At 46.8% G+C, this 72089-nt stretch overlaps 1 long non-coding RNA gene across 3 annotated transcripts; it reads right to left on the bottom strand.

The window, feature by feature from the left end:
• Positions 1-23540: 23540 nt before the first annotated feature.
• LOC136304997 (uncharacterized) lies at positions 23541-56004 on the bottom strand. 3 transcript variants are annotated; one of them, XR_010724951.1, is made up of 3 exons: positions 55790-56003; positions 31227-31334; positions 23541-23930 (listed from the first exon to the last, which is right to left on the bottom strand). It is a non-coding gene; the product is annotated as an uncharacterized lncRNA (long non-coding RNA). The 3 variants fall into 3 exon arrangements; XR_010724950.1 differs by lacking the exon at positions 23541-23930 and adding an exon at positions 29240-30256 and having other exon boundaries at positions 55790-56004; XR_010724949.1 differs by lacking the exon at positions 23541-23930 and adding an exon at positions 29240-30191 and having other exon boundaries at positions 55790-55996.
• Positions 56005-72089: the final 16085 nt, after the last annotated feature.

Genomic DNA, 72089 nt, shown 5'->3' with positions numbered 1-72089 from the left:
TACCCCTGGAAACAGGCCATCCTTTGTGCCCAACTCCCTCAGCTGGGCACCCAGCTCCGGCCACCTACAATCCCGAACGGAACAGGATTTCTTCCAGATGCAAGCTGCCTTGAACATAAAGACTAGCTTCCCTTGGAGGGCCAAAGGCCTCCTACAAACTGACATCAGGCACTTGGGCAGCTGACTTTACTTACCCCTGGAAACAGTCCATCATTTGTGCCCAACTCCCTCTGCTGGGCACCAGGCCTTGGCCACCAACAATCCCGAACGGAACAGGATTTCTTCCAGATGCAAGCTGCCACAAGCAGGGAGCCTGGCTTCCCATGGAGGGCCAAAGGCCTCCTACAAACTGACATCAGGCACCTGGGCAGCTGACTTTACTCACCCCTGGAAACAGCCCATCCTCTATGTCCAACTCCCTCAGCCAGGCACCCAGCTCCGGCCACCTACAATCCCGAACGGAACAGGATTTCTTCCAGATGCAAGCTGCCACAAGCTGGAAACGTGGCTTCACTTGGAGGGCCAAAGGCCTCCTACAAACTGACATCAGGCACCTGGGCAGCTGACTTTACTTACCCCTGGAAACAGGACATCCTTTGTGTCCAACCCCCTCAGCCAGGCACCCAGCTCCGGCCACCTACAATCCCGAACGGAACAGGATTTCTTCCAGATGCAAACTGCCACAAGCAGGAAGCCTGGCTTCCCATGAAGGGCCAAAGGCCTCCTACAAACTGACATCAGGCACCTGGGCAGCTGACTTTACTTACCCCTGGAAACAGGACATCCTTTGTGCCCAACTCGGTCAGCCGGGCACCTGGCCTCGGCCACATACAATCCCGAACGGAACAGCATTTCTTCCAGATGCAAGCTGCCACAAGCTGGAAGAATGGCTTCCCTTGGAGGGCCAAAGGCCTCCTACAAACTGACATCAGGCACCTGGGCAGCTGACTTTACTTACCCCTGGAAACAGGACATCCTTTGTGCCCAACTCCCTCAGCCCGGCAACTGGCCTCGGTCACCTACAATCCCGAACGGAACAGCATTTCTTCCAGATGCAAGCTGCCACAAACTGGAAGCCTGGCTTCCCATGGAGGGCCAAAGGCCTGCTACAAACTGACATCAGGCACCTGGGCAGCTGACTTTACTTACCCCTGGAAACAGGACATCCTTTGTGCCCAACTCCCTCTGCCGGGCACCTGGCCTCGGCCACCTACAATCCCGAACGGAACAGGATTTCTTCCAGACGCAAGCTGCCACAAACTGGAAGACTAGCTTCCCTTGGAGGGCCAAAGGCCTCCTACAAGCTGACATCAGGCACCTGGGCAGCTGACTTTACTTACTTCTGGAAACAACCCATCCTTTGTGCCCAACTCCCTCTGCCGGGCCCACAGTTTCGGCCACCAACAATCCCAAAAGGAACAGGAGATCTTCCAGATGCAAGCTGCCACAAGCTGGAAACGTGGCTTCACTTGGAGGGCCAAAGGCCTCCCACAAACTGACATCAGGCACGTGGGCAGCTGACTTTACTTATCCCTGGAAACAGGCCATCCTTTGTGCCCAACTCCCTCTGCCGCGCACCTGGCCGCGGCCACCTACAATCCCGAACGGAACAGCATTTCTTCCCGATGCAAGCTGCCACTAGCTGGAAGCCTGGCTTCCCATGGAGGACCAAAGGCCTCCTACAAACTGACATCAGGCACTTGGGCAGCTGACTTTACTTTCCTCATGAAACAGGCCATCATTTGTGCCTACCTCCCTCTGCTGGGAACCTGGCCTCGGCCACCTACAATCCCGAACGGAACAGGATTTCTTCCAGATGCAAGCTGCCACAAACTGGAAGCCTGGCTTCCCTTGGAGGGCCAAAGGCCTCCTACAAACTGACATCAGGCACCTGGGCAGCTGACTTTCCTTACCTCTGGAAACAGGCCATCCTTTGTGCCCAACTCCCTCTGCCGGTCCCACAGCTTCGGCCACCTACAATCCCGAACGGAACAGGAGTTCTTCCCGATGCAAGCTGCCACAAGCTGGAAACGTGGCTTCACTTGGAGGGCCAAAGGCCTCCTACAAACTGACATCAGGCACCAGGGCAGCTGACTTTACTTACCCCTGGAAACAGGCCATCGTTTGTGCCCAACTCCCTCTGCCGGGCACCTGGCCTCGGCCACCTACAATCCCGAACGGAACAGGATTTCTTCCAGATGCAAGCTGCCACAAACTGGAGGACTAGCTTCCCTTGGAGGGCCACAGGCCTCCTACAAACTGACATCAGACACCTGGGCAGCTGACTTTACTTACCCCTGGAAACAGGCCATCCTTTGTGCCCAACTCCCTCTGTCGGGCCCACAGCTTTGGCCACCTACAATCCGGAACGGAACAGGAGTTCTTCCAGATGCAAGCTACCACAAGCTGGAAACCTGGCTTCCCATGGAGGGCCAAAGGCCTCCTACAAACTGACATCAGGCACCTGGGCAGCTGACTTTACTTTCCTCATGAAACAGGCCATCATTTGTGCCTAACTCCCTCAGCCGGGCACCTGTCCTCGGCCACCTACAATCCCGAACGGAACAGGATTTCTTCCAGATGCAAACTGCCACAAGCAGGAAGCCTGGTTTCCCATGGAGGGCCAAAGGCCTCCTACAAACTGACATCAGGCACCTGGGCAGCTGACTTTACTTACCCCTGGAAACAGGCCATCCTTTGTGCCCAACTCCCTCAGCCCGGCTACTGGCCTCGGCCACCTACAATCCCGAACGGAACAGGATTTCTTCCAGATGCAAGCTGCCACAAACTGGAAGCCTGGCTTCCCATGGAGGGCCAAAGGCCTCCTACAAACTGACATCAGGCACCTGGGTAGCCGACTTTACTTACCCCTGGAAACAGGCCATCATTTGTGCCCAACTCCCTCAGCTGGGCACCCAGCTCCGGCCACCTACAATCCCGAACGGAACAGGATTTCTTCCAGATGCAAGCTGCCTTGAACATAAAGACTAGCTTCCCTTGGAGGGCCAAAGGCCTCCTACAAACTGACATCAGGCACCTGGGCAGCTGACTTTACTTACCCCTGGAAACAGTCTTTCCTTTGTGCCCAACTCCCTCTGCCGGGCACCAGGCCTTGGCCACCTACAATCCCGAACGGAACAGGATTTCTTCCCGATGTAAGCTGCCACAAGCAGGAAGCCTGGCTTCCCATGGAGGGCCAAAGGCCTCCTACAAACTGACATCAGGCACCTGGGCAGCTGACTTTACTTACCCCTGGAAACAGGACATCCTTTGTGCCCAACTCCCTCTGCCGGGCACCTGGCCTCGGCCACCTACAATCCCGAACGGAACAGGATTTCTTCCAGACGCAAGCTGCCACAAACTGGAAGACTAGCTTCCCTTGGAGGGCCAAAGGCCTCCTACAAACTGACATCAGGCACCTGGGCAGCTGACTTTACTTACCCCTGGAAACAGCCCATCCTTTGTGCCCAACTCCCTCTGCCGGGCCCACAGCTTCGGCCACCTACAATCCCGAAAGGAACAGGAGATCTTCCAGATGCAAGCTGCCACAAGCTGGAAACGTGGCTTCAATTGGAGGGCCAAAGGCCTCCCACAAACTGACATCAGGCACCTGGGCAGCTGACTTTACTTACCCCTGGAAACAGGCCATCCTTTGTGCCCAACTCCCTCTGCCGGGCACCTGGACGCGGCCACCTACAATCCCGAACGGAACAGGATTTCTTCCCGATACAAGCTACCACTAGCTGGAAGCCTGGCTTCCCATGGAGGACCAAAGGCCTCCTACAAACTGACATCAGGCACTTGGGCAGCTGACTTTACTTTCCTCATGAAACAGCACATCATTTGTGCCTCCCTCCCTCTGCTGGGAACCTGGCCTCGGCCACCTACAATCCCGAACGGAACAGGATTTCTTCCAGATGCAAGCTGCCACAAGCTGGAAACGTGGCTTCACTTGGAGGGCCAAAGGCCTCCTACAAACTGACATCAGGCACCTGGGCAGCTGACTTTCCTTACCCCTGGAAACAGGCCATCCTTTGTGCCCAACTCTCTCTGCCGGTCCCACAGCTTCGGCCACCTACAATCCCGAACGGAACAGGAGTTCTTCCAGGTGCAAGCTGCCACAAGCTGGAAACGTGGCTTCACTTGGAGGGCCAAAGGCCTCCTACAAACTGACATCAGGCACCTGGGCAGCTGACTTTACTCTACCCCTGGAAACAGGCCATCCTTTGTGCCCAACTCCCTCTGCCGGGCACCAGGCCTCAGCCACCTACAATCCCGAACGGAACAGGATTTCTTCCAGATGCAAGCTGCCACAAGCAGGAAACCTGGCTTCCCATGGAGGGCCAAAGGCCTCCTACAAACTGACATCAGGCACCTGGGCAGCTGACCTTACTTACCCCTGGAAACAGCCCATCCTTTGTGCCCAACTCCCTCTGCCGGGCACCAGGCCTCGGCCACCTACAATCCCGAACGGAACAGCATTTCTTCCAGATGCAAGCTGCCACAAGCAGGAAGCCTGGCTTCCCATGGAGGGCCAAAGGCCTCCTACAAACTGACATCAGGCACCTGGGATGCTGACTTTACTTTCCTCATGAAAAGGCCATTATTTGTGCCCAACTTCCTCTGCTGGGCACCTGGCCTCGGCCACCTACAATCCCGAACGGAACAGGATTTCTTCCAGATGCAAGCTGCCACAAACTGGAAGCCTGGCTTCCCTTGGAGGGCCAAAGGCCTCCTACAAACTGACATCAGGCACCTGGGCAGCTGACTTTACTTACCCCTGGAAACAGCCCATCATTTGTGTCCAACTCCCTCCGCCGGGCACCCAGCTCCGGCCACCTACAATCCCGAACGGAACAGGATTTCTTCCAGATGCAAGCTGCCACAAACTGGAAGCCTGGCTTCCCTTGGAGGGCCAAAGGCCTCCTACAAACAGACATCAGGCACCTGGGCAGCTGACTTTATTTAACCCTGGAAACAGGCCATCATTTGTGCCCAACTCCCTCTGCGGGGCACCCGGCCTCGGCCGTCGACAATCTTGAACGGAACAGGATTTCTTCCAGATGCAAGCTGCCACAAGTTGGAAGCCCGGCTTCCCTTGGAGACTTAAAGGCCTCCTACAAAATGACATCAGGTATCTGAGTAAGTGACTTTACTTACCCCTGGAAGCAGGCCATCATTTGTGCCCAACACCCTCTGCCGGGCACCCGGCCTCCGCCACCTACAATCCCGAACGGAACAGGATTTCTTCCAGATGCAAGGTGCCACAAGCTGGAAGCCTGGCTTCCCGTGGAGGGCCCAAGGCCTCCTACAAACTGACATCAGGCACCTGGGTAGGTTACTTTACTTACCCCTGGAAGCAAGCAATCCTTTGTGCGTAACCACCTCTGCCAGGCACCAGGCCTCGGCCACCTACAATCCCGAACGGAACAAGATTTCTTCCAGATGCAGACTGCTTTAAACAGGAAGACTGGAATCCCTTGGAGGGCCAAAGGCCTCCTACAAACTGACATCAGGCACCTGGGCAGCTGACTTTACTTACCCCTGGAAACACGCCATCCTTTGGGCCCAACTCCCTCGGCCAGGAACCTGGCCTCGGCCACCTACAATCCCGAACGGAACAGGATTTCTTCCAGATGAAAGCTGCCACATGTTGGAATCCCGGCTTACCGTAGAGCGCCAAAGCCCACCTACAAACTTACATCAGGTACCTGGGCAGCTGACTTTACTTACCCCTGGAAACAGGCCATCATTTGTGCTCATCTCCCTCTGCCGAGGACCCGGCCTCAGCTACCGACAATCCCGAACGGAACAGGAGTTCTTCCAGATGCAAGCTGCCACAAGCAGGAAGCCTGGCTTCCCGTGGGGGGCCAAAGGCCTACTACAAACTGACATCAGGCACCTGGGTAGTTTACTTTACTTACCCCTGGAAGCAAGCAATCCTTTGTGCGTAAACCCCTCTGCCAGGCACCAGGCCTCGGCCACCTACAATCCCGAACGGAACAGGATTTCTTCCAGATGCACGCTGCCACAAGTTGGAAGCCCTGCATCCCATGGAGGGCCAAAGGCCTCCGACAAACTGATATCAGGTATCTGGCTAGGTGACTTTACTTACTCCGTCAAGCAGGCCATCCTTTGTGCACAACTCCCTCTGCCGGGCACCCGGACTCAGCCACCTACAATCCCGAACGTAACAGGATTTCTTCCAGATACAAGCTGCACAAGCTGGAAGGCTGGCTTCTCTTGGCGGGCCAAAAGCCTCCTACAAACTGACATCAGGCACCTGGGCAGCTGACTTTACTTACCCCTGGAAACAGGCCATTCTTTGTGCCTAACACCCTCTGCAGGGCACCCGGCCTCGGCCACCTACAATCTTGAACGGAACAGGATTTCTTCCAGATGCAAGCTGCCACATGTTAGAAGCCCGGCTTTCCTTGGAGGCTTAAAGGCCTCCTACAAACTGACCTCAGGTATCTGGGTAGGTGACTTTACTTACCCCTGGATGCAGGCCATTATATGCCCAAAACCCTCTGCCGGGCACCCGGCCTCGGCCACCTACAGTCCCGAACGGAACAGGATTTCTTCCAGATGCAAGCTGCCGCAAGTTGGAAGCCTGGCTTCCCGTGGAGGGCCAAAGGCCTACTACAAACTGACATCAGGCACCTGGGCAGCTGACTTTACTAACTCCTGGAAACAGGCCATCCTTTGTGCCCAACTCCCTCTGCCAGGCACCCGGCCTCAGCCACCTACATTCCTGAACCGAACGGGATTTCTTCCAGATGCAAGCTGCCACAAGTTGGAAGGCCGGCATCCCTTGGAGGGCCAAAGGCCTCCTACAAACGCACATCAGGCAACTGGGGAGCTGACTTTACTTACCCCTGGAAAGAGGCCATCCATTGCGACCAACTCCCTCGGCCAGTCACCTGGCCTCGGACACCTACAATCCCGAACAGAACAGGATTTCTACGAGATGCAAGCTGCCACAAGCTGGAAGGCTGGCTTCCCTTGGAGGGCCAAAGGCCTGCTACAAACTGACATCAGGCACCTGGGCAGCTGACTTTTCTTACCCCTGGAAACAGGCAATCCTTTGTGCCTAACTACCTCTGCCGGGCACCCGGCCTCGGCCACCTACATTCCTGAACGGAACAGGATTTCTTCCAGATGCAAGCGGCCACAAGTTGGAAGTCTGGCTTCCCTTGGAGGGACAAAGGCCTCATACAAACTGACATCAGGCACGTGGGCAGCTGACTTTACTTACCCCTGGAAACAGGCCATCATTTGTGCTCAACTCCCTCTGTCGGGCACCCGGCCTCGGCCACCTACAATCCCGAACGGAACAGCATTTCTTCCAGATGCAAGCTGCCAAAAGCTGGAAGTCTAACTTCCCTTGCAAGGCCAATAGCCTCCGACCAACTGACATCAGGCACCTGGGCAGCTGACTTTACTTACCCCTGAACACAGGCTATCTTTTGTGCCCAACTCCCTCTGCCGGGCACCCGGCCTCGACCACATACAATCCCGAACAGAATAGGATTTCTTCCAGATGCAAGGTGCCACAACCTGGAAGCCTGGCTTCTCTTGGAGAACCAAAGGCCTTTTACAAACTGACATCAGGCACCTGGGGAGCTGACTTTACTTACCCCTGGTAAAAGGCCATCCTTTGTGCCCAACTCCCTCTGCCGGGCACCCGGCCTCGGCCACTGACAATCCCGAACGGAACAGGATTTCTTCCAGTTGCAAGCTGCCACAAGTTGGAAGCCCGGCTTCCCTTTTAGGGCGAAGGGCCTCCTACAAACTGACATTGGGCACCTGGGCAGCTGACTTTACTTACCCCTGGAAACAGGCCATCCTTTTTGCCCAACTCCCTCTGCGGTGCACCCGGCCTCAGCCACCGACAATCCCGAACGGAACAGGATTTCTTCCAGATGCAAGCTGCCACAAGCTGGAATCCTGGCTTCCCGTGGAGGGCCAAAGGCCTCCTTCAAACTGACATCAGGCACTTGGGCAGGTGAGTATACTTACCCCTGGAAACGGGCCATCCTTTGTGCCTAACTCCATCTGCCTGGTACCCGGCCTCGGCCACCTACAATCCCGAACGGAACAGGATTCTTCCAGATGCAAGCTGCCACAAGTTGGAAGCCCAGCTTCCCTTGGAGGGCGAAGGGCCTCCTACAAACTGACATTGGGCACCTGGGCAGCTGACTTTACTTACCCCTGGAAACAGGCCATCCTTTGTGCCCAACTCCCTCAGCGGGGCACCCGGCCTCGGCCACCGACAATCCCGAACGGAACAGGATTTCTTCCAGATGCAAGCTGCCACAAGTTGGAAGCCCGGCTTCCCATGGAGGGCCAAAGGCCTCCTACAAACTGACATCAGGTATCTGGCTAGGTGACTTTACTTACCCCTGAAAGCAGGTCATCATTTGTGCCCAACACCCTCTGCCGGGCACCCGGCCTCGGCCACCTACAATCTTGAACGGAACAGGATTTCTTCCAGATACAAGCTGCCACAAGCAGGAAGCCTGGCTTCTCTTGGAGGGCCAAAGGCCTCCTACAAACTGACATCAGGCACCTGGGCAGCTGACTTTACTTACCCCTGGAAACAGGCCATTCTTTGTGCCTAACTCCCTCTGCAGGGCACCCGGCCTCGGCCACCTACAATCTTGAACGGAACAGGATATCTTCCAGATGCAAGCTGCCACATGTTAGAAGCCCGGCTTTCCTTGGAGGCTTAAAGGCCTCCTACAAACTGACCTCAGGTATCTGGGTAGGTGACTTTACTTACCCCTGGATGCAGGCCATTATATGCCCAAAACCCTCTGCCGGGCACCAGGCCTCGGCCACCTACAGTCCCGAACGGAACAGGATTTCTTCCAGATGCAAGCTGCCGCAAGTTGGAAGCCTGGCTTCCCGTGGAGGGCCAAAGGCCTACTACAAACTGACATCAGGCACCTGGGCAGCTGACTTTACTAACTCCTGGAAACAGGCCATCCTTTGTGCCCAACTCCCTCTTCCAGGCACCCGGCCTCAGCCACCTACATTGCTGAACCGAACGGGATTTCTTCCAGATGCAAGCTGCCACAAGTTGGAAGGCTGGCTTCCCTTGGAGGGACAAAGGCCTCCTACAAACTGACATCAGGCACCTGGGCAGCTGACTTTACTTACCCCTGGAAACAGGCCATTCTTTTTTCCCAAGTCCCTCTGCCGGGCACCCTGCCTCGGACACCGACAGTCCCGAACAGAACAGGATTTCTTCCAGATGCATGCTGCCACAAGTTGGAAGGCCGGCATCCCTTGGAGGGCCAAAGGCCTCCTACAAACGCACATCAGGCAACTGGGGAGCAGACTTTACTTACCCCTGGAAAGAGGCCATCCATTGCGACCAACTCCCTCGGCCAGGCACCTGGCCTCGGACACCTACAATCCCGAACAGAATAGGATTTCTACGAGATGCAAGCTGCCACAAGCTGGAAGGCTGGCTTCCCTTGGAGGGCCAAAGGCCTGCTACAAACTGACATCAGGCACCTGGGCAGCTGACTTTTCTTACCCCTGGAAACAGGCAATCCTTTGTGCCTAACTACCTCTGCCGGGCACCCGGCCTCGGCCACCTACATTCCTGAACGGAACAGGATTTCTTCCAGATGCAAGCTGCCACAAGTTGGAAGTCTGGCTTCCCTTGGAGGGACAAAGGCCTCATACAAACTGACATCAGGCACGTGGGCAGCTGACTTTACTTACCCCTGGAAACAGGCCATCATTTGTGCTCAACTCCCTCTGTCGGGCACCCGGCCTCGGCCACCTACAATCCCGAACGGAACAGCATTTCTTCCAGATGCAAGCTGCCAAAAGCTGGAAGTCTAACTTCCCTTGCAAGGCCAATAGCCTCCGACCAACTGACATCAGGCACCTGGGCAGCTGACTTTACTTACCCCTGAACACAGGCTATCTTTTGTGCCCAACTCCCTCTGCCGGGCACCCGGCCTCGACCACATACAATCCCGAACAGAACAGGATTTCTTCCAGATGCAAGGTGCCAAAACCTGGAAGCCTGGCTTCTCTTGGAGAACCAAAGGCCTTTTACAAACTGACATCAGGCACCTGGGGAGCTGACTTTACTTACCCCTGGTAAAAGGCCATCCTTTGTGCCCAACTCCCTCTGCCGGGCACCCGGCCTCGGCCACTGACAATCCCGAACGGAACAGGATTTCTTCCAGTTGCAAGCTGCCACAAGTTGGAAGCCCGGCTTCCCTTTTAGGGCGAAGGGCCTCCTACAAACTGACATCAGGCACCTGGGCAGCTGACTTTATTAACCCCTGGAAACAGGCCATCCTTTGTGCCCAACTCCCCCTGCCAGGCACCCGGCCTTGGCCACCTACAATCCCGAACGGAACAGGATTTCTTCCAGATGCAAGCTGCTACAAGTTGGAAGCCTGGCTTCCCATAGAGGGCCAAAGGCCTCCTACAAACTGACATCAGGCACCTGGGCACCTGACTTTACTTACCCCTGAACACAGGTTATCTTTTGTGCCCAACTCCCTCTGCCGGGCACCCGGCCTTGACCACATACAATCCCGAACAGAAAAGCAATTCTTCCAGATGCAAGCTGCCACCACCTGGAAGCCTGGCTTCTCTTGGAGAACCAAAGGCCTTTTACAAACTGACATCAGGCACCTGGGGAGCTGACTTTACTTACTCCTGGTAAAAGGCCATCCTTTGTGCCCAACTCCTTCTGCCGGGCACCCGGCCTCGGCCACCGACAATCCCGAACGGAACAGGATTTCTTCCAGATGCAAGCTGCCACAAGCTGCAAGCCCGGCTTCCCTTGGAGGGCCAAAGGCCTCCTACAAACTGACATCAGGTATCTGGGTAGGTGACTTTACTTACCCCTGGAATCAGGCCATCCTTTGTGCCCAACTCCCTCTGCCTGGCACCCGGCCTCAGCCACTTACAATATTGGACAGAACAGGATTTCTTCCAGATGCAAGCTGCCACAAGCTGGAATCCTGGCTTCCCGTGGAGGGCCAAAGGCCTCCTACAAACTGACATCAGGGACATGGGCAGGTGAGTATACTTACCCCTAAAAACGGGCCATCCTTTGTGCCCAACTCCATCTGCCGGGTACCCGGCCTCGGCCACCTACAATCCCGAACGGAACAGGATTCTTCCAGATGCAAGCTGCCACAAGTTGGAAGCCCAGCTTCCCTTGGAGGGCGAAGGGCCTCCTACAAACTGACATTGGGCACCTGGGCAGCTGACTTTACTTACCCCTGGAAACAGGCCACCCTTTGTGCCCAACTCCCTCTGCGGGGCACCCGGCCTCGGCCACCGACAATCCCGAACGGAACAGGATTTCTTCCAGATGCAAGCTGCCACAAGTTGGAAGCCCGGCTTCCCTTGGAGGCTTAAAGGCCTCCTACAAACTGACATCAGGTATCTGGCTAGGTGACTTTACTTACCCCTCGAAGCAGGCCATCATTTGTGCCCAACACCCTCTGCCGGGCACCCCGCCTCGGCCACCTACAATCTTGAACGGAACAGGATTTCTTCCAGATGCAAGCTGCCACAAGCTGGAAGCCCGGCTTCCCTTGGAGGGCCAAAGGACTCCTACAAACGGACATCAGGCACGTGGGCAGCTGACTTTACTTACCCCTGGAAACAGGACATCCTTTGTGCCCAACTCCCCCTGCCGGGCACCCGGCCTCGGCCACCTACAATCCCGAACGGAACAGGATTTCTTCCACATGCAAGCTGCCACAACCTGGAAGCCTGGCTTCTCTTGGAGAACCAAAGGCCTTTTACAAACTGACATCAGGCACCTGGGGAGCTGACTTTACTTACCCCTGGTAAAAGGCCATGCTTTGTGCCCAACTCCCTCTGCCGGGCACCCGGCCTCGGCCACCGACAATCCCGAATGGAACAGGATTTCTTCCAGATGCAAGCTGCCACAAGTTAGAAGCCCGGCTTCCCTTGGAGGGCCAAAGGCCTCCTACAAACTGACATCAGGTATCTGGGTAGGTGACTTTACTTACCCCTGGAATCAGGACATCCTTTGTGCCCAACTCCCTCTGCCTGGCACCCGGCCTCAGCCACCTACAATCTTGAACAGAACAGGATTTCTTCCAGATGCAAGCTGCCACAAGCTGGAATCCTGGCTTCCCTTGGAGGGCCAAAGGCCTCCTACAAACGGACATCAGGCACCTGGGCAGCTGACTTTACTTACCCCTGGAAACAGGCCATCCTTTGTGCCCAACTCCCTCTTCCGGGCACCCGGCCTCGGCCACCGACAATCCCGAAAGGAACAGGATTTTTTCCAGATGCAAGCTGCTACAAGTTGGAAGCCTGGCTTCCCGTAGACGGCCAAAGGCCTCCTACAAACTGACATCAGGCACCTGGGCAGCTGACTTTACTTTCCCCTGGAAGCAAGCAATCCTTTGTTCCAAACTCCCTCTGCCGGGCACCTGGCCTCGGCCACCTACAATCCCGAACGGAACAGGATTTCTTCCAGATGCAAGCTGCCACAAGCTGGAAGCCTGGCTTCCCGTGGAGGGCCAAAGGCCACATACAAACTGACATCAGGCACCTGGGTAGGTTACTTTACTTGCCCCTAGAAGGAAGCAATCCTTTGTGCGCAACCCCGTTTGCCAGGCACCAGGCCTCGGCCACCTACAATCCCGAACGGAACAAGATGTCTTCCAGATGCAGACTGCTTTAAACAGGAAGACTGGAATCCCTTGGAGTGCCAAAAGCCTCCTACAAACTGACATCAGGCACCTGGGCAGCTGACTTTCCTTTCCCCTGGAAGCAAGCAATCCTTTGTTCCAAACTCCCTCTGCCGGGGACCCGGCCTCGGCCACCTACAATCCCGAACGGAACAGGATCTCTTCCAGATGCAAGCTGCCACAAGATGGACGGCTGGCTCCCCTTGGAAAGCCAAAGGCCTCCTACAAACCGACATCAGTCACGTGGGCAGCTGACTTTACTTATCCCTCGAAACAGGACATCCTTTGTGCCCAACTCCCTCTGCCGGGCACCCGGCCTCGGCCACCTACAATCCCGAACGGAACAGGATTTCTTCCAGATGCAAGCTGCCACAAGCTGGAAGCGTGGCTGCCCTTGGAGGGCCAAAGGCCTCCTACAAACTGACATCAGGCACCTGGGCAGCTGACTTTACTTTCCCCTGGAAGCAAGCAATCCTTTGCTCCAAACTCCCTCTGCCGGGCACCCGGCCTCGGCCACCTACAATCAAGAACGGAACACGATTTCTTCCAGATGCAAGATGCCACAAGCTGGAAGCCTGGCTTCCCGTGGAGGGCCAAAGGCCTCCTACAAACTGACATCAGGCACCTGGGTAGGTTACTTTACTTTCCCCTGGAAGCAAGCAATCCTTTGTGCGTAACCCCTTCTGCCGCCACCAGGCCTCGGCCACCTACAATCCCGAACGGAACAGGATTTCTTCCAGATGCAGACTGCTTTAAACAGGAAGACTGGATTCCCTTGGAGAGCCAAAGGTCTCCTACAAACTGACATCAGGCAACTGGGCAGCTGACTTTACTTACCCCTGGAAACAGGCCATCCTTTGTGCCCAACTCCCTCTGCCGGGCACCCGGCCTCGGCCACCTACAATCCAGAACGGAAGAGGATTCTTCCAGATGCAAGCTGCCACAAGTTGGAAGCCCAGCTTCCCTTGGAGGCTTAAAGGCCTCCTACAAACTGACCTCAGGTATCTGGGCAGGTGAATTTACTTACCCCTGGAAGCAGGCCATTATTGTGCCCAACACCCTCTGCCGGGCACCCGGCCTCGGCCACCTACAATCCCGAACAGAACAGGATTTCTTCCAGATGCAAGCTGCCACAAGTTGGAAGCCCGGCTTTCCTTGGAGGGCAAAAGGCCTCCTTCAAACTGACATCAGGCACCTGGGCAGGTGACTTTACTTACCCCTGGAAACAGCCCATCCTTTGTGCCAAACTCCCTCTGCCGGGCACCTGGCCTCGGCCACCTACAATCCCGAACGGAACAGGATTTCTTCCAGATGCAAGCTGCCACAAGAAGGAAGCCTGGCTTCCCTTGGAGGGCCAAAGGCCTCCTACAAACTGACATCAGGCACCTGGGCAGCTGACTTTACTTACCCCTGGAAACAGGCCATCCTTTGTGCCCAACTCCTTCTTCCGGGCACCCGGCCACGGGCACCTACAACCCCGAACGGAGCAGGAATTCTTCCTGATGCAAGCTGCCACAAGCTGGAAGGCTGGCTTCCCTTGGAGTGCCAAAGAACTCCTAAAAATTGACGTCCGGCCCGTGGACAGGAGACTTAACTAGTCCCTGGAAACAAACCATCCTTTGTGCCCAACTCCCGAGGCCAGGCACCCGGCCTCGGCCACCTACAATCCCGAACGAAACAGGATTTCTTCCTGATGGAAGCTGCCAAAAACTGGAAGCCTCGTTTCCCTTGGAGGGACAAAGGCCTCCTACAAACTGACATCAGGCACCTGGGCAGCTGACTTTACTTACCCCTGTAAAGAAGCTCTCCTTTGAGACCAACTTTGTGTGGCGGGCTCACGACTCTGACATCTAAAATCCCGAACGGAACAGGATTTCTCGTAGGTGCAAGCTGTCACAAGTTGGAAGCCTGGCTTCCCGTGGAGGGCCAAGGGCCTCCTACAAACTGACATCATGTATCTGGCTAGGTGACTTTACTTACCCCTGGAAGCAGGCCATCCTTTGTGCCCAAATCCCTCCGCCAGGCACCTGGCCTCGGCCACCTACACTCCCGAACGGAACAGGATTTCTTCCAGATGCAAGCTGCCACGAGTTGGAAGGCTGACTTCCCTTGGAGGGCCAAAGGCCGCCTACTAACTGACATCAGGCACCTGGGCAGCTGACTTTACTTACCCCTGTAAAGAAGCTCTCCTTTGAGACCAACTTTGTGTGGCGGGCTCACGACTCCGACATCTAAAATCCCGAACGGAACAGAATTTCTCGTAGATGCAAGCTGTCACAAGTTGGAAGCCTGGCTTCCCGTGGAGGGCCAAAGGCCTCCTACAAACTGACATCATGTATCTGGCTAGGTGACTTTACTTACCCCTGGAAGCAGGCCATCATTTGTGCCCAACACCCTCTGCCGGGCACCCGGCCTCGGCCACCTACACTCCCGAACGGAACAGGATTTCTTCCAGATGCAAGCTGCCACAAGCTGGAAGCCTGGCTTCCCATGGAGGGCCAAAGGCCTCCTACAAACTGACATCAGGCACCTGGGCAGCTGACTTTACTTACCCCTGGAAGGAGGCCCTCATTTGTGCCCAACTCCTTCAGCCGGGCACCAGGCCTCGGTCACCTACGATCCCGAACGGAACAGGATTTCTTCCAGATGCAAGCTGCCACAAGCTGGAAGCCTGGCATCCCTTGGACGGCCAAAGGCCTCCTACAAACTGAAATCAGGCACCTGGGCAGCTGACTTTACTTACTCCTGGAGCAACCCACCATTTGTGCCCAACTCCCTTAGCTGGGCACCAGGCCTCGGCCACGTACAATCCCGAACGGAACAGGATTTCTTCCAGATGCAAGCTGCCACAATCAGGAAGCCTGGCTTCCCTTGGAGGGCCAAAGGCCTCCTACAAACTGACATCAGGCACCTGGGAATCTGACTTTACTTACCCTTGGAAACAGGCCATCATTTGTGCCCAACTCCCTCTGCCGGGCACCCGGCTCCGCGCACCTACAATCCCGAACGGAATAGGATTTTTTCCAGATGCAAGCTGCTACAAACTGGAAGACTAGCTTCCTTTAGAGGGCCAAAGGCCTGCTACAAACTGACATCAGGCACCTGGGCAGCTGACTTTACTTACCCCTGGAAAGAAGCCATCCTTTGTGCCCAACTCCCTCAGCAGGGCACCCGGCTCTGGCCACCTACAATCCTGAACGGAACAGGATTTCTTCCAGATGCAAGCTGCCACAAGCAGGAAGCCTGGCTTCCCTTGAAGGGCCAAAGGCCTCCTACAAACTGACATCAGGCACCTGGGAATCTGACTTTACTTACCCTTGGAAACAGGCCATCATTTGTGCCCAACTGCCTCTGCCGGGCACCTGGCCTCGGCCACCTACAATCCCGAATGGAACAGAATTTCTTCCAGATGCAAGCTGCCACAAACTAGAAGACTAGTTTCCCTTGGAGGGCCAAAGGCCTCCTACAAACTGACATCAGGCACCTGGGCGTCTGACTTGACTTACCCCTAGAAACAGGCCATCATTTGTGCCCAACTCCCTCTGCCGGGCACCCGGCCTAAGACACCTACAATCTTGAACAGAACAGGATTTCTTCCAGATGCAAGCTGCCACAAGCAGGAAGCCTGGATTCCCATGGAGGAACAATTGCCACCTGCAAACTGACATCAGGCACCTAGGCAGCCGACTTAACTTACCCCTGGAAACAGGCCATCATTTGTGCCCAACTCCCTCTGCCGGGCACCTGGCCTCGGCCACCTACAATCCCGAACGGAACAGGATTTCTTCCAGATGCAAGCTGCCACAAACTGGAAGACTAGCTTCCTTTAGAGGGCCAAAGGCCTGCTACAACCTGACATCAGGCACCTGGGCAGCTGACTTTACTTACTCCTGGAGCAACCCACCCTTTGTGCCCAACTCCCTTAGCTGGGCACCAGGCCTCGGCCACGTACAATCCCGAATGGAATAGGATTTCTTCCAGATGCAAGCTGCTACAAGTTGGAAGCCTGGCTTCCCTTGGAGTGCCAAAGGCCTCCTACAAACTGACATCAGGCACCTGGGCAGCTGACTTTACTTATCCCTAAAAACAGGCCATCCTTTGTTCCCAACTCCCTCTGCCAGGCACTTGGCTCTGCGCACCTACAATCCCGAACGGAATAGGATTTTTTCCACATGCAATCTCCTACAAACTGGAAGACTAGCTTCCTTTAGAGGGCCAAATGCCTGCTACAAACTGACATCAGGCACCTGGGCAGCTGACTTTACTTACCCTTGGAAAGAAGCCATCCTTTGTGCCCAACTCCCTCTGCCGGGCACCTGGCCTCAGCCACCTACAATCCCGAACGGAACAGGATTCCTTCCAGATGCAAGCTGCCACAAGCTGGAAGCCTGGCTTCCCTTGGAGGGCCAAAAGCCTCCTACAAACTGACATCAGGCACCTGGGCAGCTGACTTTACTTACCCCTGGAAACAGGCCATCCTTTGTTCCCATCTACCTCAGCAGGGCACCCGGCTCCAGCCACCTTCAATCCCGAACAGAACAGGATTTCTTCCAGATGCAAGCTGCCACAAACTGGAAGCCTGGCTTCCCTTGGAGTGCCAAAAGCCTCCTACAAACTGACATCAGGCACCTGGGCAGCTGACTTTACTTATTCCTAAAAACATGCCATCCTTTGCGCCCAACTCGCTCTGCCGGGCACCTGGCCTCGGCCACCTACAATCCCGAACGCAACAGGATTCCTTCCAGATGCAAGCTGCCACAAACTGGTAGACTTGCTTCCCTTGGAGGGCCAAAGGCCTCCTACAAACTGACATCAGGCACCTGGGCAGCTGACTTTACTTACCCTTGGAAACAGGCCATTATTTGTGCCCAACTCTCTCAGCAGGCCACCCGGCTCCGGCCACCTACAATCCCGAACGGAACAGGATTTCTTCCAGATGCAAGCTGCCACAAGCAGGAAGCCTGGCTTCCCTTGGAGGGCCAAAGGCCTCCTACAAACTGACATCAGGCACCTGGGAATCTGACTTTACTTACCCCTGGAAACAGGCCATCCTTTGTGCCCAACTCCCTCTGCCGAGCACCTGGCCTCGGCCACCTACAATCCGGAACTGAACAGGACTTCTTCCAGATGCAAGCTGCCACAAACTGGAAGACTTGCTTCCCTTGGAGGGCCAAAGGCCTCCTACAAACTGACATCAGGCACCTGGGAATCTGACTTTACTTACCCCTGGAAACAGGCCACCCTTTGTGCCCAACTCCCTTAGCCGGGCACCAGGCCTCGGCCACGTACAATCCCGAACGGAATAGGATTTCTTCCAGATGCAAGCTGCCACAAGCAGGAAGCCTGGCTTCCCATGGAGGGCCAAAGGCCTCCTATAAACTGACATCAGGCACCTGGGAAGCTGACTTTACTTGCCCCTAAAAACAGGCTATCCTTTGTTCCCAACTCCCTCTGCCGGGCACCCGGCTCCGTGCACCTACAATCCCGAACGGAACAGGATTTTTTCCAGATGCAACCTGCTACAAACTGGAAGACTAGCTTCTTTTAGAGGGCCAAATGCCTGCTACAAACTGAGATCTGGCACCTGGGCATCTGACTATACTTACCCCTAGAAACAGGCCATCCTTTGTGCCCAACTCCCTCTGCCGGGCACCTTGCCTCGGCCACCTACAATCCCGAACAGAACAGCATTGCTTCCAGATGCAAGCTGCCACAAGCAGGAAGCCTGGCTTCCCATGGAGGGCCAAAGGCCTCCTACAAACTGACATCAGGCACCTGGGCAGCTGACTTTACTTACCCCTGGAAACAGGCCATCCTTTGTGCCCAACTCCCTCTGCCGGGCACCTTGCCTCCGCCACCTACAATCCCAAACGGAACAGGATTTCTTCCAGATGCAAGCTGCCACAAACTGGAAGACTAGCTTCCTCTAGAGGGCCAAAGGCCTGCTACAAACTGACATCAGGCAGCTGGGCAGCTGACTTTACTTACCTCTGGAAACAGGCCATCCTCTGTGCCCAACTCCCTCTGCCGGGCACCAGGCCTCGGCCACCTACAATCCTGAACGGAAAGGGATTTCTTCCAGATGCAAGCAGTCACAAGCTGGAAGCGTGGCTTCCCTTGAAGGGCCAAAGGCCTCCTACAAACTGACATCAGGTATCTGGCTAGGTGACTTTACTTACCCCTGGAAGCAGGCAATCCTTTGTTCCAAACTCCCTCTGCCAGGCACCTGGCCTCGGCCACCTACAATCCCGAACGGAACAGGATTTCTTCCAGATGCAAGCTGCCACAAACTGGAAGCCTGGCTTCCCGTGGAGGGCCAAAGGCCTCCTACAAACTGACATCAGGCACCAGGGTAGGTTACTTTACTTACCCCTGGAAGCAAGCAATCCTTTGTGCGTAACCCCCTCAGCCGGGCACCAGGCCTCGGCCACCTACAATCCCGAACGGAACAGGATTTCTTCCAGATGCAAGCTGTCACAAGAAGGAAGCCTGGCTTCCCTTGGAGGGACAAAGGCCTCCTACAAACTGACATCAGGCACCTGGGCAGCTGACTTTACTTACCCCTGGAAACAGGCCATCCTTTGTGCCCAACTCCTTCTTCCGGGCACCCGGCCACGGACACCTACAATCCCGAACGGAGCAGGAATTCTTCCTGATGCAAGCTGCCACAAGCTGGAAGGCTGGCTTCCCTTGGAGTGCCAAAGAACTCCTAAAAATTGACGTCAGGCCCGTGGACAGGAGACTTAACTAGTCCCTGGAAACAAACCATCCTTTGTGCCCAACTCCCGAGGCCAGGCACCCGGCCTCGGCCACCTACAATCCCGAACGAAACAGGATTTCTTCCTGATGGAAGCTGCCAAAAACTGGAAGCCTGGTTTCCCTTGGAGGGACAAAGGCCTCCTACAAACTGACATCAGGCACCTGGGCAGCTGACTTTACTTACCCGTGGATAGGGGCCATCCTTTGTGCCCAAATCCTTCCGCCAGGCACCTGGCCTCGGCCACCTACCCTCGCGAACGGAACAGGATTTCTTCCAGATGGAAGCTGCCACGATTTGGAAGGCTGACTTCCCTTGGAGGGCCAAAGGCCGCCTACAAACTGACATCAGGCACCTGGGCAGCTGACTTTACTTATCCTTGGAAGCAGGCAATGCTTTGTGCCCAACTCCCTCTGCCGGGCACCCGGCCTCGGCCACCTACAATCCCAAATGGAACAGGATTTCTTCCAGATGCAAGCTGCCACAAGCTGGAAGTGTCGCTTCCCTTGGAGGGCCAATAGCCTCCGACCAACTGACATCAGGCACCTGGGCAGATGACTTTACTTACCCCTGGAAACAGGCCATCCTTTGTGCCCAACTCCCTCTGACGGGCACCTGGCCTTGGCCACCTACAATCCCGAACGGAACAGGATTTCTTCCAGATGCAAGCTGCCACAAGCTGGAAGCCTGGCTTCTCTTGGAGGGCCAAAGTCCTCCTCCAAACTGACATCAGGCACTTGGGCAGGAGACTTAACCAACCCCTGAAAACAGGCCATCCTTTGTTCCCAACTCCCGCGGCCAGGCACGCGGCCTCAGCCACCTACAATCCCGAACGGAACAGGATTTCTTCCAGATGCAGCCTGTTTCAAACAGGAAGCCCGGCTTCCCTTGGAGGGCCAAAGGCCTCCTCCAAACTGACATCAGTCACCTAGGTAGGTTACTTTACTTACCCTTGGAAGCAGGCAATCCTTTGTGCCCAACTCCCTCTGCCGGGCACCCAGCCTCGGCCACCTACAATCCTAAAAGGAACACGATTTCTTCCAGATGCAAGCTGCCAAAAGCTGGAAGGCTGCATTCCCGTGGAGGGCCAAAGGCCTCCTACAAACTGACATCAGGCACCTGGGAAGCTGACTTTACTTACCCCAGGAAAGAGGCCATCCTTTGTGCCCAACTCCCTCTGCCGGGCACCCGGCCTCAGCCAGCTACAATCCCGAACGGAACAGGATATCTTCCAGATGCAAGCTGCCACAATCTGGAAGCCTGGCTTCGAGTGGTCGGCCAAAGGCCTCCTACAAACTGACTTCAGGCGCCTGGGCATGTGACTTTACTTACACCTGGAAGCAAGCAATCCTTTGTGCCTAACCCCCTCTGCCGGGCACAAGGCCTCGGCCACCTACAATCCCAAACGGAACAGGATTTCTTCCAGATGCAAGCTGCCATAAACTGGAAGGCTGGCTTCCCTTGGAGGGCCAAAGGCCTCCTACATACTGACATCAGGCACCTGGGCAGCTGACTTTACTTACCCCTGGAAACAGGCCATCCTTTGTGCCCAACTCACTCTGCCGGGCACCCGGCCTCGGCCACCTACAATCCCGAACGGAACAGGATTTCTTCCAGATGCAAGCTGCCGCAAGCTGGAAGCCTGGCTCCTCTTGGAAGACCAAAGGCCTCCTACAAACTGACATCAGGCACCTGGGCAGCTGACTTTACTTACCCCTGGAAACAGGCCATCCTTTGTGCCCAACTCACTCTGCCGGGCACCCAGCCTCGGCCACGGACAATCCCGAACGGAACAGGATTTCTTCCAGATGCAAGCTGCCACAAGTTGGAAACCCGGCATCCCTTGGAGGGCCAAAGGCCTCCTACAAACTGACATCAGGCACCTGGGCAGCTGACTTTACTTACCCCTGGAAGCAGGCCATCCTTTGTGCCCAACACCCTCTGCCGGGCACCCGGACTCGACCACCTACAGTCCCGAACGGAACAGGATTTCTTCCAGATGCAAGCTGCCACAAGCTGGAAGGCTGGCTTCTCTTGGAGAGCCAAAGGCCTCCTCCAAACTGACATCAGTCACCTAGGTAGGTTACTTTACTTACCCTTGGAAGCAGGCAATCCTTTGTGCCCAACTCCCTTTGCCGGGCACTCGGCCTCGGCCACCTACAACCCCGAATGAATCAGGATTCCTTTCAGATGCAAGCTTCCACAAGCTGGAAGCCTGGCTTCCCTTTGAGGGCCAAAGACCTCCTACAAACTGACATAAGGCACCTAGGCAGGTGAGTTCAGTTTCCCTTTTCTAAGGGCCATTCCTTTGTGCCCAACTCCCTCTGCCTGGCATCGTGCTTCTTTTTTTAATTCAGAGTTAGATAAACCAGAAAATAAATGAGAAAAGCAAAACACAAGTTGTCAGAGTAGCTGTCCATCAAATTAGAATCAATTGAGTGATTATAAATTATGAAACAATATGTCTGTAATTGCTCATAGGGGTCTTTTACTCTTGACTGTGGCTCAATCAAGATCAGCCGAACACTTACTAATGCTCTGCTTCTTCAGCTCCAACTCTGCACCCACCTGTACTCATTTATCCTTAAACTAGATACACTGCCAAGGAAAAGTGTGACTGATCACAAGTTTAAGTCATTAGTACCAGCTGTATAAATAGCTTGTGTATATGCTTTTAATGATCAGAAGAAAATATCACTCAGTTTCAAAGATATAGCACATAAAGATCGGCATTTCTGGATTCTGTCTACAAACAAATTATTTGTTTGGTGCTCTAAGCAATGAGTTCTTGTTCCTGGAAATGCTATTCTACATGGGGGAATTCTTCGTCCTAATATTTTCACCCCTTTGATGGGAGGCTTCTATTCATAGGTTTTTGGGGGTTTTTTTGTAAACGTACATGGAGTTTGCTTGTTTGGATAGGTTTTGTTATCTTTGTGTACTTAAGAGCAATTTTAAAACATTCCCATCCAAAGAAGTGTCATACAACAAAATCGGATTTGAAAGGTTACAAGATCCTCTGTTCTATTACTTTCTGAAACTATTCCAGTAGTTCTTTCACTTGAATACTTCCTTAGTACTGATAGTGTTCTTGTGGCTATTAAAACAAAGCACCCAGGATACAATGTCTTCCCATCATTCTTGATGTTCAGTCATGCTCTAAACACTCCTGCCCATTCACAAGGCTCTCACGAGCCACAGGGACATTTCCCACTGCTCCTTACTTACCCCTGATGCCTTCATGTCTTCTAAACGCTCCCAACATTTAATGGTTTTTACAGCACTTCTGTCAACATCCAAGTTCCATATTTGTATTTAAAGTCATTTTCAGCTTCCTTAATATGGAGTTTTCCAACTGACACGTCTGTAAGTGCGCACTCTCCTGTTTAACTACTGGTCACCACAAATATTTAAAGGAATTCAGGCACGCTTTCTTCAGCAATCCCTTGAAAAGAAGAAACCTGGATTATCAGACAAAGGCTACAAAATGGCACTGATGATCTGGCTCAGCACTGTGCCCTGAAGGCTGTTGCAGGCAGAGTAGTTCAGCCGCAAGATCATCGCCCCTTTCTACATTATCTGGAAATATTTCTTTAGCTCAACAGGGAGACAAGCTACACCAAAAATCCACACCTTATTGCCTATTTTCATTGTTTGTCTAACAGTTCTTTTGGTGGCTCTTCCCCAGCGTAACACCTAAATTCCACAAATACGGGAATTCTATTTCAAACTGCACCCACTTCTCATACCACATTGCTCCATATTCAGTAAAGCAAATGAAGTTCTGATGTATTTGAAACAAGACCACTGCCTGCAGGAGCTGTACTAGGGTACTACTGGTGCCTAAGAGAATCCAAAACTCCCTCAGAATAATGTCACTGCCCAAAAATACCTAGATTCCACTCAAATCTTCCCTAACACGTTACCAAGCCCTACAAGATCAGATGCTACTTAGATGTGAACGTTCCAGGGTGTTGCTCAATGCTCAAATTGTGACTGAACTTCAATCACAATTGAATGGGAGTGTTTTCAAGCCTCAATTTCCTCACTCGTATTTCCATAGAGAAATTTAATTTCTGCTGGAATCTACTACATTTTTTCCAAAGGCAGATAGAATACTGGTTCCAACCAACTTGGAGCTGCAGTAAAGAAAAACACTGGAAATACTTTAAGCAACTGCAGATGGCCATCAGGACTTGTGTACAAATACTCCTGGATCATTCAAGGAAGTATATTAATTCAAGACCACTGGAAAAAGGTACCAGTTAAAATGTCTGCCATCTCTCCTTGCAGTCACCAGGTGTATGTTTGGTGGCTGCGTGCTTCACTTCAGCACAAGGAAGACTTGGCATTTTTAATTTACAAGCTGCAGGTAAACTTTGAAGATGTTACTGGTTGTTGGCAGTATTGGCTGTTCAATTTGCTCTCTTCATACCCGCTTCTTTCTTCTCCACCTTGCCCCACACAGGAAAAAAAAAAACCTACGTAAGTGCTCTTCAGAGAGGAGAGACTAAATCACAAACACTTCAGGGCAGGAAGCTTGAACAGTTGAAGCTCTTATTTGCAAGTTCTGTAAATGCTATTTCATACAACTCGATATATTCGCCACCCCACCTTTTCCACAGGCAAACACTGTATCCATCCCTCCACCCCTGAAGCCCACCAGGGGCACCCCGGTATCTCTGCCACCATCTTGAGGAGCAACAGACTCTGAAACATTATTTTTAAGGAAATTGACAATTATACACACAGCATACGCTGTTTGCCTCTGCAAGTCACAGCCAACATTTCTATTCTTTCCTCCAACAATAAATTTAAAGTGTGTACTACATTTATATAAGAAGAATATATAACCCAAGAGCGCCGGCTGCAGCCCCACAAAGCCACCAAAAGTTTATTTTGTCTCGCAAAAGAAGGCAAGCACCTTTCAGAGGCATCACCATTTCCTTCTCTCCTGGATACAGATCCCTTCAGTCAGATTTGGCACACTCGCTTGCATTAAGAGGACAAGATGGAGCAATTCTGTCAGTGCAGCAGATTAAAAAAACCTGCCACCAAGAGGCTTTATTCCAAAGGCAATTCTCCTCTGATTCACAAAAGGTCTGCCTACCATACAGCCAAGCAGAGGCTCCCAGATGGTGCTGGCAAAGCAATCTCCACTTTCTCCCAACAGCACAGCAGCATGTTGATGTCTAGAAAAAATATTTCCAGTCCTGATCCCTTTGCTGTCAGTTCTGTAACATGCACTGCCCTGATTAAATAAATAAAAGCCTATCAACCACCAGCAGTTTCAAGACTTACATGAAGCTCTCCTACTCTTAGGGAAAAACCCCATGAAGTCAGCATTTAAAACCAAGAGAAAGTGCTTGGAATTATATCTCTTTCTTAATGACAGTCTCACTATTCCCTAAAGTTTGGGGAAGTTCTTTAAAGCCGCAACATTTTTGGCCAGGTGATCAATAGTTTGCTTCAGTACGAGACAGGACTAACACTGGACAGGTACCTCTAAAGTCACCAGAAACCAGCAGATTGCAGTTGGCTTCTCTCACAGACACACCTCTAAGCGATCTTGGCTCCCAGTTCCAGTCTCCTCCACCCTGGCATCCACACATGAACAAATGGACTAAGCAGCATTGCTCAAATCCTGCTGCACTTGCTTAACCTCCATAAGATTTCCCAGGAGAACTTTACTTTGTGGCACTTCTGCTCTCCTTCAATCCTGCAGCTCTTCTGCAAGTTTCTGCTCAAGACTTAGCACAGACTACTCAAGAAATCAGAACACAGGAACTCAGAAATATTTCAACAATTAAGCTTTCTTCTGGAGTAGAACCAACCATGTAAATCATACAACTAGAATATTTCCCTGATTTTTATTTTAAGCTTTAAAAAAAATCCACACTAATTAAAGGACCTTAATACATTGATAAAGTATTTACCAGGCCAATGAATAAAAAGGTTGAAGTTTCTCTCAAAGAAAAAAAACAAAAACAAACAACCAAAAAAACACAACCAAACAAGTCTAGGTGGGAGATAACAGGCACAGCACCCTGTGTCACATTTTTCTGTCTTGAAGAAAAAATAATGGGGATGTTTGGACAAGTATTTATCAGAACAAAGCCTACAGTGGCCCCTGAGGATAAAGTCAAATTTTTCAATGCCAGCTAGTCAGTAGCTCATCGTGACTGTTAAAAAACTGAACTCAAGGACACTGGCAAAAGCAAGATTTGAGAACTGTAGATATACTATCAAATTTCTACCATGTGAAACCTATTTTGATGGCCACAACAAGCAAGACACATTCCCTAATGCACACATTTGTCATACTCAGGTTTGTTACACCGAGTGATTTAAAGTGACCCTGCAGAAAAACTGGTTTGCAAAGACAGCAGACAAGAAAAACTTAGAGGCCACAAAGAGTAGAAGAGGAAAAACTGAACCACCACTTGCTAATGATAGTTCAGTTCATGCACTTGTGTATGCAGACCCAGCCAAGCCAACAGAAGGTGAATGAAAAATCTGAAAGCACAATTGAGCAAACCTTCAAAAAATATCTATCACTTAAGAGGCCAATTTCATATGCACATGATGCTGAAAATTTAGAAGAATCAAAATAATTGAATACTGAAGCAGGAGAATAAGAGTCCATACCATTGACACACGATCATTTTTTCCTCTTAAAACAATGGGAGAAATGTCTTGTATTAAAACAATTGCTTTCTTTAGGACTTCTAAATTGCACTAAATATTAACCTTCCTAAAACTGCACAATGGCAAACCCAAATTAAAAAAAAAAAAAAACTTGGGACAAGAAGAAACAGTGATATATATGAACACAGTTCAACAGATCTCCATAGACACTCTTACATTTCAGAATTGAGTTCATATTGACTATCATACACATTAATTTGAAATCCCAGCTTTAGTCTTTCATACAAGTTCTACTTCTCAGTATTTTTTAATGAGGAACTAAGATCTTAATAAAGCCATTCATTTCATTGTATCCGAAAGTCCTTTGCCTGCTGTACATTTTCTCTGCAGCTGTAGGCATGCATGAGTATGCCTAGCATATGCATCTGCGTATTTCTATTTACACTAGGAGTGCTTAAATATTCATCTGCAGTTATGTATTTATGTACACAGCTAAAACCACACAGCTATGTTAGATCTGATGTATTTTAATGGGGGTCAAATCTTCAATCCATGCTGGGATTTTCTGCGATTTAAGAGAAACAGGCTGTGGAGCATTTGATCTTTTTCTCCAAGAGCAAGATAAAATGTCCCAGATGTGCCCAATTCTCAAATGCATTGTTTGTATCTCTTGTAAGAACAAGTCTCCAGGCACCTGAGCAAAGATAACCCACGTTACATGGATACCTCACAGACTGGCAGCAAAGTGCTGTCATCTTACCAACCAATATTAAAAGCAGGCTACTGCATGAGGCTGCCAGAGAGGCTTAGGCAGTGCTGTTACAGCTCACATTTCGCACTTGGTTTGCTACAAGAAGCAACAAAAAATAGTATTTTTAGCTCACCAATAACAATAGGAAAAGAGCAAGTGCTTTCCATAAAGAAAGATTCTCACCTGACACCAGGAGCCCCCTGGAATCTTGGATACAATCAAGCTCTATGAAATACACTGCTGATATACCTTGCAGATAAGACAGAATTTTACACCAATCTCAGTTTCCCATCTTAATATATTCTCTTTGCTGTGACAGGTAATTATGCAGAGCAGGACAGCCCTCTGAATCGCTGTCTTGTAAAACAAACATCGCTTTAATTAACATAACCAGTACAACAAAACATTTTCTAAATTTGCACTCAAGAGAAAAGATTCCCTTCACTAAGACAGCAGCTTGAGGGCATTGAGAGGATTTTTTGGACTTGGGGGACAGGGACAGAGCAACATTACTTGTTTGTTTTCAGTTTTGTGCAGCTCCTCATCTGATTCACCGGCTATTGAGAACTGACAGAAATGCCACCTATCTTATCTAAACAGTTCTTATCTGACCTTTTTTGGCTTCTCTTGAGACAGACAGCAGGACTCTGGTACTGCTAAAGGAAAAAGTACTGCCTGGTATCTCTAAAAACACAGATTTTCAGAAAGAAAAGAACAGTCGAATGCATCAAACAAGAACACTTTATTCCTTCAATAATGCTTACGTATTTTCACTATTTCAAAGTCTCCAAATAAAGCTTAGAAATTAAACACGTTAATGCTACATTCAAATATTTCTCTCTTCTAACCTAAGCCAGGAAAAAAAAGAAAACCAAATCAGGAAAAGAAATCCTTATTTTTACTACAAAAAGTCTCAGTTTTCCACATGAGAAGCCACATTCTCAACAAATCGATGCCAGAAGAGTCAACATTATTGAAGAGGGTTAAAGTGAGCTGTCAAATTACCTTCCATCCTCTGAGGATGTGCACTACACTACCAGCATGTTTCCAGCTCTCACATTCAGAGTAGGAGAGCCAGGACTAAAACATCTGCTGGGCCTAACAAGGTCCATGTCACATCTCTGTGATAACACATTGCTCATGTCTATCACGTAACACAGGCAGAACATATTCTCCTGGTTTTAGCCCCTTAGATTCCTCGGTCTAAGCAAGAAATTGGCAGCCTGCCAGGCTTCCTATGGACCATTCTGGGGTGGGACCACCAGGTAAATCTCCCCGAGTCAGGTCATGATATCCTAAAGAGAGACACTGCCCTACTTCCCCATGGATAAATGGGATGATGAGCAGTGCAGCAGGAGCAGGAAGCTCTGCTAAGTTTCCACCACTGCCATGCATTTTCTCTTCACTAAACATCGATTTACTTGCAGGAAGAAAGGCTCCCCTAATAGAACCTGTTCTTTTTATTGCAACCAAGAGGGAAATGGCGAAAAAATAGCTTGAAACTATACCAGTTTCAAGCTATTATTAACTAGCAGGCATACACTGACAGTAGGAGAGATGCGGTGGCAAGAGGACTTTCAATAGCCAAAGAGCCCTTTCATCATCTGACCAGCTTCATCTATTGTATTCAAATAAATGTTAAAATACAGAGAAATCACACATATCTAGAGCCTTTACAAGGAGTATCCAGTTGCAGATTTCTTTCTGCACATGACTAAATTTAATGCATCCTTGCCGTATACAAAAAAAAAAAAAAAAAAAAGCCTTGTGAAATGAGAGGTGCTAACATTTTCTAACAAATGCGATGACATTACAGAACAGGATCCTTTTTGTTACTCATGAAAACAACATGCACTTGGTGCAATTGATTTCACACATAAACGGCAACAGTTTCAAAGCCCAATATTGCTTTTTTTGGCCAGTTAGTAGAAACCCATTTCTAAAGCTGATAGCAACTCTGACAATTAATTACAAGCTCAAGATCAAGCATGTCAAATCCTTGTGAAATCCCTAGACATCAATCAGAATGACTCCTGAGGGTGTCCTGGGTTGAAGTATATTCTATCACCATCTTCATGAACTGTTGAAACCAGGTGAGGCAGTGCTCCCTGCCTCCTCCACTCTGGCTTATCTTCTGTTAATGGGCCATCAGCACCTTTGCTACACAGCTCACAGATAACCCCCTCCTGGACTACCTCCTGTTAATGGGCCCATCAGGCCTTATCACATGACTCACCATCCCATTGTGGGATGCTCCGCCCAGAGGGAGAAACCAAGCATTCCAGCCTGGATATAAGCTGAGACTCTGAACACCAGAGGGGCGCTTACCCACTGGATTCCCAGAGGACCCGAGCTACCAGACCTTTCTACAGGATCACTGCTTCAGGAAGACCACCTCATCTGGACTGCTTCCATCACTACGCTCAGGTTGTATTCTGACTCTGTCAATGGTCTTTTGTATTATTGCATCGATTTTATTTTACTTTCTTTCCTTTTTTCTTTTTTCCTATTAAATTGTATCTCTGACTTGGAGCCTCTCATTTGTTTTGCCTTCAAACTACTACAGAGGGCCTCCATAGAGTTCAGAGCAAGTATTCCCTCTTTTTGCAGATCATCTTTCAGTGCCTCTGAGCTGCACAGATTATCAGCAGGAATATTTTATGGAATAAGATCAAGGTAAATAGGACCAGGAGGTGTACAGTTTCCTGAGTTTAGGTACAACAGACTTGCCACAGGTAAATAACTGCTCACTTAGGCACTTATACATATTACAGCCTGGTGAGGGGTGGGGAAACACTCACAAAGGAGACTAAAACACACTGCAGGGCAAACTGCAATTCCACCAATCCACACCTGCAAAACTCATTTACCACAACCGTGCTCAGTACTCCATAAAGACTCCTAATGAATTTATGCAGCACCAGTACAAGTTGACAAATACATGAAAAACATTTTAAAAAAAATAACTATAATGTCATGATGTTCCTCATGCTGATCTGAGTCAGGGTAAGAGCTGAAGGGCATTTCCTTGTGAGCTGAGAGGCCCACAGAAATAACCCAGCCATGATTGTCCCCAAGGACAACAAATGGGGCAGACCCCACACTTCCAACAGGCTGAGCTAATCAACAGATCTGCACATCTACTGCAGAATCTGCATAAGAAATCGATTGAAGCCATGTGTCGTTATGGATTCATTTTGCCAAAAAATTAACTGTGACGGGTTGGCACGGTAATGACTTGAACTTTTCCACAATACCATGAAGTACTGATGCTTCTGGAACAACAAAGTAGATTCTGATGTACCATTTAGCCTTCCTAGAAAGAAACCACGCCAACAAGATAAGGTAATCTTGAAATTGCCATCTCCAAGCTTCCTAAAACTGGAGAGAAGGTTTGAAATCTATTCGGACTCTGATTAAACTCAGCAATCAACACGGTAAAAAATATATTAAATAGAGCTTTTAAATAGACAAACTGCAACAGTATTTACTTATTTTCTTCTGTTTCTCCTCCCTGGAATCAAGTACTCAGGAAAACTTCTTACTTCTACAACAGCATATTGACTTTTTGACACTATGATCATTAAAGTCAACGTGGAAAATACATGCCCAAATAGAAAATCTAGATGCTGAAAGGAATATCAACCAAGTCAAATCCAACTTTTAAAAACAGAATCCTCAAGAAATGAGTCACCCACCCCCAAAACAAATGCAGCAGGAGAGGCAACTTATTCATCTCACAGAGATCATTCTCCTATCTCTCCATGCTCTGCTCCAAAGTGTGTTCAAATCAAAGGTTCTCATTTTTTTTCCTCTTCCCCTCAAATGTATTTAATTAGGTTTTTTTTTTCTTTGAAGTCAAGGAAAAGAGGCCTATTTATTTCAAGGAATATTTAGCCTGGCTTTTTCCTTCCAGTGTTCTACCTCACTGCATCTTCAAACCCATTGTTCCATAGGGACAGGGAGGCATCCAAATAAAGATTAATAAAAAGGCAATTACTGTGGTATTATTAATTGAAGGAACAGGATCACTTTTTCCAGTGTCAATGAACTTCAATACACTAATAAAATTAACAAATATCAAAGTGGTTTGGGTCTGAAATAGAAACATTTCCATTAAATCTGAGTAGCTTTTCCAAATACTGGGCAAATAGTTTGATACACTTTGAAATACTAAAATATCTCCAGTGCTCCAAGATGAAGCTGAGCAAATTTCACTGTATGAAATGAGAGTAGACATTGTTTGCACCTTCTAAGCATGCATTATATTTTCATCTTGGTGCTTAAAACAAGGCCACTGCAAGGAGAATTTCCACTATCCCAGCTGTCAGTAACTGGTTTTGTGACTTACCTGCTGGGGAATTACTCACTTCCCATTGCAAATCTGAAATCACTGTTCATTTGGACAGACTGCTCCTGACTGCACCCTGATGATGTGTCCTCAGTCCAGCTCATGGCACTGGCAAGATAAATGTGTAGAATGAGATTAGGGGCAAAACACTAACAAATTTTGCTTAGATCAATGAGATGCACTCACACCCTGTCAGTACTACCTGACATCTTCCTGACAATATTATGAGGCAATTAATGTCTGTATGTCTTGGCTGATGGAGGTGAATTATGGTAAGTTCTAGGAGGCAACTGTCTAAAGCAGGGGAAGCTGATTAATTACCCAGCAATAATTCATTATTGAGACATTTAGGTTGACTTGTGCACCACAAAGTCAGAGAGAGCAGGAAACAATCAAACCTATGAATACTATTCAGACTAAACTCTTTGCAGCTATAGCCATAGAGGCACATATACATAGAAAATAACACCATCTCAGAGAAATAAGGTGCTTGGAAGCAAATCCTCAAACCAAGTGGGCAGTCTCCATCCCATACAACGGATGTATCAGCACATGCAGCAGGAGCGCCTGTGCTGGAATTCTCACTATTTCTCAGGTCTGCCTGTTTCCTGTATCAAACAATGATCACACACCCAGGGGCACAAATGAGGAGCCAGTCTGCAAAGCCTTGGGCTTTGATCTCACACTGCTACACTGAAGCAAATGGACAGGAAAATAGAAGAAGCCTGTAAACACCTCTGCTGATAAAGATCTGTATGTTAATACCATTAACATTGACTACATCGAATTTAAAGCTGATATCTGCCTGCATATCACATACAAGTCTCTTTTCAGGTGTACAAAAAATGTGTCTATTTCACAGCATTTCTTCCTTTACTTCTCCACCTGGATCATACAGAAAATACATTTCTTGGCCACCAGCAAATCATTACCCCTCATGGGGACTGTTCCCTAAAGAGTTTAAGTACCAGAACAATGGACTACTGCACAGCACCAAATTTCAATTGTGACTTAACTATTCCACAAAGGGGATTTACTGTAGTGACACCTCTCAGGAATACACCATTATTTTAAATTTCACTGATATTTTCCACTAACAAAACAGCACTTCTACTTTAGCAGTGATTCGAAGATGGAAACTTTCCATAAAGCCTTTTCTTTCCTCTGGGTGTCAGAGTTGTCCTCAAAGTCCTTCTGTGTTAAAAATTAATTGTCTGGTTTGGTCTAACACACCCAATGTATTAGTTAAGGAGTACATGCAGAGTAATATTTCAGAAAGATTACAACCCTCCTCCCCAGAATCTTGGATGGCAATTTTGGGTTACTCTGAACCTCTCTCCAGCTTTGGCTTCTGAACTTTTCATTAGTTTTCCTCTTTTTGTAACCTGCTGTCCAAATACCAGAACAACCACTTGACCATTTCCATAAGCAAACCATCCTCTGCAAAACTCTTCAGTCAGAATCTTATTATTAAAGCAAGTTTTTCCAAACAGTTTCTGCTGCAGAGTCAAAGGGCCCTCTGCTCAGAATCCTTTTCCTTAAAAGGATGGGGATATGGATGATTTCTGTGCCTTGTAAAGGTCCAGTGCCATTCACCTCTGGATACCAAACTGTTCTTACATCTGACTGGGGATGTAGTCACGGAAGATGAGAGGATTTCTCTCTAGCAATGATATCCTGCCCCTTGGCAGATATCAGGCAGTTCAAATCAAATTTCAGGTTTAGCTCACAACACTCAGGATGCTGACAGATGATGGAAGCACTGTCACAGCAGCTCTAGCTTGACTTTCCGCCTACACTACTGCACATTTTAAATCACTTCCAAACAGGATCACTAGAAATGGGCAGCGATCCTTAAATCATCCATGAAAACACAATGGCATCCAACAGGTGTTTGCTTGAGTTATCCCCCTAAGGGAAGGCAGTACTTAAACAGGCATATAGAGGAAAAAAGGAATAATTCTGTTCCTAAGAGCTGCCTCCTTCCCCTGTCTCCTCATTTCACATCAACATCTAAGAGGTCAACATTCAAGAGCTTTTCTTACAGTCTCTTCTTGAACTCCTCAGACTTGTTCTCATCTCAGTATATCCAGGTAACTCCATTTAGAGTTAGTATATCCAGGTAACTCCATTTAGAGTTACTGGAGATTTGTTCATCACGTTTATTATCTTCCAAGCTACTAGGCAAACCAAGTGGGTTATCCTGTCTTAAAAATTCCAGGTCTGCCTGACCAATATATGATAGACATTCAATTTAGGAAATACTGCCAAAAAGAAGACATTTCCCTGATCTTCTGAGTATAGTGGACACCACATAAAAGTACTAGAGCAGAGCCATGAAAACCAGAGCAAGGGGAACAATGCCTGGCCCAGAATTGTCTCTCTCACACAGAAAAAAAAGTCAGAACAATTAGGAGGAAGTCCAAGATTATTTAGATGATAACCATGTGTCCACCAAAACACTGCACTGGGGAAATGGATGGAGTCTAGAGAATTAGAGCAGCTGCCAACATGAGACTTAAGTTTGTAAACACACTTTTCATTGTAACTCTCCACAAAAAACCTTGGGACCTTTCACTACTCTCCCCAGAGGTTTTGGCCTTGTTATTAGTTTGCTTGGTGCCAGTTTGAGTGCCACTGAACCCACCTTATAATTTATCTTCAGAATATTTAATTAGATGAATTTTGTGCTCTATTAACATGCTTGGGTTTAACTTTTTGCCTTATTTAACATTATAAAGTAGATAAAGGATAGGGCCTATAATTGTTTACATCGCATTAGGCACAATTTCTGCATTCTGTGAATGCTTCCTCATTAGTTTTTCTCTGCTTGCTTAATTTATCCACTCCAAAAGACTGAATTCATTAACTACAATTACCATGGTTATTGTCTTTGGAATATTTTTATGTACTTATAATTAACGTATTTTAAACATACAGTCAAAGGTCATACATTTGAAATCATGTGTAGCCTTCCGTACTGATATCAAGATTTAGTTCAAGAATATGATTGATAATTTAAATATTTTCCTTTCTCAAGTCATGGAGCATAATAGAATAATTATCAAAAAAAATACTGCCATATCATCCTATCATCATGCCTATTCTATTATTCCTGTGGATTATTTGAGTAATCCATAATAATAAAAGTTCTAATGAACAATAATTAAGAGAAAAGATACAGGATAGTTCCTCCCAGTTTTGATACCATGAGCCCTGTAAGGTTAACTCCGAAGGCCTCCAACGGGCGTTCAGAATAATTCATTTTGTGTATGATATTCCTTATTTATAGCCAAAGCAGGGAATATACTTCAGCTTCTAAACATTTACAATCTCTAATCCATTTTTTTTTCAACATGAGTAATTTACATATCCAAGTCCAAACTGAATGAAAACTACGTTTTGATTTACTAAAATCTCATTATTCTTCTAATTGCAATAGGCACGAGATTGTACAGTAGCAAATCCCTCCAATTTCCACTAACTTCACTGAATACCACACCTTAACTTTATACAGGATAAAGATATTTAAGGAATTCTATATTGTTTGACAGTTCTAAGATACAGTTTTGCTTTTGCAAACTGTATTCCAACTGCTGTTTTCAACATCACCTCATGCTACACAAAAATCACAATGCAACCTTTTCATTTCCACTGGATACATGCAATATTATTATTAGTTACTAAAATTAATTGTGGGACACTGTCATGATCTTTAGAAAGGTTAAAAAATCCTTCGTTGCCCTTTAACTGAAGTTGTTTCAAGTGCAAAAACGCCAGAATCAAAGCACAGCAATAGAGAAAAGGAGAGGAAACAGAACTAATCTTATTAAGGAATGAAAAATAGATCCTTTACCATAATGAGAATGGTTCCTACAAATGGTGTTTATTGTGTGCTTAACAAAATAAATATTAATAGAACTTAGCAAAGTAATGCCTTAGATCCAAGCTTATAGCATCATATCCTTTCAATAGTTATGCTTGTTGGTTTTGTCCTTTTCTTCATTCCTGTCATTGATTATCCTTTGACCTAGTCCTCCCTCCACCTCTGACCATCATTCATCACACATGGTCTTATACTGCAAATCATCTACCCAAAAGAGAAACCAGTGCATTCTTCAGCCAGTGATCAAATTCCAAGTACTCAATGAAACAAGTCTAAAATACAAAAGATTTTTCAGTTCATTTTATAACTTGCCTGCTGTCATTACCCCAGCATCCCAGAATTAACATTTTTCATTCCCACTTCTAGATTATTTATTTCCTAATGCCTTCCATTGCTCTCTTAAGACATGTTTTAGATCTGGTTATCCCACAGTTATTCCAAGTATTTTAGCTAGGCACGACATTGAGACTGAGGTTTACCTAAGTCATTAACTGAAAGCCAGGAGAAAAAAACAAAACCAAACAAAATAAAGACCAAAACCAAAAACCAAAAAACCCAACCAAACAAACAAAAAAACCCCCAAAATCAAGACAGCTTTTTTCTGTAACCAACAGCAAAGAAAGAAAAGCGTGTTTGCTTTCCTCACTCCCATCTTTACAGTCTCTCTGGTCTTAGCATCAAAATCAAGTTGTTCCTTTTGCTCTTCCCTTGCTATTTCTTCCCCCACCAAAAATCAAAACCTGATGTCATCTAGATCAACTTCGCAATGAGAACCACAGTGCTGGGAGAATGGCTACCTGAGCACAGAAACACAGAGCTCAAAGCCTTAAACCTGGGCTAATCCTTCAGGAGAACGGGTCCATTCTCTCAGAGGAAAAATGGCAACCTGAACTGCATTAAAAAATGCAGGTTTTTGATCCCTCTTCAAGTGCACAGCACACAATATTTTGCTCTGCACATAGCTGTTTAAGCAGTCCATCATCAAGGCTTTCTAGCCTTTACTAGAAAGTGTCATTAACACGGGGGTTGGGACATTAAATGTCAGCTTTTACCATTAACTCATTTTAAAGGCATGTTCTCTTTCCATTTAAATCTGCACTGCACCTTCAGTTTGATTTTGGCAAGCAAGACAGAGTCACAAGACAAGAAAGATCAACCCAAAACTTCCAAAAGTGAATGTGACCTCTGAAGATTGCATCCTGTTTTACCAGCTGCTTCATCAACATCTGTGCACCTTGGAGTAGCCTGAGACATAGCAAAGGACACACTTACTGCTAATTTTGATTCTTTTATAGTAAAAATTCTTTAAGAGATTTCAGGGAAGAAAAGAGCAAGTACCAAACAGTCTATAAAGGTTTCACTGGTATTATGATACAGCACATTAATAGCTTTAATGTGAAGAAAAAAAAATTACATGTGGGCTAATAAAAAGCCTTCTTTTAATTCCCTCTGTAACACCTCCCCACGACTTGACCATCTGTACATTGATATATGAGTAAAAACACTCGAATGTGTGGTGCCAAGGGACTTGTAGATTCACAGAAGCTGACTACAACAGCACCACGTTGAGAACACCCCCTGCACAACCTTCAGCTCTGCACAAGAAGCCAAAATTAGCACTTCCCCCCTCAGCTGCTTCAGAGTCGTGCTGACTTCACCAGCCAAAGAGTAATTTCATAAAACATCTGTCTGACCTAAAACAAAACTTGCAAAGAAACAAGGATAGGTTGAAGGTAAGGCAACTTGGGAAGATCTTTCCTCTGTAAAGATGCTACTGCACATCCACTCAGCTCAAAATACACCAACTCTTTAGGCATTTTTCTTTCACTCCTCAGTATTTTACTTGAATAAGCTACATATACTCTTATGAAAATGGTGCAAAGATTATAGATGTGTACAGGATATATATACAACATTGTTTCTAGTACAAAATTCATAGCTTCAGATTTTTTCTAAATTCAAATTCATGGCTTAGAAATTTGCTTTGTAGGGAAACCGTATCACATTCTTCTAGAAATCAAATTTCCTTGGGAAATAAAAGGAGAAAGAACTTGAAAAACTATTTAAGAATATCTTAAGTTGCTCTAAATCAGGAACTATAGTAATTTTTTTGGTCTTGACTCACAGCAAAATGATTTTAACTAGGAAAACAGTCTCTGCAAACTTGAACTGAGCGTTTCACCAATGCAAGTAATGAGAGATGGTTGCTGTGAAGTGAATATTTCACCTCGGGATGTGTTTTGCAATCCAGCAAACCATAAGCTGTCAGGAGCATCTCATCTCAGTGACTTCCCTGAATAGTCCTCACAGGATTTCTGACTCAGTCAGAATATGGTAAGGAGTATGGCCAAGCAGAGAAACCTCTTGATAACGTTTGTTTTTAAAGGAGGGGCAGAGTGGCATTTTTACATCTTTGCACAATAGTCCTATTTTTGCTGGGCCCAAATTACCCTACATTGCACAGAATTTCTGATGTTAGGGTTGAAATTAGAACGGCAAATCCTAAACACCAAGGATGCAGTGTGTCCTTAAAGAGAAACATCAAAAGCTAGTACACTTTGTGCCAAGTTAAAGGTTTTGAGTACAAAGATGTAACAACAGAAAAGTTCATGCATGCTTATATGAAAAAATATGAAGTGTATCTGCAACCTAGGGCTTGGAAATTATTCATTAAAATAAGAAGGCCCAAGCCCTTAGATACTGTTTTGACTTTCTTCTTATTTTGATCTTAATGTGAAACAATTTACAACATCAAAATGTTGTTATATTTCAGAAGTTTTGTTTTAATTGTAATGCCGAATTATATAATAATTATAATTTGCTTTTCAAATCATCTTTGAGAAGAAAGGAATAATAAAATTATCCTAGTAAAACCACTAGGGGATTATTGTTGCACTGGAATATCAAAGAACTTCGGATGCATTGAAGATTTATTGTCGCACAAAACATCGAAGTGTTAATGATCTTAATCTGAAACTGGGTGTTCTTCCTTTGATTAGGCACTATACATCAGTATGACAGTCTTAATACTTTCTGGTTAGACTGATAAATGCAACAGATTTTGTTACGTTACTCAGTATGCCTGCAAGTTAATATAGAAATAAAACTATTTCCTTATAAATTTTAGATTATGCAGAGGTAAGCACAGCACAGCTGTTGCCTTATTTTGCAGTGCACACTGTATTATGAAATGGATTAAGCAACTTCCCACCCCCCAAACAGGAAAAATTATGGGAGTTTTTCCTCTGAGCTGATGTTCCTCCTAACAAATGCTTCAGTTCAAACTGATCAAGGCATTTAACATTTGAATGAGCTTACTAATTTAAGCAACAGTACTATGCTTACAGCCAGGAGCATACACACCTCACCTAACTGACTGAGCAAGGGGGACCTGCAAGTCCACAATTATTCTGGAATTTTCACTCTGTGGCTTACGAGTACCTCCATCTCATGTTTATTAGCAAGACTCAAACACAGCAAGAACAATCACATATTTCCTAAGATAATGAGCCCTTGTTAATTCTTCATTTATCCTTACTAAGAAAACCTAAGAAACCAAGCTTTATATTGCAAATGGATAACAGAAAAGAGCAAAAATTTTTCCTAAGAGTCATATGGGAATAAAATAACTACATCCATTTCAAATTATTTCATGCATACCAAACCTTGCAAAGCAGGCACGCAAACATTCATGCCTAGGCACAAAGTATTTCTGCTGAGAAATGCAATCTTTCACTTGCACATCGCTGTAAGTTAATATAAATCTTTCAAAAGATTCCTCAGTATTTTTCATTTTTCAAACCCGAATTTAAATAACATCCATCAAGAATTCACATAAGCAGAACAAGCACAGCAACAACAAATGAAAAAACGACTCTCTGAAGCAGACAGTTTAATGCCCAGCACGCAAGACAACACAAACAAAACTAAAAGCAATGGCTCAAAATAGGCACTGTTTTTTCTCTTTTCATCAAAAGCTGATTATAACCCCTCTAAGAAACCAGCATGATCTCCACAGGCTTCACTGTCCTATATGAGGAAGATACAGTGGCATTTATTTGTTGGATTCACACAGTGGGTGTGTGACCCGCTCGAGCAGGGTGTGGAGGGCAGAGCTGGGCACACATACAGCTCCTGCCCAAGGTGCACAACAAACAAACACTGCTGCTGTTGCAGGACCACCTTCCCTACACAATTTTTCCTACAGGTGATCTCATGCCGTGCAATTTGTAACAAGAAACTGAGAGAATCCAGGAATCAGGTGGCTCCAGAGAATGCTCGCTGATTTACAAGGTTAATTTCCCACAGCGGCATCCAGACAGGTTAGTGAACTATGAAGCATTTTCCTTTCAGTAATGGAATGGAATAACATGCTGACAGAACAGACTGAAAATACTTAATTTCTCCCTCTTACATAAGAATATTTAATGTGACTTCTAAATGACCCAGCTGAGAGAGGCATTCTTTCCTTAGATAAAATACATGACAGAGAAGAAAAAAAATATCTTTTGAAACAACTCTCCCTAAATTATATGGGCTTTGCAGGATATTCCATGACCAGAATGAAATCTAAGTAAACAAAGGAGGATGCCAAATTTCAGATTCCTAAGGTTCATGAAGTTGAATTCTACAGCTCATGATGACCACAGTGGTTTCAGAGAGAGGATGACAACGTTTGATGTTGGCCAAGAGTCCACAGGAGATGATGATGCTACTTAGTGATGAACAACACACACCTCTGAGTTTCCCTGTCATTCTGAACAGAATTCCTGACTGTACAATCATGCAGCAGAAAGACAGCCAGGAACCAAAGAAAATTCCCAAACAACCCCACAGAGAAGCCCCCCACCAGCTCTGCACTGCTTTCATCAAGAGGTATCAGACCACAGCTTTTTTAATGACATGCTCTTCACAACAGTACTCCATACATGAAATTTCATGTGAATAGCTGCACTGAACATGCTGGAATTACAGAAGAAATTTCCAGCTGCAGTAGAAAATTAGACATTTGATGGAACTGAGCAACTGAAAGTGTTTGTTATAAATATCTACAAGTATTTTTATAAGAGTCCAGCATCACTCTATCCTGCATCTAAGCAAACAAATATTCAGCATAACCTGCTCAACTCTGCAGCATAACACTAATGACAAGATTTCTTTTAAAGGTAATTTGTATTATTATCACTCTGATAATAACACATTACTGTCATTAACTGCAACTCATGAAAAATAAAAATACACTGCTTAACATGAATATTGCTTTCTGTTGGTTTAAAGGAGGAGGCTGACTGTCATTCTGCTCCAAGAGAAGCATACAAGGCTTGGCATGAAAACCCCTTTGGTTTATATTTTCGAGAAATCACCATTTCCCCCTGGCCTTGGTCAGAACTTCTTTTAGATTCCCTAAATGCCACCAAAAGCAGGAGACATTGGCTCTACAGTTGGCCTGTTCAGGAAGGTATGAGGGATTTTCCAGATAACACATTCAAATAGTCTCTGGTGAGTACACTAGGATTTATGACAACAATTAATACAAACTGAATCAAAAAGGAAGATAAAATGTTTTAAGTTTAGATATTATTGCAAATTCTGGTTTTTAAGATCAGAATTTTTCCAAGAATGCTCAGTCATTCTCCTGCAGCAACAGTCTTTTGAGCTGTCAGTGTGAATTGTCCACGGTTCATCCTGAAATTAAAGAAAATCCCTGGCAGCAAAAGTGAAGAGTCAGCCAAAACCTATCCATTTCACTCACTGCCAACTTGCTCTCAATCTCTCCATTACTCTCTGGAAGCTCCTCTACCAACTTTCCTTTCTTTTCCTATGTTAAGGGACAGAGGGATGGCTCTTCATACTTTTGGAGCATCTTCAGAGAAAATTTTAATAGAAGTACCCGTGTTTTATTATTTCCTCAATCTCATATTACATAAAACTATCTAAAACAGCCTCTCCTTTGGAATAAATTTGATGCCACCACTGATACGCCCATTGCACTTTACTACTATCTGAATAGGACCGAATGTTAAGTGATCTTGTTTTATTGTTCTAATATAATACCGAGAAGAAAGAAAAGTCAGTTAAAAAGCTTATTGCTGAAAAATGAATTTCTTATGAATTCTCTCTAAGTGAATAGAGAGACAGATTGCAGCTTCCTTATGAAGGAGGTTACTGGGGAACTGGCTTCTCTAATTCACACTCTCAAATAAATCCATTCTGACAAATGCTTTAAAACACATGTGAAAACCTTCTTTTAGTGTTAAAAGAAATAAAAAATACATTAGGAGAAAGGAAATTTCCCTACATGAAGACTCCACACAGTACTTCAAGAGACACTTCAAGTGCAGCCATATGCCTATGAAAACTGGATTTACACAATCTCCTGTCACTAGAATTCGTTTATTGACAGCACAAAGTACCCAGTAACTGCAGGGTCATCTTGCACTAGCATGCAGCTTCCCTCCCGCCTACAGAAAAGGTGTTTGTTTGCTGCTATTTCAGGAGTCCTGTTCACCCTGACCTACAGCGCCCTGTTTTTTATGGTAGATACAAAGCATACTGGAAGATGGAGGAAATCGAGTCCCCTCTACCAACAAGTAGACTAAAACCAAGCTTAACTCTGCCAGCTTTTCTGTTGGTAATTACACCAGGTTACAAAATTGCTGTTACAAAAAACATGATCAAACTTCAAGGAACCACACCAAAGATCTGAGGGATTCTAAAGTAAAGTTAAACAAATGTTTTCAGCCCACTACACAGACACTCATTTCTAATACAGTAAAAATACAGGACTGATGTGAATATTTTAAGAAATCATGGACTAAGCCAGCCTGAACTCTAATACAGGTAGAATCACCATTTTTTTCAGGACAATAAAGCTTGGAACTTGCATACACAACAAAATCCTTCTCCGCACGATTTACTGGCAGAAATCATCCACAAAGTTGGCCAAAAGAAAATTTTGAACCCTTTCACCTTACATATGCAGTACAAAACATTACCTGCTGCACTACAGAGAAGCAAGTCTTTTAAGAGAGTCACCTGTACCATGCAAAGTCACAGTAAAATATGACACATTTTTTCCAACTCAGTATTTATGCAGAGGGCGGAGTGTACAGGGAAGGGGAGAAAAGAATCATTATTTAATTGCAAAGCATTGCTAGAAGAAAAGCAGGTTAAGGCAGCAAAAAAGCCAAATGCCAGTAACTTTAGCTGAACAATAGTAACTAGAGACAATTGCCACAACAATTCCACATGGCTAGAATTAAGATTTGTGACAGCTCAGAGCTAAAGGAGGCACAACTTATGACTAGTTTCTTGCTATGATCAGAACAACTGCAAAAACAGAACCAGAGACACAGATTCTTGTAATGAAGACACTGAGAAACTACACTGATAATAAATCAGAGTTCCTCCCTGCAGTTATCAAATGGGATATCACTTCAGAAGCCTGATAACCTACACAACACAGTCTGGCTGCCAGGCTCACAAGAGATGATGCGAGCTTTGGGCTAGAAAATAAATATCCATTACCATGACCTTTCTACTGCACGTTACTAAGACTTGCTCCTATCTGGAATCCAAATATCTTGCAGATAAGTAACTTGCACTTTCATTGTAAGGTCCACAACTACCTGGAAAACCATTTACTGCATCTCTAGCGTAAATGTTATCTTTCTCACAACTGAAAGTTAATTACAAATTATGGATTCAGCCCAGAATGATTCACATTTCCCCTGGGGGTTAAGGAACAGAACCAGATCATTGCACACAATCACAGCCATAATGCAAAATAAATCTGTAAGTCTCTTAAACAATTGTTGCTTAAAACTCTTTAAATGAGTCTGTTCTGTGGCTCAGAAATTAAGAGGAAAATGACAAATGCAATCACTTGCAGTGCATCCGAGCCCTGAATGACCTCATGACACAAGTCAAGCCTGTCTAGGCCCAACACCATCTTCCGAGAACATTTCATTAAAGCTGAAAGAATACTTATTTCTACCTACAAGAACCCTAAAGAAATCATTTCAGGAAAAAAGCTGTCATTAGTACCAGAACATGTCTCAAATACCTGCTATGTCATTTAGAAACTGCATTGCACCATGACAGCAACTTATTTCTAGAACACTCTTTTTGACAGATACAATGCTATTGCACTAAAAATAACGTGGGTCAAACAATGAGGAAAGGAGGATATTCTAACACAGACATGGCTTACTGCATTTGTACAATGTTTCAGCAACATCTAGAAAGAAAAAAAACCTTGTTTTAAGGCCTGACTGCAAGTTAAAAGTTTTGCATTCTGGTTGGGTCACAGGGTACGAGTAACTCACCCACCATCACAGGCCTGGTGACAGAAGGGCTTTCCTGGTGGCAGAAGGGCTTCCCTGGCGCAGCTGATCCTCCAGAGCCTCCTGAGGCCTCCCCCTGCCCTCAGGCACAAGGCTGCTCTGCCCAGGGCCGTGCCCAGCACTGCACACTGACCCCAAACACACCAGGAGCCCACTGGGGCCACAGCAACCGCCTGGCGCCCCCAACACTCCATGGACAGCAGCCCATTATGACCACAGCAACAGCCTGGCACCCAAACATTCCCACCACTGCTGTCTCCTGGGAAACAGATGCAGAACCCAGGAATATGATTACCCCTATTAGCAGTACCACGACACAGGCTACCATTGCTACCAGTGATAAAAATTCAACCAAAATCCCATCCATTTCATTCTGCTGCCAACCCTCTCTGATTTAGCTAAGAGAATCATCTACATTTCCTCCAAAGATCTGATCTACTTCATAAACCATTTATTTCCAATTTCAATCCAAACAACTTGCATATAAATATTTTACCATTTCCCTAAATAATATCCACATTTACCTGGAAACCATTTACTGCATCTCTACTATAAATATTACGTTATTCAACTTCATTACAAATTTATCTCAAATTTAGAGTCCAATTTAGGTCAAAGTTTTCAGCCTTCCTAAAGTACAGTTCCATTTTTAACCTGTATTTCCATCTTCTATCAATACATAGTAAAAGCAAGTACACAATGCATTCAGTTCCCCTTAATTTTTTAAGCCAAAACTAAAAATAAGAACAAACCCAAACTTCAACCTGGTCACTGTCACAGATATGCTCTCAGACATACTTTCTCCATTTTTGGACCATTACCTCACTCTTCCTGATACTCTTCATATTGTTTTCAAAATCTTTGCACAGTGATTTGACCATTTAACTGAGACTTCAGCAGCACAGGAACCAGCTTTAGGCAACCCCTGGACAAAGAAGTTAATACTCATAAGCCTATTAAACCCACCCATTTTTCCTAGAGTTCAAAAGCTCAGACTGTGGGGGTTTCTGCAACAAACGCAACCTGCACGCCCAGAACCTGACGGGCACGTTCAGTTCGAGTCGCCTGTGAGGACACCCACGGCCCTTTCTCCTTCATGAGGGAAGCACCGCACTAGAGGAGTAGAGGAGCGCCCCTCTCCATGACGCCCTTCCCGCCAGCGAACACCGCACGCCCTCATGCGACATCACACGGCTCGCCCCACCAGTCAGCACCCAGAAACACGGAAGCAGAGGATTGCTTTCTTCCAAAGTGATTTCTCATTTCCCGGGCTAGGAGACACACTTGTGCTGCTGTGATAGCTTCTCTGCTTCTGCAGAGCACAGACAGTACACGCGGCTGCCGCGCCAAGCCACAAGAAAGAGCCGGCAAGAGCACTAGATCTGACGAAAAAGAGATTTCTCGCTTCCCGGGCTAGGAGATGCACTTGCGCTGCTGCAGGAGCTTCTCTGGTTGCGATATAAAGGAGAAAAGAACCTACACAGAAAAATGCAGTGTTTGATTTCATAATGTATGTCCTGAAGTCTCCACTGTGATCCAATCCCAAAACATTCCTGCAGTGTCAAGTCAACAGCTGGAGAGCAATTGTTTGGGTTTTGGGTTTTTTTATTAGATTTAAGAGGGAAAATTTAAGGGAGATGCTCGATAAGCTTCTAAGACTCCAAACCACCCAAAGAAGGTAATAAGAACACGGCAAAAAACTGTCTGTTTTTCACTAAACAGGATTAAACTACTATGGGAGACTTTTTTAGGCAAGTCACTATTAGGCAGAGCGGCAGTACCATAAATTAACAGCCCTGTTGTTCAATTCACTTTTGGAAGAAATTCCAGTTCTGAGCTAATTGAGTCAGTTGGAAGTCATCAAAAACTGTGGATTGCTGCAGAGGAGAAGAGTTTTTCCTACCCCTTACCTAGTACCAAGGAAAGTAAGGTCTCCCCAACAAGATATTCAGAGATTACTGCTGTGAAATGAGTCTTCTTTGCAAGGAAGGAAGCTGCTGTTAGAGCTCCTAGGGTCATTCTAAAAACCTCAGACAAAAAACTCACAGTCAATTCTAAAGAAGCCACCAGTAGAAATACCAAACTCATTTGAAGCATCATGCAGTGCCTGGGTAAGTAGGAAAGAAAAATGGAGAAAGAGTAAATTATTACCCGTTGAAAACTAGACCAAGCAAGATGCACAAGTTGACCACACCTAAAAAAGGCACTGCTTCTAAATGGGGACAGATCTTAAAACAATAATCCTGAGTTTATGCACCTGAGAATTCCAAGATTTGAAGAACCGACTAAAGAAAACCAAACAAACAGCAATAACAACAAAAAGAAACAAGGATTAAAAACTTGCCTGTCAATAGAAATACCTGTTTTATAGGAGTTTTTAGTTTTGGTTTCAAAGATTTGACTTACTCCCAAATGAAGAGTCCACAGCAGCCTTCATCCAGAAAGAATCTCCAGGACTAGCCTTGCAAACATTTAACCAGAAGCAGGCTTCTGAAAGCCCAGCTACAGTAGCTCAAAACAGCAGCTAATTCACTCTAACCATTACCTTTTCCATCTTCCTGTACACAGATACAACATAAAGGCACAGCCTAAAGCCTTTTACTGCATCTTCCCCTTGCCAAAAGTTTTGGCTGCCCCAGCTTAGGACAAATTGAGAAAGAGACAAGAGAAAGCAGCTAAATCCTAAGGAAAGTGCACAGCCCTTCCCTGCTCTTAAACTCAGGCTCTTGATTGGCTTTAGCTGTAGACAAAGTCAAAATATGCCTTAAGTGCCTTAAGCAAAGAAGAGACTCTATTGGTTGACAGAAAAGCCCTCAAGTCCAGTTCAAAGTTCAGTAGCATTGCCTTTTAGAAAGTTAACTAATTCCTAGACATAATATAAACATAACAGAGCATTGCTAACATTGCTAGACACAATAGGTAGGCTGTAGGCCTAGGCCTCCTGTAAGAAATAACCCCATTGTCACACAACTGTCTTACACCAGGATAGGTGCAAAAAGACAGGAATTCACTTTCCTATTTATCTTCCAGATTATGTCTGTCCTGATTAACTGTTAGAAACATATAGAAAGAGGTGCAAGTACAAAACCTAGAATATTAGATGTATTTATACAGACTTCCACTGTCATTTCCAGAAACACCTTCTCTCAAGAACTTCACTCTCTTTTCCAATTTCTAGAATAAAAGAGACAGTATTCCTAGGACACTAATTAATTTTCAGCTGAATCTGATTAGTGCAGCTGCTGGACTGCAGAGCCTTGTCTTGCACAAGTTACAACTGAAAGCACAAAATACTGGATGGGAGAATAAAATGCCTCCTTTGGTTTTTCCTCCATTCAAAGGTATGGATGTGTCACCCAGAACACTTTGCCACTAGCTCACCTCTACTAACGTCTTGATACAGATCTACAACAATTTCTGCAGGCCAATGATACGTGAGCTAATTTATAAATAATGAATCAAATTAAAATACATTCAGGTAATAAACGTGCACATTTACATAGAAAACATTTGCTGAAAAACACTAAACACTAGCAACAAAATTGTATTTTCTCATTTTTTGACAGTATCTGGATCAAAGAAAATACACACCATGACTAAGCTCTTGAGTTTGAAGGCTAAAATGGATTTGACAGTAAGGGCCCATGACACCTGGCACTTGTTTAGTCTTGAAATCTCTAACCAGATGCAATCTCTGTTGGCTAACTTCTTCACTATTAGAAATTAGCAGAACTCCTGCACTGCCACAGTGACTGCAACATGTTCATGGTTTGTTGGGACCTAAAATCTCTCCACTTTTTTTTTCCTTCTCATTATATTCATGGCTTTTCCTCCCCAAATCTTCAATTTTTTCCCCCTCATTAGAAGAAAATTCCTTCTGTCCTAAAATCTGGGGGATGTTTTGAATGGTTAGATTCCAAGGGGGGGTGGAAATTTCTCTCCTACCAAAATTCAGAAAATAGTTTTCTGATTCTTTTGCACTGCCCGTAACTTCACTGTTATTGATTAGTCAGAATCCTCACAGCAAAGGTTAATTTAACAAGGATGCAGAGAGCAGAACTGCATTTTCACTGCCTAGACTAGAAAAGAACTGAATTTTCCTGGGTATCACAATTGGATACCGCTGACAGAGGCTGCCTTAAACTGGCTTTATTATCAAAACAGAAAGAGGGAGAATGACAGCAGGAAAACGGGAGAAAAATCAGAACATGCTGAACTCAATGGAAACAGAGAGTGCAGTTAAGATCAGCTCCCTGGCTAGAGGTACTGAGGGACAGATGTCTGTATTTGGCTGATCAGAATGAAAGAAATCAGCATAAGGGGCAAAATGTCTAAAAGTGGAATGGATGTAAGAGCAGAATTCTTTGCATTACAGGCATCCATTGAAGGCTATGAAGGCACTCTTTCTTTCTATCATTACTTCACCTTATAATCTCAGCTGATATAAAGCAAAGTGCTATAATTAAAAATGAATTCATTTATTCTGAACACATTCCTTCCTTCATCTTTGTCTTTAACTTTGCTCTTAAAAGCTTTAACACATTTTTTTCATTTGACATTAAGCTTCCATTTCTTCCCTCCAGAGTTATGGCACTTCCCCATGTGATGCAGAGGTATGTTCAAGTCAGTGCACGTTCTGAGACTGCAAATCACAGAATGCAATGCTCTGAGCAATGCTTTCCCTGAGACTTTGCTCTTGCATGTGCACCAGAAAGCTTCCAGGGGCCATTTTTGCCATTGAATACCAAAAAAGGTTACTACTATGATAGGGGGGAAAAAAAAGTCAATTATTACCCAACAGACAACATCAAATGCACAACACAGCATCACATCATGGAATGATGATCACAACTTGTGTGGGACAACTGTCAAAGCAAAGACTTGACCGAAAAATTCAGTACAGTTCGTACTGAATTTCAAACTTCAAGGAATATTTTGTTCTTTAAAAGACACATTAAAAAGGAAAGAATTCGGTAGCTACAAAGACAAAATTATAGAATTGTCACTGAATAATGACTTTCCTTGGGTATTTTCTTCTAGCTTTTAGATTTTTATCTTTTTTAAGAAATAGATTGAAATAAAATTTAAAACCTCCTCAAATACCGCTGAAATCCAGTACCTAAATATTTAGATATACCTGTGCCGTTCCACATAAAAAGTTGTTCAAATTCACTTGCTACTATAATTGAGTTACATCATGCTTCATCAAATGTTGCAGTCGCTTCAAAAACTTTTTTATTTCATTTTAGAAGCATGGAAACAGAATCCCTGTTGTACAAAAATTTGGGGTTCACTTTCATGCAGAGGATCCAATACGAAGATGGAAAAGTAGAAAATTAGCATATTAAATCAACTACTTTGCAGAGTGATTGCACAATGCACTAGAGGATCAAGTTCCTTTCAACAATTCATTTTCAATTTTGTGACAAATCATGATATACAATTCCTTTTCTATCACGTTTTGATTTCAATCTACCTACATGCACGGAGAAATATTCTTGCTAGGAGTATGTAGGAACAAGGTTTAGATCTTCATATCAGTATAGGAATAATTTGATGCCTGCCTTCACTAGAGGAGAAAATGCCTATGTTTGCGATAGTGATGGCAAACAATGTGCTTTTGTGGAAAATTCTTGCCGTCTGGAAAGGTGTTAAATGAACACTTTGTTAGGTTATTGGTTTGTTTTGCTGATAGCCAGAGCACTTCTTTTCTATCTTTGGCATTTATTGTTCTTTGCAAATTGCTTTCCTCAGCCGCTATAGCAATACAATTTAACACTACTTCAAGCATATCCTCACTTGGGACTGGAAAACACTGACAAAGAAATGCATCAATTAATCATCACAAATTTACTCAAAGTCATTAGGATGGAACTTACTCTCCTATATCAGGGTTCAGTTGTCTGCTAGGAATACAGCAAGTAAAATTTAGCACAAACAACTTTAAATGTTTATCTTTTGCTCAATAACCATCTTCAGGCCAGATGACACACTGTTAACATGCTAAGTCGGCCATTGTATTGACTACAAAAAAGAAGAATTAGATACACTTCTACAGATTTGACCTGTATTTGCACACACTAGTCAATGTTTTCTACTGAAAAGAAGAAACTCTAGGGGAAAAAAACCTATTAAGGTAAAATTAATAACTTAGATAAAAACCAAGTTAGGATAGATGGGACACATACCAAAGTTTTTCACATGGGCAGATCTATTACTCAGCACTTCAGACCTGAATGTGAGCTTTGACCCAGCACAGCTTGGAAGAACACCACGCCAAAATTGAGATCTCAAGCCGAAGAACAACCAGATAGATTTTCGTTCTTTATTTTCTGTACAGAGGGCAGAAAGTATGCTGCTTTACCATTTTCCCTCATGGAGAAGCACGGTTATTTAGCTCTTTGCACAGTGATACAACTTCAACAGCCACACCTTACCCAGGCACTTAATTTTAAGGACACCATTTATCTAATTGGAACCAAACAAATATCAGCACATTTCAGCTTCAATGGTTACATAAATCCTTTGTTACAAGCTGAGAGTTTCTGCAATGAAGTGGACAAGCAAGAAAGGAATAATGAATGGAAGTTTACAACTATTCCTCTGCAGATTTAGTCCAACAGAAGTTGCAAGAGCTGGATTTAGTTTTCCACCCCACCCGTCACATTTTTCACTCAATTATGCAAGGAATTCTCACGTCTTGAATCTTAGTGTAATAAATCAGATTTGCAGTTTGATTCCAGTAAGTGGTTTCAAATAGAATAAATTCTATCACAATTAACAGAATTCATGGAATTCGGTGTGTATTCCATCTAAATTTATCTGTCTGTGCATAGGTATTCTCATCTCAAGGGATTCACAAGAACATCAGACTCATGCTTCACATACAATTCTTTGTTTTATTGTTGCACTAAAAACACGTGCCATTTAGAGTTGCAGCTTCTGTACATTCAGGATTTAGAATAGATGATGTTCTCCTTCAATGACAAGTAATCTTTTTCTAGTCCTGTTTCCTACTCTAAAGTGAAAAAGCTCTAAAATACAGTTGGACCAATAAAACCCAATGATACAATACCTACTGCATGTTTCCAGCTGGAGTAGTATATGCAATTATCAGGAGTAAAAATATCTAGAATTCAACTATGTAATATTCTTATATGTATATCAGTATATAAATACAAGGTGTCTTACATATCTCTTTAAAATAAGACTAAAATTGTTGCATGTTCTAAAAAAATACTTCCAGACAGCCAAAATTTAAAAAGTTTTACAATTAAAAATGGGGTTTTATGAAATTATTTTACATCCTTTTTAATTATAGTCTGAAATGGTATAGCATTTACTTTGAGAAGAAGAACAATCTGCAAAGTAGCTAAAGTAATTTTTTATCTGTCACTAAATAGAAGATGAACCATTCCAATCTCCCTGGAAAAAAAGCATACCTTCTGGCAAAGTTCTCACTCTGCTCTATTCCTCTTTGTGCTGTGAAATACATGAGGAAGTAGAACAGGACAAGAAATTAAAAAACAAACCACACTACTTTGTATTTTCAATTTCTTGCTCACTCTTGTATCTGTATAATCCATACCGTGATTTTATCAAAAACCTAAACTCAAAATACTTGTAACAAAGATGAAGCAAAAAAAAAAAATCATCAACTACTTCCCTGAAATAAATTCTGAAATAGTTTGGGAGAGATTAATAGTTCTTAAAAAAACCATATTCACTAGCATGACTTTGAGGAGCTAAATAACAGGCCTATAAACAGTCTGCAATTTTTCAATACAAAATATCGTTATATCTTTCAAAAAAAATCTAATGTGCCAAGTCTTATTAGTATTAGAAACATATTGCTCATAAAATAAGAATTGCTCTTTTGATTATGAATTTTTTGGCACCAAGATAATAAACACTGATTAACCAATTCTACCTGAGATATTCGATTTTTTTCCCCTAAAGCAATTTCTCACTTCCCAGGCTAGGAGACCCTCTTGCAATGCTGCAGTAGCTTCTCTGGTTGCGCAGAGCCCAGAAAGCACACGGGGCTGCTGTTCCAAGCAAAGCTACAAGAAACAGCCTCAGAGAGCACAGGATCTGCCGAAAAAGCGAATTCTTGCTTCCTGGACGAGGAGATGCAGTTGCCATGCTGCGGTAGCTTCCCTGCTTGTGGAGAGCCCAAAAACCGCGCGGGGCTCCTGGTCCAAGCAAAGCTACAGAAAGAACCTCCGAGAGCACTGAGATCCACCTAAAGCAGTTTCTTGCTTCCGGGCTAGGAGACTGTCTTGGTTTTGATAGACAGGTATTTGCCAGGGAAGATTGGAGTCTCTCTTAGAATGTGGAGATTCAATCCAACGTGGAATATGATGAAATACATTACAAAGACAAGAACCTTACACACGTTTATAGCAGCACATCAGCTACAGAGCACTACAAACATTTTGAAGGAAAGGAACTAAGGTCTCCCAGTGGCAGCAAGCACCATTTGTTTCCTTTACAACAGAAGGTGCTTCTAAACCAGGACTACAACAAAAACCCCACACATTCAAGGACCTTCCCGAGCTCTGTTCATTTGCCCAAGCAAGCATGAGTTAGAATCGTGCAACTCCCTAATGCCCTATTATCAAGGGTCAGCAAGGGAGAAGAACCCAGTTCAGGCTCCCCCAGCCCATCTCCAGGTTTCTCTATAAGCCCTCCAAGGGGCTACCTGCTCCCACTGCAGAACAGAACCAGCACCCAGCCAGCAGCTCCTCAGTCCTGGCAGGTCAGCGGCACTTCCAGGAGCACACCAGGCTGGCATCAAACTGCCCAAAGGGCACTCAGCCCTAGACCCTTCAAACCCTCCAAAGTAGCTTGGCCAGGGGGCAGGGTCAGCACCAAAGACACAGACACCAACCTCAGGAGCTCAGGGTCTTTGGAGACAGCTCAGAGCAGCCAAGAACCTCCCAAGGAGAAGCTCAGCAATGCTCCCCAGCACTGCTACCCAAGGTGACCTACAGGGACTGAGATCCAGCACCAGGGACCCTGAGCCTTACCCCCAGCAGCTGGGAATCCCCTGTCACAACCCAGCCCTGGAGAGCCCCCCCAGAACTGGCAATTCCCGCGGGTGCGTCCGCCCGCAGGCCAAGAGGCTCCGGCTGTGCCGGGACAGGGCCCAGGTCGGGCAAATGCTGCAATAAACAGGCGCACACAACTCCCACGGTGGGAACAGCTGGGCTCAGCCTCCTCCTGCGTCGCCCCAAAGCCTGGCCAGGGCTTCAGGAGCAATGCAGGAGCTGCCTTTGGCCCTGCTCCTCCCAACAAGGCCACAGGACTCATCTCAGGGCCCTGTCCGGCCTCTGAACACAGAAAGGTCAAGCCATGTTTCACTAATGAGCACGGACCTAGCCCAGAACACTAACGATCCTGGCTACCGCACTACCGACAGGATACAAACACAACATCTGAGTTGAAGGCTCACCCAGAGGTCAGCTTTGCCTCAAGACTCTGCTTCAGGCCTCAGGCCTTCAGGAAGTCCCAAGCTGCTTGAACCTCTGCGCAAAGCCTGCTCCCATCTCCTGTGGAACCTCACAGATCAGGCAGCACTTCCTCGGCCCACTCCTGAGGCTATTTAGCCTGCCAGCAAAGAGCAGGGGCTGACCTGGGAATGACAGAAGGCAGGGAGGGGAAAGGACCCTTTTGCTTCCATCCAGAAAGCCAAAGGCCGTCAAAAAACCCTCTGGTGAACACCTGAGCAGCACCAGGAGATGAAAGGCCTGGCACTCCTGACTCCCAGAGCTCCCAGGCCTGCCTTGCCCCTCACCTTCAGCCCCCGTCTTGGACAGCAAGGCAATCCCAGGGACAGAAATCCAGGCTCCTGCTGCTCCTGGACGGAGGCACCCAACAGCTCTGTGCTGGCTCAACATGGCAGCAAAATCAGGATGCTGCTCTTCCTTGGGCAAAACTCCAGCCACTAAAAAGCTGGAACGCAGGACAACCCTGCCTCTCCACCGGGGCACTTGGATCCAGCCCTACTGACACATGGACATTTGAGACAGGAATCCATAACCCTCCGTGAAATCACAGCACAGCCTCCAGGTGTTTTCCTGTTCGTGTCCTCACTTACCTGGCATAGGCTTCTTCCAAGGCTTTGCAGACACTTTGCCTCTAGCCAAAAAGATTAACATCGCCTTCTTTCCAGCTTTCAAGAAGTCACAGCAAGTCATCCTGGTCCAATGTTCCACATCAGATTCTCCCATAAGAAGATAGATATTTTTCCATTCAGATCCTTTCTCAAGCTATCAAGAAAACCAGGACCCCACATGCACTCCCAGAAATTCTCTCAGCACCATTTGCTGCTTCTCTCTCTGCCAGGGCACCAACAAGTCCTGGGTTGCTTCTTGTTCCATGCTGGCCAGTGACCTTGAGCGATAAAAGAAGGCACCAGTATTGCTGCTAATTTTACAGCCACAGGCTTTCAGCTTCGCACAGGTTAAAAGCAGAAGCAGACACTCCTCCCCCTGCTGGAGCTGATGGGTCCATTCCCCGCTCTGCTCTCACAAACCCTTCAGTCCCGCTGCCAAACCCAGCACTGCTGCAGATCTGGAACACAACAGCACTTTATCCACGGGGGGCTGCCCCAAACACACATTTCCCATCACGGGTCCAGAGCAGCCCCAGCGCTTATTTTACATCTCCCCAAGCACGGCCAAGGTCCCCCCCAGGTGCACAGGAACATCAAATCCTCACGGTGTACCAAGAGCACCAACAGGTTCAACCCATTCAGGCAACAACTGCTCCAGTTCACTGCCGGGCACTGGCACTGCTCGGTGTGGGAGGATCCACTGAGCTCCTGGGTATACTGAAGGACAAAACATTTCCCATCATGTATCCAGACCAGTTTATTCACGGGGCTGCTCCAAACACACATTTCCCATCAAGTAACCGGAGTAATCCAAGTGCTGATTCTACCTCTCCCCAAGCGCGCCTAAAACCCCATGCACACAGGAACACCACATTCCCACAGGGTGGCAAAAGAAACTGGAATAGACTTCATCCATTATTCCTCAGACAACAATTAATCCAATTAACCACCGTGCACTTGCAGTGCTTGGTTTGAAGGGTCAATACACCTTCTGTACATGCTGAGCTACAGAGCATAAACACAAAAATGAATCTTGCTCTGTAAATAAAACCAAACAGAAAGAATAACCATAAGAAAATTCCATAGACAAGGAAACTCTTGCATGCCTTTAAGCATATCTCCTGAGAACTCAAATAGCCATTTACAACAGGAAGTATTCCCAAGCCAGACAAAAGCCCCGAACACTGGACCTAGTACACAAAGTTTCCAGTACAAAACCTTCATGCTTCATGACAAAGCTAAGACAAGGAAAAAAGCTCCTCCAGACAAAACAAGTTAAACACTCTCTACCCCCACGATAAAAGTCCCCAAAACATACCCCCAAACCAAAAGCAAACAAAGCAACCCAAACAAACCCCAGCTGCCCTGAGTGCCATTTATCATTCAGCCCCTTCCCAGACTGGGGACACCTAAGGGAGGTCTCACACACCTTTTCCAACTCTTCTGCCCCTGCTTCCCTGCCCCTCAGGCACCACTGCCCTGCCCAGGGCTGAGGCAACCTAAATATTATGGAACAAAAAACTTAAACTAGCAGAAATAACTCACACTACTCAAAAGCTGTCTCTGCTTCCAATAAGTAGCCCTTTGAAACATGATAGCACTTTCCACAGAAATTCTATAATTGAAGTCACTCCATAAACCAGCCAAGAAAGCAAACCTCACAAGGTTGTTTCTTCCTACCATGTTCTTCCTAGTGAAAGGCTAATTAAAACCTTCACTACCAGACACCAGCCAGGCCCACATGTCACGGGAGATTAAAGGGGGAAAAAAAAGACAGGAAAACTTTGGTACCTTCCCTAAACAACACACCCCAAGAGTACACGTCCTCCCCCCCCCCCAACACCTGCAAACACATCAAGGCTTAGCATAGCTTTGATTTATAGGAGAACTTACCAAGAAAATTCTATAGCACAGCACAAAACTCCCCACATTCCCTCTACCTCAACCATAGGAAAGCTCAAGCAAGAGAAAACACTGAGACAGAATGCACAAAAAAATCCCTGATTTAGCACCAAAAAAGGCCAAAAACAAGCTAAATTAAAACAACGTCTGCCTCCTAACCACACATAACAGAATATCTTGGAATTCAGAGAGAAACTCTGACAAACACACAGAACAACAGCCCCTCAGCCCTACCTACCATCACCCACTACATAATAAACACAATCCCACACAGCACAGCTTATACAGAAACAAATGAACAAATTCTCACCGCACTAAAACAGCCTGGAGAAACTCCATACCCACACAGACAGACCTCAGCATTCCACACCGAACCACAGATCCCCACAGCCCCTTCCGGGGCCCTTTTGACCCCCACCCGGCTCGCGATTCGTGGGCTCTCTGAGGCATCGGAAGCGCTGATTGGACAGCGGGCCCTGGGAACCCACCCGGCCCCGGCCCTGCCCAGCCTGCGCTGAGGGCCCGGGGGCTCCGCCCCGCCCTCAGAACCGGCACCAGCCCCCCGGCCCCGATCCCCCGATAACCCTTGGCACCGGCCTGGGCTCTACCCCCGTACCGGCCCCGGCCTCAATCGCCCCCGGTCCTACTCCCTCGTCCCTGCACCGGCCCCGCCTTGGCCCCGCCCTGTGCTCTGCCCCAGACTCTGCCCCGGCCCCGCTCTGAGGGCCCGTGGCTCCGCCCTCTCCCTCGATCCTCCCTGGCCCCCCCACCCCGGCCCCGGCCCCGGCCCTGCTCTGAGGGCCCGGGGTTCTGCCAGATCCCCCGGCCCTGATCCCCCCCGGCCCCGTTCACCCCCGGCCCCAGCCCCGCTCCCCCGCTGCAAGCCCAGGCTCCGCCCCGGCTCTGACACCAGCCCAGCCCCGGCCCGCCCCATCCCCCCCGTGGCAGGTTTGCGTTCGGTTTGTGTCTGAGAAGTAGGATCTCTGCCAGAATGGTGCTGTTGGGAAGAAAGTAAATCTGCCCCAGGGATCTGCGATAAGGGATAAAGTTGCAAGGAAGGGGAGTATTTATAAATGGTCTCCGTAGTTCCTCGTAATTCTGGGTGTTTGGATTTAGCCTGGGATTGTCAGCTAAGTCATAAAAAAGCCAACCAGGCTTCTGAACTCTCAATGAATGTTTGAAACACTTCCACAGAAAGACAAGTTAACAATGATTCCAAGGCAAAATTCTAAATGGAGGGTAATGACTTCTGGGGGATTTCCTAAGGAATTGTGGATCTCAGGCATATGGACTTTTGGAGGTGGAATCCCAGTTTCAGCCTTGGGCACCTGCAGAAGAGGGACCCTTACCCATAGCAAGGAAAGCCTGCTGCCCCAGCGTGTCAGGTGCAGACATTGAACTCTCTGGGGAATAAGCAGCAAGTCCGCTCTGCCCCTGCCCTCACACTCGGAGTGGCAGCAGCCGCAAGGTGAGAGCTGTCACAGAATGATTGAGGGGACAGACTAGCCCCAGGTATGAGCTGTAAACGGTGAGGGGAGAACAGAGCAGCCACAGGTGTGACCTGTCAGGATAATGAGGGAGCAGACCAGCTGCAGGTGTGAGATGTTACAATGATGATGGGGCGGTTCCTGCCAGGGGCGGTTTAACAGAGGAGCCTCGGTTCACTTTTCCATTGAGCTGTAGAGGTTGAGGAACTCATGTTGAGTGTCTATGTGGGGTTGCTGCAGTGGTGGGAAAGCCTCTTATAGTGCCTCCACATGGATGTGGAGTGTTTCTTTGTGGCAGACAGCAGCAGCAGGTAAGCCAGTGTGGAGTTGTAGGGGGGATTTTTCTCTTTTTCAGCTTTGTTTTGCTAATCTCTTTTAAGTGCTCCCAGAAGAAAAAGGGCTTACGAAGGCAAAAAGAGTTCAAAATGAATAATGAAACTCCTCTTCTGTTTTTGTTTGTGTTTAAAGTAAGAGGGATTTCTCTCCACCTGGGATTTTATAAATAGGGGTACTTATACGTGTTTTTTTTCACTGTTGCTTTCTTTGATGATATATAGTCTTTTGTTTGATTTTTTTGGCATTATTTATTACATGTAATTTGGTTTTTGAGTGAAGATAACTTTATGGGTGGGTTTGTATTTGACATATGTCTTGGTTTAGGAAGACAGGTATCTGCTAGGTAAAATTACAATCAGAGGCTCTTTGGCAAAGATTTGGGAAATAGGAATAGCAGTTCTTTACTAGTATGTAATACAAAGCAAACAAACACAAAAAAAACCTCCCCCCCCACCAAACAACTACAGCATTAATGACAAACGACAACAGTACCAAGAACCTTGAGGGCTTTGTTTCACAAGACCCAGGGCAGTTTGGTTTCGGTGTCCCTGCAGGATCCTCAGAGCACCAAGATGGAACTGTGGAAAAGTCCCGGCAGGTAGCTGGGATGGCAGGGTGTCCCGGCAGGCAGGGGCAGGATGTCCCGGCAGGGCAGGGGGTGCAGGGTCACACTGCAGCAAGAGGAGCAGCGCCGAAGAAAGCCGAAGGAGAGGCAGGGCCTGGACCAGCTCCCCGCGGGTGGCTGGGAAAACTCCGGATTCAGGCCGAACCGGTGATAGTAGATTTCCCAGGACTGGATCCCTTTGGCCACAGTGAAACTCCTCCAGCCAGCAACAGCCGTTCTCCCCTCCGCGTGCTTTTCGGCAGCTGAGCTCCTCCAGGAGCGGCAGACACGCGTCTCCCCGAATGCCGGAAGCAGAAAAGCACGCCGCTGCCTCAAGCTTTGTCTTTTACCTGCGTTATCTCCCCCTTCCACCTTTTGTCCACCTCTTTGTTTCAGTTAAGTACTCTCAAGTATCCAACACTTGATCTCCTTGGTAACTTGTGGGGAAAAAATTCTTTAGAGAAAGAAGGAACAAACCTAACCCCCAACAACATACAATTAAGTAGCTTTTTTGATAAGCTTCTGATATGTGCTATTGGGGTTTTGATCATTGTGTGCAGGGATTCAGATTGGGTAGGGCCACCCTGGCTGGTTGAAGTTTAGGTGTATTGTTAGAGGCAGCTTTTTTTTTTTTTTCCAAATTTTTTTCTGTTTAATGGTTTTAAAGCGGCCTTTAATAACTTATTGTGTAGCTTTATTTTGCTTGGCAATAGTGTATGATGAGGAATGTGATCTATTTACTTTACATTAGGCTTCTTAGTTTACATGTGGGTTAGGTTGTTTTTGAACTGAGTTGTGTTGTTGGAGGTTTTTATTTTGGTGGGGTATTATGATTTCCAAGGATTTGTTTCCTGAGGTTTACAGTGGTGTAATTGGTTGTAGTGTGAGGTATGGGGGCGGTTTTATTTATTTAGGGGTGGCTTTTATCATGGTGTGTAGTGTTTTTTTGGTGGGTTTGAGGTAAGGGGCAGTAGTTCATTTCTTGGAGTACAATAATATTTAAAATCAGATTATTGTTTTTTTGTGTTATAGGGATTTGTGTATTTAGCTTGTTTGGCTATAGTATGTGTTCTATAGTTATGGATAATTTGGGAGATACTGTTTATAGTTGAATGGATCTTTTAGTTTTAGGGTGGGGGGGTCCTGGGTATTTACTTTGGAGGTTTTTTCAGGAGACTAGACATAGGAGTTATTTTTATTGTATTTGGTAGCTGGATTAGGAGAAATAATAGTTGGCTTTTGTTTGGTGGATTTTTGTTTGTTTTTTCTTTTCTAAAACTCCTGTATTTGTGTGGTCAGGGTAGTGGTGTTTCTGGTGTAAATCTAAGCATCCATTACTGTTTGTGTGAATTAGGTGGTCCACAGGTAGTATACTGAGACCCTCCCACTGACCGGCACATAGATCTGCTGAGATCATGCATTGATGTTTGGTTTTCTGTATGGTACCTGACTAGATAGACAGCAGCTGGGTGACAGCAAAGAATTCCCAGAGGCAGAGGCAGCCTTCTTTAGCACACGGTATGGATTCTCATCTCTGAACATCCCAGAGATAATTGGAAAGCTCAGAGACACAGAGGGAATGAAAGCAGGGTGCCAGGGCAGGAGTCACTAGGAGGGGTTTTGAGACAGGTTTAGAGACAGGGATGTCCCAGATGTGACCCCTTAGGCTACATGAAGAGAAAGTCTCATTTTGGATCAAAGTGCTGAGGTGTGCAGGGCAGAGCAGTCTTGGTGTGTATTGTGTCACTTGTCTGTTGTGCACTCTGTGTCTTTTGGGTGTCTCGTATGGTGTGTCTTTTGACTTAGGCCTTTGAACAACCTCTTGGAAATGCTAGGCATTGTTCTTAACAGATCCTATTCCTTGGTGAGGTGCTGATGCCATTAAACCTTATGCTTCGACACATAGTAGAATCCGTCTCTCTTCGCAAGCATGCAGGCTGATGCCTCTTCAAGTCTTGTTCTGAGCTGTATCACCAGCTGTGCACCGCCCTTATCCGTTCCGGTGGATTAGGTCTTGTAAGAATGCCAAGATAGGTAGAGGATTCTGACCGTAGGATTCTTGGGCATCTGTCTCTGCGTCTTCTGGGATAAGTCATCCCGTTGGCATCTTCTTCCTGCAGGGTTCTCTGAGCCTGGTCAGCTCGCCTTCAGTCTTACCTCGGTCATCTCGTTCTTAGTTCGCTGCTCCTTCAGGGTCATTCTTCTTGCCAGAGGATTTGTGTCCCTGTTGTGTCCCCTTGTTTGTCCTGTCCTGTCTCACGGGTGTTGGTGTGTGTTTGGCCCGGAGCTGCTCTGCCTTGCTGCTCAGTCTGGGTGTATGGGTAATAGTACAAGTCCTGGGGACTTGAAATTTGTGATGTAGGGTGTAGTAGGGCTGTAGAGGGTATTCCTAGATTGCCACCAGGTGTCTGGAGCTGTCCAGTTATCCTGCAGCCCTTTGACTTCTGTCCCAGCTTTGTTTCAGATGCAGAGGGATGAAATCCATGGCGGAATGCCCCATCCTGGGTGAGGGGGCTCCCCCGAGAAGGTCAGTCACTGTTTGTGTTTGCAGTGGAGGTGTAAATGGTGGCTATGTTACAGCGCTGTTCTTTGTCGTTTTTTTTAGGAGGTACGGCCGGATATCAGCGGGCAAGGTGAGCAGTGATGGGTAGGCAGTAGTAGTTACTATTGCTCAAGTCTTATTTGCTGGTGCAACTCTAAGCATTCACTGTTCTTTTTTTTTTTTTTGATTTTCGGGTGTCCCCCTACCAGATGTACTGGCCCCGGATGCCAGAGGCCAGATGGGTGCAGCATTAAGGTATATTTGTGGCGTGCTTCAGTCAGAGCTGGGAGGTGCTGTTTCACAGCAACTCGGCGTGATTTTTTGCTTTGCGGGTGCTGCTGCTGTCCTAGGCGTGCCAAGGAACAGAGGGAGCTGGTGAGTCGGCCTTTAGGCAGAGTGACCCACAGGTGTGCGCCGTGCTCAGCACGTACCTTTTCCTTTTGCTGGGTACGCTCCCGGCAGCCTCTGGAGCGGGATGAAGATCTGAGGGGGAGCCACGACAGCGGTGCTGAGGAGCCCCGGGGATTACTCTTCTGGAGGGGGATAGTCGCATTTTCTGTTTTGTGATCCTAGGTAGTGTGAGGAGGTGTGGAGCCAAAGTTTGGGTACAGCGGCCCTGAGGTGGACGCAGAGAACCTCTGGACGTCCACGGTGCTGAGATGTTCGTTTCTGTCGAGGATGCATTTCGCCTGCTGGTGTTCCAAAAGCTAAGTGTTGGGGCTGGCGGTCGGGAGAAGGGAGAAAACCTTTTCAGTCTTGGGTGGTGATTTAAAGTTACCTTACAGGAGAGGGCCCTAGTGGGATGGTCCCCTCAGGATTAAAGGGTGAGGGTTTCTCCTCAGCAGCACCAGAGCCTTGGCAGGGCAGTTCTGACCCATCTCCATGTTCTAGGGAGTTTGACATTGTTGGTCTCCTTTTAGAGTCCAAAGGGTTAGGGTGCAGCGGGGGATTCCTGGCCCAGCACACCCTGGGATCCCTTTCCCAGGAGCATCCTGTTATAGGGCAATGCTGATTGCGAGGTGTACGGTAGTAGGGTTCAGCAGGGGGGGGTTTACAGTGACACACAGAGGCTGAAGGAGGGCTTGAGAGGTAAAGGACTCGAGGGCTAGAGAGCACACAGTGAAAATCAGGGGTACAGGCTAGGATACAAGTCAGAGTACAGGTATACTGGCCCTCACAGCGCTGCTACCAGCACGCTTTCCCTGAGAGCAGGTGCAGGCAGCAGCCCTAGTGCGGGAACGTACCAGACGCTCTGACATGTGCAGACACGGCCAGGCAGGAAGCGATAGTGGGGAGCAGGATCCAGCAGGGCTGGGGATAACGGGGGTTTTCCCGCCCCACCCACCCTGGGATTCCCCGTCTCTCCGCAGCCGGTGGAAGTGCTCCTGATTTCCCTCTCGGGGCGGCGGTTGGTAAGGCTTCGTGCCTTTGCCTGTGCAAAGAGTTTGGCTCTGTCAGCCTCTGCCCTGTCTCAGGGCCACGTTTTTTAGGGTAGGCAGGGAACAACTGTGGATGTACCTGCCCTGCTTGCAGGACAGCTCTTGGGACACTAACGGTGTAGAGCGTCCCCGCCTTGAAGGTGTAGGGCTCTAAAGAAGTAGGGTTCAGAAGGGGGGAGCTTATAGTGACACATACAGAGGCTGAGGCAGGGCTTGAGAGGTAAAGGAGTCAAGAACTAGAGAACACACAGTGAAAATCAGGGGTACAGCCTAGGATACAAGTCAGAGTACAGGTATACCAGCCCTCACAGCACTGCTGCCAACACTGTTTCCCTGAGAGAGGTGCAGGCAGCAATCCTAATGGCAAGGCAATGCCAGAAGTCCTGAGAGGTGCAGGCAGTACCCCTAAGCTAGGGCCAGACAGGAAGTTCCCATGGTGGGGCAGAGTCCACAGGGTTGAGGTTCACTGGGGATGTCCACCGTGCGTTCCTGTCCTGCCCCAACCGGGGATGCTCACACCCCTAATGGAGGCTGTGGTGGGTGGGCTCAGTGCCAGTAATGCCTCTAAGGCTTTGGCACTGTGAGTGTCAGCCTCTGGACGCAGCTGAGGCGTGCTGCCCGAGGACCCGGGCCTTCTTAGGAGATGGTGAGTAGCAGAATTGCTGGTTTTTGGCTGACGTGCTGCTAAGATTATGCTTTGATATTTGGTTTTCTTGATTGTAGCTGACTTAGGAGACAACCGCCCGGCAACAGCAGGAATTTCCCTGAGGGAGAGGCAGCCTTCTTTGGCACCTGGCGTGGATTTGCCTCCCTGGACATCTGAGAGAGAAGTGGAGGGCTTGGAGCCCCACAGAGGGGATGAAAGCGGGGTGCCAGGGCAGGGGTCAGTGGGAGGGATTTTTTGAGTCAGGTTTAGAGACAGGGATGTCCCAGATGTGACCCCTTAGGCTACATGAAGAGAAAGTCTCATTTTGGATCAAAGTGCTGAGGTGTGCAGGGCAGAGCAGTCCTGGTGTGTGTTGTGTCACTTGTCTGTTGTGCACTCTGTGTCTTTTGGGTGTCTTGTGCTTCATGTCTTGTCCCTTAGCCCTTCGAGGGGCCTATTAAAAATCCTGGCATCCGTCTTAGCATATCTGGTCTCTGCCTTCCTCGGCCAGGCGTCTTTGTTTCGTGTTCTCGGACACACGCGTTGGAATCCGTCTCTCTTCGCAAGCATGCAGGCTGATGCCTCTTCAAGTCTTGTTCTGAGCTGTATCACCAGCTGTGCACCGCCCTTATCTGGTCCGGTGGATTAGGTCTTGTAAGAATGCCAAGATAGGTAGAGGATTCTGACCGTAGGATTCTTGGGCATCTGTCTCTGTGTCTTCTGGGATAAGTCATCCCGTTGGCATCTTCTTCCTGCAGGGTTCTCTGAGCCTGGTCAGCTCGCCTTCAGTCTTACCTCGGTCATCTCGTTCTTAGTTCACTGCTCCTTCAGGGTCATTCTTCTTGCCAGAGGATTTGTGTCCCTGTTGTGTCCCCTTGTTTGTCCTGTCCTGTCTCACGGGTGTTGGTGTGTGTTTGGCCCGGAGCTGCTCTGCCTTGCTGCTCAGTCTGGGTGTATGGGTAATAGTACAAGTCCTGGGGACTTGAAATTTGTGATGTGGGGTGTAGTAGGGCTGTAGAGGGTATTCCTAGATTGCCACCAGGTGTCTGGAGCTGTCCAGTTATCCTGCAGCCCTTTGACTTTTGTCCTAGCTTTGTTTCAGATGCAGAGGGATGAAATCCATGGCGGAATGCCCCATCTAAGGTGATGTGGATTCCCTGAGAATATCAGTCACCGTTAAAGATGAGAGTCGCTTATGTCAAATTTATTGGCACTCCAGTGCAGGCCCCTTGCATTTACAGTTTCAAACAAGTGGGTCCCTTGGCAACCGTCCTGGGCAGCAGCTCGACCCTGCTCCGGGCTGGGCTGAGGGAGCAAACACTTGGGGCTGGCACTGCTCCATAGTGAGGGTACTTGTGAAAACACCTGGATTGTCCTGGATATTTTTTTGAGCTTTCTACAAGGTCTTAAGCATCAACTTTGTAAACATAAATGGCAAGGACTGAACACATGAGGCGCTGGAAAATTATACACACCAAAGACACCCTTTTTTTAAAAAATAACTCGGTGGCTTATATGTTAATTTTGAGACTCCTTTTTGGCCAGCTTTACTGTAAAAGAATCTCATTTAAATTTAGTTGCTTCAATGAATTTTTTGTACAAATATGCTCTAGTGTCAGGAGATTAAAGCAGTAACACCAACATGCCCCCTCTGGAAGAAATTTCTGCGTCTCTTCAGACCTGCTGGTTTGCAGTAGAGTTTGAGCACATTTTGCTGCAGCTTTGGTTCTTAATAAGTGTAAGTCGATGGATTGCTGGATGATTTCCGTAAGTTCTCCTATTTTGTAGGAGCTGCACGGTGAGGTCAGAATTCTGAGGGAGGCCCTGGCAAAGCTGCCAAGGGCGAAGAACATGGATGATCCAGGGGCTTCTCCCACCTGAGTTTCTCCTGGAGCGTGCTGTGTGTCATGCCAGATATTTAACCCGGGTTTGGGGTGTTCTCCTGCAGTCCCAGCTCTAACTGCTGCCCCTGAGCCCAGGCCTTGCTCTGTCTCAGCACTAAACCTGGCAGGTGGGTGTGCTTTTCCAGCCCTTTAATCCCACAGGCAATCCCAGATTCCCGGAGCTCCCCGAGGCACAGCATGGACTTGCTCCCTGGGAGCTGCACTTCAGTTTGCCTGAACCAAGGATGGCCTGCCTATGTTTGTAACTTTATTCCTGCTGTTTTTCCTTTTCCAGGTTGTTGGCAAGAAGGAGAGAGCCAGTAGGAAGTGAAGCCATTGGAAGGCCTTATCCCAGTCCAAGGTTCCCACTGGTCTCTCTGACTCCTGGATAATTGCCTGACCATAACCAGAGACTCTCAGTTTGATTTCCTGCCTTTTCCAATAAATCCTTGCTTTCAGCTGGAGTGTGTTCATGGTATCATCCTCCTCCTCTTCCATGGATTTGTAAATAAAATTTCTGGCTTTTGTTGAGTCAAATTTTTTTATTGCAGGAATTGTGGCTCTTTTGTTCCACTGAAACTTCCCAACTCTGCTCAGAGTTTCAGATATCAAATACAAGTAAGACTGGAGTTTCTTTGGGTTGTTACTCCCACAAAACACAGATAATTTTTGGATAGGAGTAACTAGACCTGTTCAATTCCCCCTTCCCTTTAAACTCAGAGCAGAGGAGGCAGATTTTAAACCATTGTTCCATGAACTTCCACCAACTTGATGACTGTTCCAAAAGTTTTCAGTGTTAGAAATTCCTGAGCTTGTTTTCCAGGCAAGCTGGGATTTAGAGATTATTCCTTCCTTTTATTTGATGTTTTTTCTCTCTGCTTCTAGTAAGGGAATATTTATTTTTTCCAAATTTCCATCCTGATTAGAATTTTTGTACGTCTTAGAGCACATTTCCAAGGAAATCTACCAGATGCATGTTGGTAAATCAGAAGCTATTTCACACTATTCACCACCATGGTGCCATTTTTTTCCTTTCAACCCCCTAACATGGCTAATTCTACCCATGCACAGTATTACGAGCCGTAACTTGGTGTCAAGGTGTATTTCAGAGGTAGCAATAAAACAAAGTTGACATTATCTTTTGTAACTCTCTGCACCTCCTTGTTTACTAATAAAGAAATCCAGAACAAAACAAAGAGAAAAAAAAATCTGAAACAAAAGCCCCTACAACCACCCCCCCCAAGAAAGAGCACAGAAAGAGAAAGTATGCCAATATTATTTAAATAAAAATCAAATCTATACCCCTTTAGAAAACCAGGCTCATTTATTATAAATAATGGTGGTTCTGATGTGTTAGGTAGATGAATTCATATCATTTAAAATATAAACAAATAAACACAAATTTAAAAAATAAATACAAAAATAGAAAAATATAAGGAACAAAAATAGAAATAGAAAATACAAAAAATATCCATTATATAACTAATTACAATATTGCATGTGAGATATATTATAATATATATAGTAGGTGTAGATATGAATATAAAAGTTAAATGGTAATGATAAAATATAAAAAAAATAAATACAAAAATTTTATTTTTTGTGGAACAAAGCTTAAACTAAAGGCTTTTTTGGGTTGAATTTTGTTAGAGGCAGGATGTTTGAAGTTGTGGTTGAGGGTCTTTTGGGGCATTTATTTGAGAGGATTTTTGGCCACGTGCTTTTTTGCCTCTGTTCTCTGCCTGTCCCCTATGCGTGTCCCCGGCCGAACTGTGCGGCAGGGCTGTCACCGTGTGGACAGAGAGTGGTACTGCAGCGATCCCCCCCGGCATCCCCGGGCCGAGCTGTGCGGCAGTGCTGCCGTCCTGTGGATAGGGAGGGGCACTGCAGCTGTCGCCCGTCCCCGAGGTCCGTGGCAGCCCCGGGCTGTGAGCTTGGGGACAGTGCTGCCGCCCGACCGTCCAAAGTTTGCGGGAAAATAGGCGGGAAAAATGCAGAAACCCCGGGTGCATGGCAGGCAACTGCCTGTGCGCGACCCCGACCACGGCGCCGCCTGGGCACAACTTTACACAGCGTTTCCAGGTGTGCGGACGCAGGATGTGGGCTCGGCAGTGCTGTGGCTGTGTTCAGGCAGTCGAATTAGTCAGGTGCCTCTTTAAGGCGCCGGGGGGCCTTAGGTATGCCATAAAAAAGATGGTGGGACGACCGTAAATGGCTTCACCCACAACCAAGACAGCAGCAAAGAAGGGCAGAGATCATGTGATGTCACTTCCAAGATGGCGGCTCGGCACGACGCGCTTGACCTTCCAAAGACGGCGGGAAAAAGGCAAGGACCCCGGGGGCGTCTACCTGACTTGCTTGTGCCCTGCCCCGACCACGGCGCCGCCCGGTCGCGATTTTCGGCGTCATTTCCAGGTGCGCGGCCACGGGCTGTGGGCTCACCGGCGCCACGGGTGGGCGGGAGCCGGGCCGGCGCTGACAGGCAGCGGCGGGGACGCCTCTCTCTGCCGAGGTCCTGCCACTGCCTGTGGCCTGGGCGTGGCCCTTGTGCCGGGCGCCCGTCCCGTTCCCCACGTTCCCGCCGCTCCCCGCCGTCCCCACACGCCCCTTCCTGCAGCCCTCCAGCCCCGGAGAAATGGAGGAAAACACAAAATCATTCTGGCAGAACCGTCGGCGGAGCTGCCCCGAGCCGTCCCCGTCCTGTAGCCAGCATCAGGAGGCAGCTGCTCTCTGCTGCAAAGCTGAGCGAGGCCGAGGTAAGCAGAGGGGTTGTGGGGGGGACGCTCCGGTTGTCCGGGCAGGGCTTCCCGGGGACAGTTTCAGCTTCCCGCAGCTCTGGCTGAGGGCTGCAGGGAGTCCGGGCTGAGCCAGCTGGGAGCGGGGTCTGCTGTTCACATCCCCCCGGGAGCTGCCACTGCCCGAAGAGGGCTCGCTAGAGCCTCGTGTCCTCTGTGTGTGCAAGTTTTTGATCGGCTTTGTAGCAAATGTGGTGTTTCAGGCTGGGTGCGCTGGGTTCCCTGGGTGGGAAATACCTTGAAGTAGCCAGGCTGAGCAGTTGCTGAGAATTCCAAGCCTGGGATTCTTGAAACAATGTTTGAATAGCTTATCATTGACCTGAGGCAGTGAGTCAAGTCCGTTTGTTGGAGTGGCAGAAATGATGCCACCTTCTTCTCTTCACAGAGGAGCACATGTACATAAAGGTAAACAGATTTCTTCTGTCACATCAGTACTCGGACCTGAGGAAAGTACCAGTTTTTTCCAGCTTTTCTACAGTTTTGATTCTGAGGTAAGTGTACCGTTTTAGGTATCCAGTAATTCTTCAGAAATTTATGGAAAAAGGCCATAAAAATACATTGAAATCTCATTCTCCCCTCGGTGGTTATTTAGAAGCATCTTTCTTTTGTTTCATATTGGAATTTAAACTGCTATTCCTGTGGTGGCTTTGTTGTTTTCTTCATACTAACACACAGTGAGTTGTGCTGTGTATGCTCTGTGAGCGCAATAAACAGCATATTCTGCCCCAGCTAGCTTCCATTCATCTCTGAGTTTAGATTAGTAATGTTGAGTTCCACTGAAGTGTTTTAGGAATAGCAACTTCCCAATTTCCACTCCTTCCAAATTTAATCCCTAACATCCATCAGGAACAATCAGTCTGCAGCCCAAACATGCAGTGGAAATGGAATTGTAGAAGTTCAGAACAAGCTGTGGTAAGCCCTGAGCTGGCACTGGCAGGGAACCAGGTTTTATGCTCTTAGGGGCAGTTATTTTTTGGAAATGCCTAAATGTCTGATGGTGGTATTTTTCTTTGCGGCTTCCAGTACAAAGCACAGCGTGAGCAGATCCTTGGATGTCTTGGGGAAGGGCTGCGTGACAAACATTGCGGTGAGCTTCATGACTGCCAGAGGATTTTCCAGGTCATTCTCTGCTTTTTCAACAGTCCTTTGTGTGATGAGGGCTCCCAGGTAAGAATTTAAAAGGAAAGCACCGAAACACCCCAAAGCACAGAAGTTTGCATGGCTTTGAGATCTCAAGCACAAAGTAAAAAGGAGCAGCTGACTCTGCCTCCGTCTTCTTGAAAACCTGTTCCTTGTTGATTTTCTGGATGTGTGGAGGGGGAAAAAAATTGCTTATGTCTAAACTATGCAATATATCTAAGACATATTGCTTATGTCTAAACCAGTAAAACCCTTATCAACTGGAACAGGTTGCTGCCATCACAGAGCCTCACGTGGGCACCGTGCCTTTGTGCCTACAGTCAGGGCCTTTTCTTTTTTGGGGCTCTCCATTCCCCAGGCAGCACATTTGTTACCTGAACTGCGCTTCAGCAGGAGGGAAACTCATGTGCCAGTAGCTCTCAGGTTTGGGAGCATCCACCCTGAGTATTTCAGGTATCAAAATCTTGGACAAAAGGACAAAATCCTCTCGCTACCTGGAGACTTCTTGTAAGAGTAGCTTTGAACAGAGAATGTCTTTCCTTCCCTGGAGTTGCTGAGAGCAGGTGGTGTTCATTTCACCTTGAAGTTGATCCAGTTGCTAATTCCAAGTTAGATAATTAGATCTTGATGGTAAAAGAACAAGTTATATTTTCTGTTTCAGAGTTGTATGCTGGAGATATTCCAAAGTGCTGCCCATGCCAGCAGAGCTGCCTATGAGCTGATCCAGGATCACAGCCACCTCACATGGGTCCTGCACAGCTTAGAGAAAAGGTAAGCAGAGAAGTACAGGAGAAGTGGGAACAATTTGGCTGTCCACGGTAGAGTAATTGCATGACTGAGTATGAAAAGTGACAGGCAGGGAGCCAGACGCACCAAGGGCTGGACTGGCACAACTTGCTGAACTCTGAAGTGTCCCTTGTGGTTTTGAAAACAGAATCAAGATGCTTTCAGGTTGTGGTAGGAGGGATGATGGTGGAGGGGCTTCATGAATTGAAAACCACTTCCTTGAAAAACTGAGAAAGCAAAATGGCACTTTGGAATTTAAAAGGTAAAGACACTAATACGAACACCCTCAATTCACATCCTGTCACAGGACCTGCTGCACAGGAAGTGGCACAGTAATGGCTTTGAGCTGTCTAGAACATTCCTCCTCCCCTTGCCTCTCCCTCACATACATTTACATCCACCAAAAATCTCTTCTGCACAGAGCGCCCTGACAGTTTCAGGCAAGTGCACTAGGATATGGTCGCCTGTAGGTGATGGACCAGCTGCTGGTGAGGATCTGCCTTCCAAACGTGGTTTTCTCTTTTGTTTTGTTGTTGTTTGGTTAGTTTTGGGGTTTTTTTCAGGTTTCTGGAAAACAAAGTGATAAATAAAATGATTTCCTTACTCCATACTCTGGGGCTAACAAATTTAGATGAGAGAAAACAAGAATCAATCCCAGGTGAAGAGGAAATTTCTTCCTATTCAGCTTGTAAATGAATTTCTGTATGTTTTGGCCACATTAATCAAACGTATTTGATAAGTACTTTGTTTTAGTCGGTTTGCATTTCATCCTCTGTTTAGTTTGAATTCTATTAAGGCCAGGAGGATTTCTTTATCTCTGGTAGATGAATGGCTTTTTTCACCCTCAATTTGTGTCTTGAGTAGTGAATTTGGGTGTTATTTCTTTGAAAGGAGGATTTAGCTATTTGAATCCATGGGGAATAAAGTAAGCCTTCGGGAGCTTCTCTCACCTCCAGGCCGGGGGATCCAGTTTGGAATAGAGTTCCAGCCTGGAGTGTTGGGTTAACCGGAGCCGCAGGAGAAGAGCCTCATGCTATCATGGTCAGCAAATCTCGTTTATTTCAGGTAGCATACACACATTTATATCTTCTATAATCAGCTCATACATATTGCAAAAGTTAAGCTCAGGATTGGTGCTCAGACTAAAAGTCAGCTACGCCTCTTTCTACATTTCTTTGTGGTTACATAGTTTGAGTAAGTTTTAGTTTTACCGTGCTTCTCCCTCATATCTTTCAGCTACAAGGTCTTGTTATCGTATAGCAGCTGTGCTCAAGGACATACGAAGCTTACTGCCTTGCTGGTTTTCATGAGAGTGCCTGTGTGCTCAGCAAAGCTCTCTCATGTCTGCGTGACCTTTTGCAGCTAGCCAGTTATCAATCACACTCTCCACACTTCCCCCGTTTTCTTTTACTGCTATCATTGTTATCTTAAAATTATCAAACATTGACAATACCATACGCTGCAAACATTGCAACACACAAGGCAAAACTAAAAGCAAAACAACAATTACAAGCAAAATCACAAGCACTACTTGTATCAAATGTTTTAACCAGCCTGTAATGTGCGCTGAAGTTGCATGAAAAGTTCACTCAGTCGGGGGTTGTTAACTTCTTTGAGACTTGCGTTATAATTCTGGAGACAACTCCCACTACATAAAGTGAGTCAGAAACTACATTAACAGGTTCTCGGAAGGTTTGAAAAGCCCATATAACTGCCAATAGTTCTAACGTCTGGAGATTGTCCTGTGGGCTTGCTGGAATCACATGATGATGCCACTGGCCTGCCTTGTTCCAAGTAGCTGCTGCTCGGCGGGAGCGCTTTCCTGCATCAGTAAAAGCTGTAATTGCGTGTGGAATAGGTTGGTCTTCTCTCAAAGGTTTAGTAATTAATTGCCATTCTCCTAGCCAGTGCAATAATTTCGGTTTAAGAGGGCCTGTTGTAACAAAACTCAGTGCTTGTAGTAATGCCTCTGCCAATTCTGCGGAGTTGAGCAGAAACCAGTCCAGAGACACTTTTTCCATAGGTAGATGTATCACACTAGGTTCCTTGCCACTTAGCTCTATTGTGCGTAATCGGCCTTTCATAATTAACAAGGCAAGTTTTTCAATTTTTTGTGTAATTGTTTTTCTTTGCTGTAAGGGAGGGCTAATCCATTCCAGGACCCCCAAGTCCTCCATATTTCCTGGCCTCTCCCCCGTTTTCTTTTTCTGCGTAATAGCTCCTAGAAGGTGATCTTTGTTATTCCAAATAGTCAGTGAAACAGAAAGGGATGGATCGTACCTGGTGACAAAGCCATTGGCAACACACCACAAAATACTTTGAAGGGCACTGATTTGGTCTGCAGAAAGTATAACCGGAGCACAGGGGTCCGTGCCTTTTAAGAGGGGGCGCAACGCTTCTAGAAGGGTGTTAGGAATGCCAACTACAGGCTTAAGCCATTGGAGGTCTCCCAATAGTTTTTGTGCTTCATGCAAAGTGGACGGTGGAGCCTGGATGGTAAGTTTTTGCGGGCGTATTTGTCTCTGTGTAATTGTCCATCCCAAATACTTCCATGGTGCATGGGTTTGAATTTTTTCATCAGAAACCATAAGGCCATAATTTCTCAACATGGCAATGATGGATTGTACCTGTATGACTGTAAAAGGCGAGCTTTGGGCAAACAAAATATCATCCATGTAATGGTAAATAATTGTTTTAGGCATCGCTTGTCTAACAGGTTGCAGAGCTGTGTCAACATATAGCTGACACAAGGTAGGCGAGTTGCGCATTTCTTGTGGCAAAACTGTCCATTCAAAGCGCTTATCAGGTTCACCCCTATTAAGGGAAGGCAAGGTAAATGCAAACCTCTTAGTATCCTTTGGATGTAGGGGTATCGTAAAAAAGCAATCCTTCAAATCTATAACAAGAATAGGCCAATCCTGTGGTAGCATAGCTGGATTAGGGAGCCCTGGT

This window comes from Chamaea fasciata, unplaced genomic scaffold (genome assembly GCF_029207755.1).
Source record: "Chamaea fasciata isolate MVZ Bird 193981 ecotype frontalis unplaced genomic scaffold, bChaFas1.0.hap1 SCAF_241, whole genome shotgun sequence".
Classification (NCBI taxonomy): domain Eukaryota; kingdom Metazoa; phylum Chordata; class Aves; order Passeriformes; family Sylviidae; genus Chamaea; species Chamaea fasciata.
This window is presented reverse-complemented; position numbering and strand designations above follow the sequence as displayed.